At 42.9% G+C, this 72089-nt stretch overlaps 1 protein-coding gene across 2 annotated transcripts; it reads right to left on the reverse strand.

The window, feature by feature from the left end:
• Window positions 1–5843: 5843 nt before the first annotated feature.
• Window positions 5844–45841, reverse strand: LOC120517099 (ATP-citrate synthase). Of its 2 annotated transcripts, XM_039739197.1 has the most exons (29): window positions 45739–45841; window positions 42188–42352; window positions 39815–39937; window positions 36128–36190; window positions 35853–36043; window positions 34606–34685; window positions 33808–33938; window positions 32545–32663; window positions 25622–25758; window positions 25182–25243; window positions 20527–20644; window positions 20172–20326; window positions 19976–20069; window positions 17919–17948; window positions 15120–15261; window positions 14540–14708; window positions 14349–14453; window positions 14018–14214; window positions 13572–13653; window positions 13380–13490; window positions 13151–13278; window positions 12970–13063; window positions 12733–12887; window positions 12494–12644; window positions 9488–9631; window positions 8903–9016; window positions 6902–6984; window positions 6733–6809; window positions 5844–6624 (listed from the first exon to the last, which is right to left on the reverse strand). In XM_039739197.1, the coding sequence occupies exons 2-29, from the start codon at window positions 42344–42346 to the stop codon at window positions 6530–6532; spliced, it is 3309 nt and encodes a 1102-aa protein (XP_039595131.1). In that variant the 5' UTR covers window positions 42347–42352; window positions 45739–45841; the 3' UTR covers window positions 5844–6529. The 2 variants fall into 2 exon arrangements, with proteins under 2 accessions (XP_039595131.1, XP_039595132.1); XM_039739198.1 differs by lacking the exon at window positions 17919–17948.
• Between the last annotated feature and the right edge of the window lie 26248 nt (window positions 45842–72089).

Below are 72089 nucleotides of genomic sequence, written 5' to 3' on the forward strand. Positions count from 1 at the left end.
TTAAATAAGCTGGGGTTTCACAAAATGGTAATTGCATTACTAGCATTGTCACAGTTATAACCAGTCATACAATTAAATTATATATACTGTAAAAAAAAAAACAAAAAAAAAAAACTAATCCAAACAAAAACATTGTCCTGGGACCCCGTACGGCGGCAGGGTTTTATTCCACCAAATTCTGCTTTTAATTAAGGTGACTGGATTTTCCTATAAATATGGGACAGCCCCCTCTGTGGAGGTAGGGGGTTTACTGAAAGGCACTATATAATAGAGAGAGATGAAAGGCATTATGTAATACATAAATAGATAAGATATAGATGAAAGGCACTATATAATAGAGAGAGAGATGAAATGCACTATATAATAGATAAAGAGAGATTAAAGGCCCTATATAATAGATATAGAGAGAGAGATGAAAGGCACTATATAATAGATACATAAAGATGAAAGGCATTATATAATACATAAATAGATAAGATAGAGAGATGAAAGGCACTATATAATAGGGAGAGAGAGATAAATGGCACTATATAATTGATATTTATTTGTCCCTAGGGGAAATTTTACAGAAGCTCTTTAAATAAATAAATACCTAAACAAATCCACACACTAACGTCTAAGCAGACACCAAAATGACAAAGAAGAAAGTTACAAACGATGCAAACTTGTGCCTTGGCAGGCCTAGTGAGGTGCCACACTGGTATGGTATGGTTGTCGCGTTTCTTCACACTAATCAGCTGATCGATTCGTTGGTTGAAAGTCCTCAGTGTGTCAGAGTGAGGATGTGTAGTGTTGTTCATAATGGTGCTCAGTTTAGTTTTCATTCTCTCCTCCTCTCCACCTCCAGCAGTTCCACAGGGGGTTTCATGCCTTGTTGATTCACTCGAAGTGATGACAGTCTCATGAAGGGTATGGAAGGTCGACTTCACCCCTGCCAGTGCCAGCACTCCTCTCATTGGTTAAGGCTGCACAGGTGTCATGGCCGGTCACTGGTCGCCAGTCAGCCATGCCTCACCACACCACCAAACCCCCTACCCCAATTTCTGCGGCTCACGTCTCTGGATTTCACTTTCACCAAACAGCAAATCTTTTAATTCTCGCTGATACGCCTCTTCATTGGGAAGAAACACTACTTGTCCCTGATGGCAACACAAATTAGACGATCTACAAGTCTCCCAACTTTTAAGCCAAACAATATCTACATACTTCTGTCATATCACGTATGTCCATATATTTGTTCTGTTTTTGTTGTTTCGTTATTTCACCGAGTAATAATTTCCATTTGCACTAATGCGATCTTTATTATCAGTTTTTTGAGACTTTTGAATATTCCTACTTCCTTTATCTCTAACCTGCTCTGCATGTGTGTCGTGCCAATGTTTTTGAACCTCTTTATGATGTTTACTTTGTCTTCGACTCTCTGTCTGTTATTTCCAACACCGGTTCGAGCCGAGAGCGCAGGAACTACAAGTGACAACAGCATTCACACGAATGAGAAGTGATTGGGCCGTGGGTGGAAATTATCTCCGAGAAAGTGTTGTCCCAGGTTTTATTTATATATATATATATATATATATATATATATACACATATATACACATACACAGTGGAGGAAATAATTATTTGACCCCTCACTGATTTTGTAAGTTTGTCCAATGACAAAGAAATGAAAAGTCTCAGAACAGTATCATTTCAATGGTAGGTTTATTTCAACAGTGGCAGATTGCACATCAAAAGGAAAATCGAAAAATAACTTTAAATAAAAGATAGAAATTGATTTGCATTTCATTGAGGGAAATAAGTTTTGAACCCTCTAACAAAAAGACTTAATACTTAGTGGAAAAACCCTTGTTTGCAAGCACAGAGGTCAAACGTTTCTTGTAATTGATGACCAAGTTTGCACATTTTAGGAGGAATGTTGGTCCACTCCTCTTTGCAGATCATCTCTAAATCCCTAAGGTTTCGAGGCTGTCTCTGTGCTACTCTGAGCTTGAGCTCCCTCCATAGGTTTTCTATTGGATTAAGGTCCGAGACTGACTAGGCCACTCCATGACCTTAATGTGCTTCTTCTTGAGCCACTCCTTTGTTGCCTTTGCTGTATGTTTTGGGTCATTGTCATGCTGGAACACCCATCCACGACCCATTTTCAGTTTCCTGGCAGAGGGAAGGAGATTGTCGCTCAGGATTTCACGATACATGGCTCCGTCCATTTTCCGTTAATGCGATTAAGTTGTCCTGTGCCCTTAGCAGAAAAACACCCCCAAAGCAAAATGTTTCCACCCCCATGCTTGACGGTGGGGACGGTGTTTTGGGGTCATAGGCAGCATTTTTCTTCCTCCAAACACAGCGAGTTGAGTTAATGCCAAAGAGCTCTATTTTGGTCTCATCAGACCACAGCACCTTCTCCCAGTCACTCTCTGAATCATTCAGGTGTTCATTGGCAAACTTCAGACGGGCCTGCACATGTGCCTTCTTGAGCAGGGGACCTTGCGAGCCCTGCAGGATTTTAATCCATTGCGTGTAATGTGTTTCCAATGGTTTTCTTGGTGACTGTGGTCCCTGCTAATTTGAGGTCATTAACTAACTCCTCCCGTGTAGTTCTAGGATTCTTTTCACCTTTCTCAGAACCATTGACACCCCACGAGGTGAGATCTTGCGTGGAGCCCCAGAGCGAGGTCGATTGATGGTCATTTTGTGCTCCTTCCATTTTCAACAATCGCACCAACAGTTGTCACCTTCTCTCCCAGCTTCTTGCTAATGGTTTTGTAGCCCATTCCAGCCTTGTGCAGGTCTACAATTTTGTCTCTGACATCCTTGGACAGCTCTTTGGTCTTTCCCATGTTGTAGAGTGTGGAGTCTGCTTGATTGATTGATTCTGTGGACAGGTGTCTTTTATACAGGTGACTAGTTAAGACAGGTGTCCTTAATGAGGGTGACTAATTGAGTAGAAGTGTCTAACCACTCTGTGGGAGCCAGAACTCTTAATGGTTGGTAGGGGTTCAAAACTTATTTCCCTCAATGAAATGCAAATCAATTTCTATCTTTTATTTAAAGTTATTTTTCGATTTTCCTTTTGATGTGCAATCTGCCACTGTTGAAATAAACCTACCATTGAAATGATACTGTTCTGAGACTTTTCATTTCTTTGTCATTGGACAAACTTACAAAATCAGTGAGGGGTCAAATAATTATTTCCTCCACTGTATATATATATATATATATATATATATATATATATATATGTATATATATATATATATATATATATATATATATATATATATATATATATATATATATATATATATATAATTGCCCCTGAAATCTGAACGCTGCTTTGCAATCCGAAAGCCCAGCACGTGGTTCGTGTGTGTTTTGTCCGTACGTTTCCCCAGCACTCTGGTCACCCATACGCTTTATCGTTCGTTCAGTTCATTGTGATTTTCGCTGCTAATTTTATGCTTTTGTGCCTGTTTGGTGTTATTTTTTTATATAATAACAACTTAGTGTATTCACCATGGGTCCTAAAAAGTGTAGTGAGGAAAACAGGAAAAAGAGGAAAGCCTTTAGCGCGGTGTTTCCCAAACTCAGTCCTGCACTGCAAAAATTTAAATCTAAGCAAGTGAAAACAATTTAAATCATGACATTATATCTTATTATCCTTATTGTAAGATTTACTGTCTCATCAAAAAATGTGTATTTATGATTTTTTAGCTTACTTTTAAGAAATCTTATCAAGTAAATTTTGATTACCCCATTGGCAGATATTTTTTGTCAAATAAAAGCAAAACAACTCCCATTTATATTTTTTTCTCTCATTTCTATGTGTGTTTTTTGCAGTGTGTGGCCCCCCTGTGGCTGCAGGTTTTTGTTCCAAGCAGATTCCTGATCAGTGACAGTTACACCTGACAGCACTGATCTCATTTAATTAGCTGCTATTTTTTTTTCTTTTATTCGACATTCAGAAAAGCACAACACCATGATTCTTTACATTTATAAGACATTTAGAAACATGTCTGCTTTTTCTATAGATTTAAATGCTTAACTTTCTTTTGTTGATTTCATTATACTTTGCCCTTTCTCTGTGCAGTTTTTCCCCCTTCATTGTATCTCATTAATGACATCTTAAAACGAGCAGAGCAGACACGCAGGCAAACAACACGGAATAATCAAAGGCTGCAACTACTTTAGCATCAGACCCGCTAATTAGTAAATAATGAATTAATTAAACAATTAGAACACCTAGAAAAGCAGAATGAAAATCAAGATGAAAATACTGTTAAAAAGAAAAAAAAATGCATTATTTCCATATAACTGCTTGGTATATTTTAATATTTTTTTTTTTTTCACAAACTTAGTTTTCGAATTTCTTTTTTGCTCCCAAAACACACAACTTGGGAAATAACACATCACTTAATTAGCTCAGGAGTCCAATTAAAAACAGAAGCTGGTGGGAACAAAAACCTGCAGCCGCAGTGGGACCCCAGGACCGACCCCTGCTTTAGAGCTACAGTCAAAGTTAAGATCTTCTCGCTAAGCATGAAAGCGGCCCACGTGTGGCTGATCTCGCGATGTTCAGGATGCCTACGTCGACTGTTTGTACCATTTTGAAAAATAAAGACACTATCAAAGCAGCTGATGTGGCGAAAAGTATGGAAGAGATGGAAAAACTGCTCTTAATTTGGATTACTGAAAAAACAGTTTTTTATATTTTTAATATTATTCACATATTATTATTATTTAATATTTTACCTTAAAATCCACTGTATTTACTGTTAAAATCATTCTGAAAATTCTAGTTTGTGGGACCCAGGAACAGATTAATCCAGTTTCCATTATTTGAAAAGGGGAAAAATTGTCTTGGAACTGGAACAGAGTTCTGGAACGGATCAAGTTCGGATTCCAAGGTATCACTGTATATGACAGATACATTTCAATATATCTATCTATACATATATACACAGGGCGAGTCAAAATTATGTTAACATTTGAATGGCGGAAACAATTTACTCACAAACCATACTTCATATGTGCAAGATCATTTACAGGAATGTCTCAACCTGTTTGCCATCATGTTCAACACACAAAAACCACTGAGCAACAGTATCATTTAAAGCCCAGTCACACATTTCACGGGGAATAGATGATACCATAGTCCTTATTCTGTCCTTCAGGTCATTGATATTACAAACTTCTCTGCTATACACACATGCTCCTTCATTATACCTCATAACCAGAAATCACAGGGTGTCAAATCAGGGGAGAGTGGAGGCCATGGCAATGGTCCACCACGACCTATCCTTTGACCTGGAAAGGTGTGGTCAAGATAAAAATAATCCAGTGGTGTTAACATCATTTTGGCGCTCCCTGAATATAGAGATAATGAACGCGTGTCACGATGGAGCTTGTTGTACAAAGAGCTTTATTAAAGAAGACTCGAGTCTTTTTAATAACCACAGCCAGGCTCCGAGACCATTCACCTTGTAATCTGTTGAGCCTGTGGCCGTCAGACCGCTGTTCTGCCAAGAGGCGAGGCGGATCAGTGCCAGGCAGACCCATTTTATGCCCGCACACAGCTTTTACTTGCAGTTGAAGTGAATGATCACAGCGCTGGCAGCTTGACAGGCCGCGTATTAATTAAAAGTTGGCACCGGCCGTGCCGCAGACGCCCAGCACCGAGTTGTTACTCCCGATACGTCCAGCTCTGCCAAGGCCAACCTACTCTCTGCAGTGGAGACAGCGACGGCCAATCCAAACACACGAGCCCAGTGCCCAAAAGAGCCGAGCCTGCCAAGTGCCAAGAACATCCTCAGACCTAAATAAGTGAATACAGAGGACGGCGCTGTTAGTGGTTAGGACTTTATTTAATTTAAACTACAACATGACAGAACATTTCCATTACAGCACAGTGTGCAGACTTCACATCAAACAGAACAAAGATGAAGGTGGGCAGCGGCTGGGAGGATGGAGGAGGGCTGAAAAAAACAAATTAAAAAATAAAAGAGAGACAGAAACCGGAGCTCCTCCCCAGCTGGACATCTGCTCGAGCGACATTGTCCTTAGCGACAGAGTGGACCTTACGTGTGACACGGCTGCAGGACACATACACAGGTCGACAGGCAGGAAGCATGACAGGCTGCTCCCTTTGAGAAGTCTGCACAGACCACAAGAAACTGGGGAGCACTTATTGCCTCCATGGAATCTAGAAGCTTGGCATTAAAGAACTAATTCTCGTCTTCTACAGCAACACAGTGCAAAGGTCCGATGAGGGTAAGCACAAGGGAGCACAGGAGGCAACTGGGACCTGCACCGACTCCTAACAACGCAGGAGGACCAGGGCCAAGAATGGAAAAAACAAATCATCACTCCATCTCTGCTGGCTGCTCTGACCACACGGGGGTCATCACAGCACTTTCTCTGCCACCAAAAACCCAAGCTGTACCCTTTTGCACCCTGTCTCCCCCCCCCTCATAGAAACCCCCTGATCTTCATATGTACGTCAGTACAGAGGAAACAGTTGATGAGCTGGCTACATGGTCATGTGCTCTGGGAGGACATAGGAGATGTCATCCCACGGGTGGCGGTACAAGCCCTGCTTCAGCCTCTTCTGGTCCAGATAGTGCCCTGTGAGACAGAAAAATACCACATCTCATTTTACAGTATTGGGCTCAAGCGAAAGGTGCTATAAAAAAAGCAAATGCTGATCAATTCATTAAGTGTGTCAAGCCTCACCAATGAACCCCATGCTCCTCCCGAGGACAAAGATACCATTCAAGGCGCCAATGTCTACGTACTCATCTGCCTCCTCCCTGAAACAAGTATGGCAAAGAGGGCATCACATATGCAGGCTTTTTCCAAGTTATGCATTGCTTACAATTGTCCCCGCTTACTCAACCCATACCTGGTGAAGCCACCACAAGTCCTCAGCAGATCCACAAAGGCAACACCAATGAAGCCGTCCACATTCAGGATGAGATTTGGTTTCTGTAAAAAAAAAAAAAAAAAAATATTTTGAAAGGTGGAGCCTTCACAGGGCACAACCCCTAAAAAGGTGGAGCCATCACAGGGCACAACCCCTAAAAAGGTGGAGCCTGGCGGGGCACAATCTCCAGTTTCTACTCCACATTGCCAATCAATAAGCTGACTTGCTGCTTTCACAAAACATGCCATCAAAATAAAATGCCACAAAAAATGTTTCCAGCTGATCCAGTCAATTCAGCTCTTCTAGGGTTCCTATCCCTTTTTAGGCTGAGTGTCACTTTTTCTACACAGTTGCGTGAAAAAGTAAGTGCACCCCATTAAATGTTTTTTCTTTTTTGTTTACCATATGTGGACAAGATTTGACCTTCACTTCAACAGTATCGTTAGATAAATAGCTCCAACATTGTGCAACATTTACATTTTGTATAATTTATATGAACATAAGGGCTCTACTTATCATTCAAATACCTCAAATTAGAATCTGGTGCAAAGGATTAGATCTCCATTACAAAGGATCTTGTCTTATCTAAAGCACAGACATTCAAGTTTGGATTGCTCTTTCATGTTTTAGTTATCACCATGTCAAGATCTGAAGAACTATGTGTGGGAAAGGATTTACAAACATCTTCAAACAATTTGAAATCAACCATTCAACTTTCCAGAAGGTCATCTACTGTACAAATTGTAATCTCCTCCAACAACTGCCAGCTTGTTCAAGCCTGGCCAAGGCCACCACAGCAAATTCAGCTGAGAGCAGAACACAAAATGCTTCAAGTCTCTAAGAAGCCCAGAATTTCATCACATGACCACCAGGTAGCTCTTGTCACGGTTGATGTCAAAGTGCAGGAGTTTACCATCACAAAAACTCTGTAGAAATTCGACTAACATGGGAGGTGTGCCAGCAGGAACCCAGAAAGCCCATCAGGGAAAGACTAACTACCTAGGCCAAGACCAGGACTTCTGGAACAACGTGCTCTGGACTGACAAGGCAAAGAGAGAGTTATTTGGCCGCAGTACCAGAAGACATGTTTGTCAAAAACCAAAGACAGCATTTGAGCAGAACAACCCGAGATCAACTGTGAAGCATGGTGGTGGAAAGGTTCTGGTTTATGGCTGCTCTGCAGCATCACAGCCTGGGCAGCTCACTATCACAGAATCTACTAGAAGCTCTTTAATTGTACCAAATCATGCTTGACGTTAATATGAAACCATCCATCATCCAACACGCAATATCCTAACAACAGATTCACGGGGGTCTGCTGGAGCCAATCCCAACCAGCACAGGGCGCAAGGCAGGAAACAAACCCCGGGCAGGGCGCCAGCCTATGGCATGGTACACACACTAGGGACAATTTAGGATCGCTAATGCACCTACCCTGCATATCTTTGGACTGTGGGGGGAAACCCACGCAGACACGGGGAGAACATGCAAAACATCGCCCAGCTGAAAGAACTCTGCTTGGAGGAGTGGCAGGAGTGGCAAAAACATTCTGCCAGCTGACGACTGAGACTGCTAGACAGTTAGAGGAAACACCTACTTGAGGGGGCAATACCAGCTATTAGAGCCAAGGGGGAGCTTAACTTATTCCACTTCTGTCTGTGGAAAATCTGTTCATTTTACGGTGAATGAATTATTGCAAAGTCAACTTTTCCTTGTTTTATTTTTCAATTATATGACATGTATCTACACATTTCATGGGGTGAGGTTACCTCTTCACATGACTGTGTTTCTACAGCCTGTTACACTCTGCCTGTCACCAGAGTCATCTTATCTCATGTACCAACACTGGCATCCTTTCAAAGGAGTTATTAACCCAGTTTAGTGCCCACTTCAGACAGTTACCTCACCATCCTTGAGGACAGAGTATCTATCTACCAACCATACTAGTCCTTTGGACCTACTCCCAGAGGGGTATCTCACCTTGGATGTGGTGATCTTTTCCACGTCAAGTGCATAGTCCAGAAGTGGGGTGGCTGGGAAGTTCTGTTTTACAAAATCCTTCAGAATCTGAACCCTCATGTCAGGGTTGTTAATCTTTAGGGGAAAAAAAAAAAAGAATGAGGTGAGCTTCAGAAACACAAAAGTAACTTAAAATGCCACACCGCTCTTACCCTCTCCGATCTTTCAAGTTCCATTCCGTTTAACAGGCAGCTGCCCTGAAACACCATTAACAAATATGGAGGAGGGTTGTGCTTCCCACATTCATGGATGACAAGCTTTTGAGTTATACAGGTGGGCAACACAAGGGGTCAGGCAGGTCTACTGCACAGATCTGCGTGGTGTTCAACTGAGGTGCTGCCTGCTATGTGGTGCCAACAGCAGCACACTTTGCTTCTCAATGGCCCAAATCACACAGAGAGCTCATGACCTGACCCAAACTACATCAAGAACAAGAGCTGAACGGCTCATCTTACCGCAGCACAAGCACTCCAGGGCCATCTCATAAGCCATCACAACCTACCTCCACCCCGAACACACCAGTGTGGCACTGGGTTTCAAACTCACAGATTTGACTCGATGGCCAATGCCCATGATCAGCTTTCCTTCTTTTTTCATCTTGTTCACAAACTCCATGGGAATGAGGCTGCTGTCAAAGGCCTTGCTGAACTGTTTTGCCGCAGCGTCCAGTGCACCTCCAAAGCGGTCACCCTTTACAGAAGGAAACAGACACACAAATAGCCCTTTGGTTCTAAACGGTACAAGGAAGAGTCCTAAGGGGCAAAAACAAAAACTGGCAAAAGTCGCACAAGACCTTTCAAATGTCAACTCCAGTAACTGACCACACCTAAGCCAATTTCAGTTCCACCCTCTTCCAAATTTAAAGGAATACTCCACTCAACAATGAAGTTATTTTTTTAACTTCTTACGTATCTAATGTGGCTTGAAGTGATGGCCGAGAAAAAAATGTAATCCAATGTATTCATGCAGAACGAAGATTTCTAATATAAAGTTGGGTCAATGGTGGCCAAAGCTGAACTGCAGTAAACAATATCCATTAAAAAAAAAAAAAATCTCACATTACTCATGTCGCATAATCCATATGTCAAGTTGTCCAATCATATACACTGTGTGCACAATTATTAGGCAAGTTGTATTTTTGAGGATTAATTTTAATATGGAACAAACACAGTGCTATCAGTCAATCCAAAATGTTAATAAACCTGAAACCTGAATGTTTCACAACGGAAATGTGAGTGTGAACATCATCAGGGGAATACATATGTGCGCACAATTATTAGGCAACTATTAGTGTGCAGATTTATTATGCAACTAAAGGAAAAATGAACATTTTCCCATCTCACTTGTTTATTTTCATCTGTTATAGTAAGAATAATAAACAAACACCTCAAAATTTACAAATAAACATCTCTGACAATACAAAAAAAATAAATCAATCAATCAATGACCAATATAGCCACCCTTCTTTTCAATAACAGTCATAAGCCTTTCCATTCATGGAGTCTGTCAGTTTCTTGATCTGTTGACGATCAGCTTTTTGTGGAGCAGTGACTACAGCCTCCCAGACACTCTTCAGAGAGGTGTATTGTTTTTCTCCCCCGTAAATCTAGCGTTTAAGAAGTGCCCACAAGTTCTCGATAGGGTTTAGGTCAGATGAGGAAGGGGGCCATGTCATTATTCCTTCATCTTTAAGGCCTTTACTGGCTGGCCACGCAGTGGAGAACTTCGATGCAAGTGATGGAGCATTGGCCTGCATAAAAATCATGGTCTTCTTCTTGTATCACTGTTTGAAGAAAGTGTCTTCGAAAAACTGGCAGTAGGTTTGGGAGTTGACTTTGAGTTCATCTTCAATGCAAAAGGTCCAACTAGCTCATCTTTAAAAATACCAGCTCATACCAGTACCCCACCTCCACATTGGAGTGGAGCTCTGTGCCCATTACTGATCCACAGGTCCATCCATCTGGTCCATCAAGAGTCACTCTCATCTCATCGGTCCATAAAACCTTTGAAAAAAATCTGTCTTCAGATATTTCTTGGCCCAGTTTTGACGTTTCAACTTATGTTTCTTGTTCAGTGGTGGTTGGGTTTCAGCCCTCCTTACCTTGGCCATGTCTTTGAGCACTGAACACCTTGTACTTCTGGGCACTCCAGGTAGGTTGCAGCTCTGGAATATGAAAGTACTGGAGGATAATGGGTTCCTGGTAGCTTCACGTTTGATTCTTCTCAAATCTTTGGCAGCTAATTTGCATCTTTTGTTCTCAACACGTTTCTTGCGACCCTGTTGACTATTTGCAACAAAATGTTTGATGGTTCTGTGATCACACACCAATATCTTAGCAATTACAAAAGTGCTGCATCCCTCTGAAAGACTTTTTACAATTTTTGACATTTCAGAGTCAGTTAAATCTCTTTTTTGGCCCATTTTGCCTGAGGAAAACTAGCTGCCTAATAATTCTGCACAACTTGATATAGGGTGTTGATCTCCTTAGGCCACACCCTCCCTCATTACACAAATACACATCACCTGACGTGCTTAAATCCAATAAGCATTCAAGTTAATACAGCTTGGAGTTGGAATATACGCATAAAAATGATGATATGGTCAAAATACTCACTTGCCTAATAATTGTGCACACAGTGTATTCATAATGTCCCAAACAAGTGTATTTTTAATTAAAAATAGTTAAACAAACCACCCCTGGAAAACGTTCCAACAACCTAAAATGAAACATGATCAGATGTGAGCGAGCGGTGTGAAGACCCGCCTCGCCACCTCATTCATTGGTCAGCAGTTCAGGCTCGGCGCAGCTTATTCATTGGCTACCATTGCACTTCAAGGGATATCAATAAAAATCACACACCGAGAGGCATGTAAAATTAAAGATTAAAAAAGTTCAAAAAACGCAAGTGAAAACATCATGAGGAGGATAGGCTGCCTTGGACTTGTGCATATCTGAGATGTGCGAACAAGCAGAAGGTGGATCCACCCGTGCAGTTTCACAGACCACTGCTAAATAATCCTGAGGTACTCCAGCTTGTGGCTTGTTGGTATGAATATAAACGGAACAACAGGAGGCAGGTCTACAACTTGTATCCTCGTTTGCGTCTATACAAGCTGAATTTTAGTTACCTGAGCATTTTCCAGAAGTGGTTTATTTAACAATATTTTAGTCTAAATGCATGTGTTTGGGACACACCTAGATGACTTGACATATGGATTACGTCACATGAATAATGTGACATTTTTAATGCTTGCTTTTCCTCATTGTTGGTGACTGCAGATCCCTATTACATCACAAAGTTTATTATTTCCATTCTGCATGAAAACTTGAGATTATAATTTTTTCTCGGCCATCACTACAAAACACAAGAGGTAAGTGACAAATCAGAAAATATTATTTTTGGGTGGAGTATTCCTTAAAGACCTTATAAAAAAATGACTAAGCCTTCCCTCAGAAAATAAATTCAAAATGGACTTTTTTTTTTTTTAAATATTGAAGTAAACTTTAAATCTTCATCTTGTAGAGGGACAAGTTTTTCCAAGCTACTTACGATGGTCAGCAAGCCAGAGGTAAGGCTCGAGATCAGGTCTTTTCCAGCTCGGGCACAGACAATGGTGTTGTGTGCTCCTGAAACAGCAGGGCCATGGTCTGCTGTCACCATGAGACACATCTCAATGAACTGGCAGGCATACTTTGGTAGTCTGGGATATATGAGAGAGACAGAGAGAGAGTTGGCATGTATTTTTAATGACCCCAATACACGTTCCCCTAAGCACTCTGTCTGCTGACCTCCTCTGGAACCAGAGTAATCCCAGCACTCCGCCGATACCAATCTCCTCCTTGAAGACCTCTGTGATGGGCATGCCTGCATAAATAAGCTCTTGACCTCGCTCATCACAGATGCTCGTCATGAAAGATGCCGGCTTTCTAATTAGTCCTAGTTCCTGTAGCAAAAACAAATGCAGTGAAATTACAGTGTATTCAATGTAAAAGAAAGTGCCAGCGAGCTGTGAGGCACAGACTTACCCGAGCCCATGAGTAATCCATCGGCACAGTAGGTGGAGGAACTTCTTCAGCAGGTACAATCACTCCGTTTGTCACCAACTCATCATAGACAGATCTGAGGAGCAGAAGCCAAGCTGCCTAATAAGAGCCAAGAACAGATGGCAGCCCTCAGACATGTACCCAGGCCTAAACTACCACTTACTTAATAACATCACCCAGCTCATCAAAACTCCGTGGAACGTAAATGCCAGCTTCACGCAGTGCTTGATTCTTGGCAACTGCAGTCTCTGAGGCCTGATTAGCACAAGCCCCTGCATGACCAAACTGAACCTGAAAGAGGACAAGAAGAATAAGTCTGATTGAACATTTCTCTAAACCTACAGTGGAGGAATGGAGGAAGCTGGCACTGCAGTTAGTTACATTCAGCTCACCTCTGAAGAGAACATGGTCGCACAGGTGCCGATACACCAGCACACTACTGGCTTGGTGATTCTACCCTCTTTGACCCCCTGGCAGATCTTGTATTCCTCACACCCTCCAATCTGCAGGAATAAGAAATCAAGGCTTTAGACAAAAAAGTTTTATGTATAAACGTGGGTCTTGGCAGCCAGTATGGCACTCACCTCACCCAAAACGACAATCATCTTCACACCTGGTGTGTCCTGATAGCGAAGCACATGGTCCATAAAGGTAGAACCAGGATACCTGCACATACAAAATGTGAGCCAGATCTGAGTCACAGTGCTTTATCTATTGGGTCAGTGAATGTCACAGTCCTCCCCCTTTCTGATATGCCCCCTAATATCACAACAATACAAACTGGGCATTGGCTTTATAGTGCCTCTCGGAAGGACAGCAGAAGGCAGTCCAAGTGCAGTCAGTGGCCAGGTCTAACGCTCAAGGTGTTACAGATCAGGAGTAAGGCAGGGACATCAGGGACTGCTACCAGTACAAAGGCCAGCAGGTGTCACTAGTCTTCATTTCAATAGCTGGGATTCTGTCTGGGCCTTCAAACAACCGTACAGAAAGCTCTGCAGATAATCTACTAGGTGAAAGTAGAAGTTCACACCTGTCTCCCCCAATGGCAACCCCCTCAAATACACCATCAGTGGTCCTGGAAATGATATTGTTCAGCTCATTTGACATGCCACCAGAACGGGACACATAGGCCACACTGCCTGGACGATACAACTTTGATGCCAGGATGTTATCCAGCATGCCTCCTGTGTTGCCAATCTTGAAGCAGCCTGGCTTGATGCCACCAACCTTTAAAGGGAAGTAGGGGAGGGAGGATGAAAGAAAGAAAGAAAGAAAAAAGGTAAGAGAGAGAGATTGCCATACAATTGGGTACTGCAACTAGACCTCAAGGATGGGGGTCAAAGTGTCAACTCTAAACTTACGGTAGCAGGGCCAATGACGGTCACACCCTTCTCATCTGCCGTCTTGATCAGCTTCCTGGTCAGTGCCTCTGGTATGCCCTCAGCAATAATGGCTATGGTGTGAATCTGGGAAAAGCAAGGTGACTAGGGCTAAGATACCCTCCTTGGAGATACAGACCACCAACAGCACACCAGTCCCACATGAGGTTTACCTGGGGGAACTGCATTGTCTCCATGCTGCTATCATAAGCCGAGCGCAGAGACGCAAAGTTGATAAGCACGTCTACCTCTGGGTGCTTCTTCATGGCATCACTCATACTCTTGTACACTGGAATTAGGATTTCCTTGTGGCCCCAGTAAAACTTCTGTTTATGATCCCCTCTGCACAAGACAAAAAACGTTAGCCAGGAAGGAGACAAAAGACACCTTCAATCATGTGGACTCTGCTAGGTTATAGTTAGGGTGGGCAATCCCTGCTATAGAAAAAAAAAAATCAATGCCAATCCTTGGCAAAGATTCTCATAGCAGAGTCTTCATAAGACAACTTAACATCAGGCAGGGTGAAGGCCAGTGTAAGGGTAACAGCAGCTCTGCTAACTTGACCATCTTGGGCTGAAACCCACAAGATCCCCAAGAAAAGTCCACGTCTCGTACATTTCATGAGGAAACAACAGCTTACATTAATAACCCTCACCTTCCCCACTGTGCCCTAATCTTAATGCACATGAGTATAAAGAAGTATACAGTCTGAGCCACGTGTTTCCCCGCACCCCACAATTCTAAGTTCCTTACGTGAATGGGTAGACCATCGCTGCCACAGAGGGTTCGTCTCTTGAGCAGATGTAATCAAAATCCAGCATACCCTGCACCGCCCTCGTCTGCATGCCCCAAACGATGGACTTGGTGTGGTTACTGAACAAAGTGGTGGCTTTGGCTGTGAGAAAATTACAGAACAAACATGGGCATTAAAATGGTGCATCTGCCAGCACTGTCTCCTCTACAATGCAAAGGTTAATCAAGAGCGACACCAGAGAGCATGAAGTGGAAAGAGAAGAGAAATATGTAGGGGAGCAGGGGACAATCCTTTGTAGCCAACGTTCCAAAAAAAAAAAATCAGTAGAGTCTGATTCTGATGTGGGTACCATCACCAGGTGGGCGCTAATATTGATTACTTTTAGGAGGGTGAGGGGTAATGATGGCTACAGGGGTCAGGTAGTGGGGACAGTGCAAAACTGAATGAAAATGGGGAAGAAGTACACTTGTCAATGAAAGTGGTGTGGCATATTTCTTGGCATACTGCATAACAGCTAATGCAACCAGGACTGGAGAGGTGTGCAGAGTGGCAAGGCTGAGGATACAGAAGAGCTGACCATTTCTACTTCTACCAAAGAAGACCACAGCACAGAGAAGCACACAGCATGAAGGAGAACGAGTCAGTAGCAGAGGAGCCAACCCACCACACACTCGCATACACTCACAGGGCTAAGGCTGACAGGAAACGTGTCATATAAAAGAAGTGGTGGTGGACAGTAAGGCCCACAGGTTTCAATTTTCCTGCTGGGTCACAAGGAAAAATCAAATTGCTAACACAACGGGTGACCCTGAACAGGTCCTCAAACCCAGTAGGCAGGTTATGTAAAGAATTTTGGGTGTGGTGTTCTCCACTAAAGGCACACTTTGAAGCCAAGATTCATGGCCTGATGAACAGAGTGGAGGGCTGCAATTCAACTGTAACAATTTGAAAGCACTCGATAATTTAACCATGAATAGGGATGATGTGCCTCATCCCATCTAGTTGGAGTGCACAGAAGGAATACATATATACAGTGCATCCGGAAAGTATTCACAGCGCATCACTTTTTCCACATTATGTTATGTTACAGCCTTATTCCAAAATGGATTAAATTCATTTTCTTCCTCAGAATTCTACACACAACACCCCATAATGACGACGTGAAAAAAGTTTACTTGAGGTTTTTGCAAATTTATTAAAAATAAAAAAACTGAGAAATCACATGTACAGAAGTATTCACAGCCTTTGCTCAATACTTTGTCAATGCACCTTTGGCAGCAATTCCAGCCTCAAGTCTTTTTGAATGTGATGCCACAAGCTTGGCACACCTATCCTTGGCCAGTTTCGCCCATTCCTCTTTGCAGCACCTCTCAAGCTCCATCAGGATGGATGGGAAGCGTCAGTGCACAGCCATTTTAAGATCTCTCCAGAGATGTTCAATCGGATTCAAGTCTGGGCTCTGGCTGGGCCACTCAAGGACATTCACAGAGTTGTCCTGAAGCCACTCCTTTGATATCTTGGCTGTGTGCTTAGGGTCGTTGTCCTGCTGAAAGATGAACCGTCGCCCCAGTCTGAGGTCACGAGCGCTCTGGAGCAGGTTTTCATCCAGGATGTCTCTGTACATTGCTACAGTCATCTTTCCCTTTATCCTGACTAGTCTCCTAGTTCCTGCCGCAGGGACGGTATTGGCCTGGTGATGAGCGGTGCCTGGTTACCTCCAAACGTGACGCCTGGCATTCACACCAAAGAGTTCAATCTTTGTCTCATCAGACCAGAGAATTTTGTTTCTCATGGTCCGAGAGTCCTTCAGGTGCCTTTTGGCAAACTCCAGGCGGGCTGCCATGTGTCTTTTACTAAGGAGTGGCTTCCGTCTGGCCACTCTACCATACAGGCCTGATTGGTGGATTGCTGCAGAGATGGTTGTCCTTCTGGAAGGTTCTCCTCTCTCCACAGAGGACCTCTAGAGCTCTGACAGAGTGACCATCGGGTTCTTGGTCACCTCCCTGACTAAGGCCCTTCTCCCCAGATTGCTCAGTTTAGATGGCCGGCTAGCTCTAGGAAGAGTCCTGGTGGTTTCGAACTTCTTCCACTTACGGATGATGGAGGCCACTGTGCTCATTGGGACCTTCAAAGCAGCAGAAATATTTCTGTAACCTTCCCCAGATTTGTGCCTTGAGACAATCCTGTCTCAGAGGTCTACAGACAATTCCTTTGACTTCATGCTTGGTTTGTGCTCTGACATGAGCTGTCAACTGTGGGACCTTCTATAGACAGGTGTGTGCCTTTCCAAATCATGTCCAATCAACTGAATTTACCAAAGGTGGAGTCCAATTAAGCTGCAGAAACATCTCAAGGATGATGAGGGGAAACAGGATGCACCTGAGCTCAATTTGGAGCTTCATGGTAAAGGCCGTGAATACTTATGTACAGGTGATTTCTCGTTTTTTTTATTTTTAATAAGTTTGCAAAAACTTCAAGTAAACTTTTTTCACAATGTCATTATGGGGTGTTGTGTGTAGAATTCTGAGAAAAAATGAAATTAATCCATTTTGGAATAAGGCTGTAACATAACAAAATGTGGAAAAAGTGATGTGCTGTGAATACTTTCTGGATGCACTGTAATAAATCGAGTTTATTTGTAGGCAGCTAGTTTTAATGAAGGGGGTGGGGGGTCACATAAAATATTGCAAAAATTAAACAGCACACAGAAAAGAGGACGAGCAAGCCATCACCCACAAACCCCGTCAAGCCCCAACAGAGGACACAAGGATTTGGGAGGACTGGTTAGCGCTCCATACCTGGAATGCTAGTTGTAGCTGTGGGGAGGTCTGTTAAAACAAATCATCAAACAAAAATAAATAAATAAATCAATAAATCAATCCACCTTCATCATGGACAAAACAGTATGCAAACAGCCAGGGTGATTCACACCACGTCTGTCCATGACACACCCTTGGCCTGAGAACATTACTAGCAGCATTAGGAATCCTGACACGATTGATCAGTACGGTCCAGGTTGGGCGACCCAGCCTCATTGGTGCCACCTACTGATGGGTGTGAGAAAGACACGTTCAGTAGTGGTCTCAGTATATGTCACCAGGCACCCCAAACAATAGGCATCTGATTTGAACTACAAGATGTCTGTGCAAGGTTGGGCTTTCAGAAAGACAACAATGTTGAGCACATCTCATTCTTGAGCTCTCGTATGAACATGGAACGGACACTCTCACCTGCACTGACAATGCCCCACCATAATTTTTTCTTCATTTCCTATGGGGATTCAGATTAGCCTTAGGGGAGTCACGAGAAAAGCACCCATCACAGGCAATGATGCCATCTTTAAAACTCACTCCATGCACAAAGAGATACGACTCAATAAAATGAGGAGAAATTGGGTACACAACGTGAAAGGAGGTTCTGGCGCAAGTTTGCTGACCTCACACTGCATGAGAAGGCCAAGCAGCTCAGCAATAACAGGAACATCTCGGAGTTAAAAAAAAAAAAAAACATTGCTTCTATGGATTGAAATTTGTCAGTTTAGGTGGTCTACTCAGTTCTACTGAGGCACCTTCTAAAACAGTGGGTACTAGGCATGACCCACCACAGGAAGACCTAAGATACGGGGCAAGAATTCTCCCTCTTGGGAGTTCCCCACCACAATGGTTGGACAAGAAGTAAAAATAACAGTGAAGGAGAGTATCTTCAGGGAAGTTAGAAGGGTCTTCTCTTTTTCAGTGTTACAGTGAATTGGGCATCTAAGTAAACACGTTGTGGTGGACTGAACTGGAGGCAAACACAGGATGCTTGGGTGAAACTTGCTTTTACTGGTTGCCTAACTGCATAACAAACCAACGATAAAAGCATGTTCAACTCAGCTACAGAGGATCAACTGACTGTTGGTGTTCTACTTTAAAAGATAGAAATCAGAGAGTTTGTTAAATCCAAAGTTATCTGTAGCTACAGGCTAAACAGAAGCAGGGATGCCACCAAGAGTTGGGTCGACAAAACACCCTCCCTTTATTATTCACTTCACTTCATCTTATTTAACCAACTACAGGATGGAAATCAAACTAAGGAGTACACTTTGCTACAAGTAAAAAGGTATCAATGTAACGTAAAGCACTTTACAAAGTATAATGAAGGTCAGACTTCAGGCGCCATTGAAGCTTTTTGTTTCTAAATCCAACAAGATGTTCATTCAATCCAAACCGAAGACCACTGCAGTCCATTCAACTGTTTCAATTCTGTGCTCGACTTGGACGCAACACAACGTCACTCAGGCAGACAAGCAACAGCTATGCCCAGAAAATGTTGCAAATGAAGACCAAAGGGTCTTTCTGTTTGAGATCCAAACAATGCTGACATTAACAGTAACCCATTTTTAAACCTGTAGGATGAATATTTTCTCAAGGACAGTGAGAGGAAGGGAGCAGGCAGTCATTGTAATCGCTGCTTTGTTTTTGTATTGCTTTATAATCTTTGCTGTTTCAAATATTTTGAATTGTTGAACATGTCAAACCTGTACTGGTTAGAAGTAACTCAAAGTGTACTGTATGTAATCTCATTAATCAAGGAAAATATGAGAATCAAATTAAGGAAAGAGGTGGACCAAAAGGCAAAAGAAAATTATGAACATCCCTACACTGCTCATCTTCTCTTTCTTAACATATGTTCTAGAACTATATGATGGCAGAAAGCTCCTCTACAACCATCACTTTTCATGACATCCTTTCTTTTAGTTGGGGCTGCTTGGAGAAGATGCCTGGCCTGGCGGCAGGATGTGTGAGATTATCAACCATCTCAACATCTATGTACAGGACACTGGCTGTCATAACAAATACAACTAGAAACTCACCTGCTGGAATGCCATGCTTGGCCTTTTTGGCTGGAGTTGAATCGCTGTTGGCCTTGGTCTCAGAAAAAGAAGCTGTCCTGCTTGTAGCTGGTGTCTGCAATGAGAAAGAAATAACTAGTGGACCTTTGTGGAGTTGGGAATTGGGCTTTGATAGACAGGAAAGAGTCTGTCCAACAGCTCAGGATGCTTTACATACGGAGACGCTGCCACTAGAGTTGAGCAGAAAGTTGGCTGTGTGAGCAGCAGTAGGGGGCTGGTTGGGTATTGGCCTGTGGCCGAGTGCCATTCCCACAATGGCAGTCATGTGAGTCTCAGTGCCAAACACGTGAATGGGAATCCCAGTAGTCTTGCCTAAATGAAGGATAAAAATATAAATAAATGAACAAAAACTTAGCAATAGAAGATGCAAAATAACAAGTTATGTAAAGGTCATCGACCGATTCACACACCCTCCCTCTCCTCTTAGCTCCAGTAAAAGCCACAAGTGCTGTTACACTAGAATCTTCAAACTCCACTGGTCAATATTAATTTCTACATCTCATACAACGTACCAACTTCTCCCATGACCCGCAGGCCTTCCTGGTAGTTGGGGCCACCCCTTCGGACAAATATTGTCACCTCATGCTCCTTCAGTGGTGTCTGGTAATCCTTGATTGCTCTCACTATACCCTGCCGAAACAAATAACAAGGGGGCCACTGTAATTTAAAAAGTTAATTTAACTAACATTTAAAAAGCAGATAATTGTGTTCAAAAATATTTCTTCATAACACTTTCAAGTTTTTTTTTGTCTGGCACCTTCTGACTTATTGGTACAAGAAAACCCCCACTTACGATAAACCGTTCGACTTGTTTTGATGTCTAGTTAAGCAACATTTTGAGCTTTCCTGAGATCTTCCTATTTTGAGCCCTATAGACCCAAAACCACCCATTTGAAGGTCATATTTTGTGCAGGAAATTAGACCCTTATGATAATGAGTAAACAAATAGGCAAAAATGATCACAAGGACTTGGACGTTGTGCCACATCAACCGTCTCCAGAACTTAAAAAGTGTCGTCATTTCTACAGGGTGTGACCCAAATGTATGCAAAAATCCATAAAGGCTGTAATATGCACCTGAATCATGTCTGAATTGTGGGACTTTTTTACAAAAAAAAAAAACAACCAAAAAGTTTTTAAATGAAATGTTTGTCTAAGGGTACTTGTATGAGACCAACTTGAGTCAAAGTTCAACAAATGACCATCGAACCGCATTCTCTGGTTTAAGGAAATAAGCTATGACCTTTTGGGTAAAGATGTGTGGAGCTCTTAATTCTGAGGTTGTAAAGTGGCGTGAACTGCAGATTAGTTGGACACGCTTGGAGATGTAGGCAAACGTTGAGGGTGTCAGGGCAATGTGGCACTTTTGTCACATGTCAATGGAAGACTTGCAGCATGAATGGACCCCGTTTAAGGTCACAGGAGCTGAGACGGCAACAAGGAGTGCCTACGGTCTGTCATGGCCATCAACCTGAAGACTCACAAGTGGAGGAAAGCATTCAAGTTAAAGAAGAAGACGACAAAGATGGTCTCTGGATATGACAGAGCAGTACCTAAACACAAAAAGTGAGGGCCTGGGTGTGGGCACATTTCTGGGAGACCACATAGAAAAGTTTTAAAATGACCTCAAGGAAGGTCTAAGAATTCTCTTGATGATCCATGATAAAACAACACTCCAGAGAGTTCTCATCAAAAGGCGAAGAAAAGTTCATTTCAACTACAGATATTTTCAGGAAATGGAAGGCGATTTATGAGAAACACTTGAATTCAGCGAGAAACTTCTAGGAAGGTTGGTTTCTGGGTATTGCTGAGCCATAAACGATAACCACTGCACCCCTAATCAGAAGATCTGCTAAACATCACATCGGGCAAAGTCAAGCCAATGGCTAAGCAGCAATTCAATGTTAAAAAAGGTTCTGTCATTAACACAAGGCCAAGTATCCATCAAAGACACGTGTAAGTGACATTAGCACTATAATTAGCCTGTCGCACTGATTCCCGTTTACTTTCAGCAACTCATTCATACAGAACAAAATGTAAAATTATATGTTTTAAAACTCTAGAGTTTATAAGGAGGTGTCTGGCTTTTCTAGAATGATCAATAAACATTTTACATTCAGGCACCGCAGATGTCTGAAAGCAATTCATTTTGTGTTCAATTTAAAATGTCTTAAAGATCATTGCCTTCATGCTCCTGTGCAGTCAGATAATTAACTTCACTTTAATAAATTGGAAGTGCTCACTTGCAGCGGGGGCTTTGTTAATGACCACCCCTGGCCTACTACAGCAGCTTTCATAACGGTTGGGAGAGAGAAATCTAGTGAGCAAATGGAATGAGAAAACCGAGTCTGGACGTTAAAAGAGCAAACCCTCATGTGATCCTGGTGTCACTCCGCTCTCGTAGACCACTGCACTAGGCCTGCTCTTGTCTGTAAAGGCAGCACAATACAGTCTGGTTCCTTCTATTCAACATATGCACAAATATAAATGGAGCAGTTATAACAATGTTTACAAAAAAGTGCCAGATTTAGTGTTCATTTAAGAAGTAATTTGGTACTTTGTAATGGAGACCCGCCATGCTTCCTGTCACAGATTGCACTGACGATTTAGTGGAGAAACACAGTTCTGAATATTACATAAAATGCTTGACTATATGTGCAATGTATCTCCTTCCTGAAAGTTGTTAAGTCAGTCTGAGTCTGGAAAAGTTATTAGCCCATTCAATTTTACAAGCATTCATCCACCCATCTTGTGTCACTTCTCCTGGTCCACATCAAGGCAGGAAGCAGACATCCTTCTCCCCACTACCTCCTCCAACTCCTCCATATGCTTGTTGAGGTGCTCCCAGGCCAGCTGAGAGATATAATCTCTCCAGCGAGTCCTAGTTCTGCCCCAAGGTCTCTTCCCGGTTGGACCTGCCTGAAACATTTCTGCAGGGAGGCATTTTAATCAGAATCCTCAACTGGCTTCTTTCAATGTGGAGGAACAGCAGCTCTACTTTGAGCTCCGTCCGAATGTCTGCACTCCTCACCTTGCCTCCCTAAGGCTGAGCCCAGACACCCTGTGAAGAAAACTCTTTACCTGTCATTTGTATCTACAATCTACTTCTTTCTGCCATGACAACAAGTTTGTGGTCATAGGTGAGGGCAGAGATGTAGATAACCAGTAAATTAGCAAGATTTGTATTTCAGCTCGGCTCTCTCTTCGCCATGACCAACTGGTACGATCTCTGTTGCTCCAATCTGCCTGTCGATCTCCTGCTCCCTTCTTCCCTCACTCATGATCAAGACCCTGACATACTTGAATTCCTCTGCTTGAGGCAGCATGTCCTCACAGGTGGCGCAGTGGTAGTGCTGCTGCTTTGCAGTAAGGAGACTGTGGAAGATTGTGGGTTCGCTTCCCAGTTCCTCCCTGTGTGGACAGCGCTTTGAGTACCGAGAAAAGTGCTATATAAATGTAATGAATTATTATTATTATTATCCCCAACATGGAGAGGGCACTGTGCCCTTTTTTGGCTGAGAACCATGACTAAGACTTTGAGGTGCCGATTCTTATCTAAGCTGCTTCAAAGTCAACTACAAACCACCCCAGTCCATGTCTTTGGGCACAGCCAGATGAAGCCAGTAGGATCACATCATCCACAAAACACAGATTTTTTTTTTTTTTTAAATTCCCCACGGGATTAATAAAATTTATTTAATCTAACCTAACTGGACACCAATCATTCCTTATCTTTGCCAAGAAATTCTGTCCATAAACATTATGAACAGAGTTGGCGACAGACAGCAGCCTTGGTGGAGTTCCCACACTCAGTAGGAATGAGATGGACGTATAGATGTCAAGGTGAACCAAACTTTTTGCTCTGGTTGTACAGCAACAAAATAGTTCAAAACAGTAAGCCTCCACCCTTGCCAAAGAGGTCACATTTCACTTACCTATAGTCAATTTCAGGATGCCAATCAAACTACAATGCACCGGATACTTATGATTCCTCTTGTAGATGGTGGGCCCATGTTGCTCTATCGGGCTGTGCCCAGCCGGGCCCATTGGTGTAAGTTGAATTTAGCAGACTGAATGGTAAGACCTCAGTGCATATACAGAAAAGTAATTTATACAACACCGGGTGACCCCTTTAGAAGTGCTCAGTATATTCTTAAGAGACACAGACTTTATGCAGTATGTCCCCACCATCTAGCGGCTATGTAGTATATGCACCATAAGTCAATCCTAGAGTTGAGTCAGTGGAATTGTTTATAGCAATCCTCCCATTTTTCTGTATGATAAACTAACTGAATGTAATTCTTTAGTCTTTAGAACTCCCCTCCACAAACATCCACAGCAACATCTACGTTTAGTGACACCTACATGACAATACATGAATGGACTGGGCCACTCACTGTTCACCAATGGAGCTGAAGTGGGAGTGAAAGCGTGACAATAATAAACGGGTTACTTCCAAAACTTTTTAGATTCCCTTTAATCAGCAGCACAGATCTGTGAAGGTTGCCCACGGTATGCCAACATAGAGTTTGATGTGCACCAGCTTTTATCTGTCTTCTGTAGTTTTTATTGACACCGCATTAAACTCAGCACCATGTTTTCTCTGTAAAAGTACTCATAATTTAGCTTACTTATCAATGATTCATTTTGGCCAAAAGAGAAAACCATAAATTTTGCTTAAAAGAAAAAGAAATCAATTTTTAAATCAATTTCAGCCCCTTAACTGAAGGCCAATTTTTACCGTGATTGCAGGTTTAAAGGCTCTATACATCTTTTACCAGGAAATCTTCAATGACGACATTCTGACCCTAAAATTAGGACTCGCTCTTTCAGGTTCCACAATTGTTTGTTCACATACCGAGCTCCTTGTCTTATTCTTTCTTAAAGTCAATGTTTTAACTTAAATTAGGACTCACTCGCTCACTCATTTTGCTTTGCCCATCTTCTTCCTTGGCTTAATACATTCAACCCACTGTTCTTTCGAATCTGCATTCCTACACTACCCCTAAATGGTGTTATGGGCTCCTATTCAATAGAAAGACAAGTAAAACTACTACTTCTTCCATAACCTGACACTGGGGAAATTAGATATTCGTCCCAATCCCCATCTAATGATTTTGTTCATTTCGGACCAATTGAGTAATATTAACAGTGCACTTGCTAATTACCTTAAATGTGGCTGCCACATTGGTAAAGTTGGCTATGCTGCCACCGATGATTAGGACCTTCCCTAAAGAAACACAAAGAAGAATATTGAAATAGACAGCATTAATGTCTACAAGTCTCGTCTCCCAGAGTACAGACACTCACCTTTGATCCATCTGGCCTCAATACACCATGCCCCATAGCTTGCTTGTTGGTACCAAGCAAAATTTACACAATTAACTCAATTTTTCTTTTTGTAAAAACTCGATTGCTTTGTATGGATGGTAATAAAATTAATAAATAATAATAATAAAAAAAAATGTACACAGATATGAAAACAACAATGCTATTCTATGCCCACAGTAAACTTGTTCAGCAAACCCCAGTGCCTCCTGTACTTGTCTTCCACTTATTCACTTGCTCTACTCCTGACGTAGCCAACGGCTTACAGGTTATCACTTACCATCATTATGTTTCTCCCGAGTCATTAGGGACAGGATGGTTTTGGCGTAGTCATAGGTCTGTTGCTCACTGGGTGCGCCGGAGTATTCTCCATAATTCGCCAGCTCATTTACCCCTCCCAGATCACAGATGGTGTCACTGCAGATAAATAAATATGAAACCTGAATACTGAAACAATAAAATGAAGCCAACAAGACAGACAAGTCCATACTAAATGGCAATTCTAATCAATTTACATGGATTCAAAATCTCTGGACAAAGCAGTACAATCACCATAAGACATCTTTTGTTGCAACACACTTTAATGACCTAAGTGGATTTCAGAAAAATGCAAGTTAGAAAGCTAAATCCTAGTTTGTGTGGCATGGAAGTAGGCATCATGGGTGGGATGACCTCACACAAACCACACACACTGCAAGAGATGTTGAGGTAACAGGGAAATCACTACCATTGAGGTTTACTTTGTGCAACTCCAATCCACTCCTGCTGCTCCACTTGACAGTTTTATAAAGCAGGCAAGTAACACTTGCTGTGAAAATGGCTGTAACAAATAAAGACTGATGACTTGCTAACCTCAACTGCTTTTAATATTTATACCTAAATGTGCCCAAACTGCACCAGCCACCATATACTTTAAGCAAATATAAACTCAAGTATTTGGCTTTGACTGCCATGGCTTTCTATTTGTTACATTTTTGCTTACCTTTACATTCCCCAGAGTTTACAGCTACGGCTCTCAATCTACTTCTGCCTCATACTGGAATTTCCAAACAATGTCTATGCACTGTGCTATAACTGGCACTTATTTATTTTTCAGGAAAAAAAAGCATTTTGTTAAACATTTCTGAGGGGGGCGGCATCTCATAACCATAAAAAAATACTGTAAATAAATATTAATGTATCTCAATAAAGAAATGATTTAAGGTGCTTATACATCCACAGCCAAACTCTAGCTGGTTTCATTATTGCATGTCTGTGACGCCTCATTTATGAATGTATGATAAAGAAACAAATTAGAAGTTTGGCACAAGGACTCGTAACGACTGGCACATCTTTAAGAGTCATATGCAGAGATCGATGAATTGACCGACACCATAAGCAGGTATATCTCATGCTACGATGACGCTACATACTGGTCAAATGGTATATCTTAACAAGAAGCCATGGATTGATAAAAATGTAAAGGCACTGCTAAATAAGCAGGACATGGCATTTCACTGCAACTGCAACAAAACAATTAAAGAAGCGAAGCTGAAGGAGAGGACAAGGACAGGATTGGGAGTGAACTGCAGTTCTTTGTGGAATGCTATAAAAAGGACAACTGGCATTCATAACAAAAATGATAATCAAGTGGAACTGCAGGGGTTTACAGCTGAAAGTTGACCAGCTGAAAAATGAAATAAAAGCGAACCTGATTTTTACTTTAAAAATGAAGGAGCAAAAGATTAAACATTTCTCTTCTTTGATGGGGATGATGTCTTGGATGTTTTGGATCAGACAGAATAAGTAAAGCAATGAGTCAACCCTCCATAGAACCACACCGCCCAGTTCTGCACTACATACTTCCAATATCTCTGGATTTACAAAATGTGCTTAAACTCTGAAAATAGGCCAATGGTAGTTGCTAAAACTGCACACCCAAAACTCCTGGACGACTTCAGGCCTGTTGCCTTAACTTGTTATATTATAAAATCCTTTCAGAAACAGAGGTGGCTGGTAAACAAAACTCAGGCCTAACCAGACCCTCTGCTCAAAGAGCCGGTTAGAGGACACTGCAGCTACACTCCAGCATTTGCTGTATGAACTTGAGAGGTTTCAGAACTCACCTCAGACTTATTTTTATTGATTCAACCTCCCCCAAACCCCCATCAGCTTTTAACACCAACCTGCCTCACATTTTAGTTGAGAAGCTATTATGTAATCTGTTTGAACTTTAACTTGGTTGGATGGGTTCTGTTTTTCTTTCGTCTAACAGAACACAAAGAGCGTACACGGATGGCTGCTTCTCTGACGAGCTTTGCTCATCTACTAGGTCACCTCAAGGCTGCTGCATGTCACCTCTTCTGATTATTCCACATACAAATGACTGCTGTAGTTCACACTGGGACAAGCATATCTTCAAATGTGCTGGTAAGTCTGTCACTGTAAGTCTGGTACACGATAAGGACAATACTTGTAAACCCATGCTTGATGATTTTGTTTACTGGTGCAATTGCTCTTCTTTACAGGTAAAAATGTCTAAACACCCTCTTTCCTCTCTCTCAACCAGCCCCTGAAATGAGTCGACACACACCAGTATGGAGTACTGGGATGTGTCAGTTTTCATCGGTAGCATACAGGCTGTGTTTGCAGTGTACCAGTGTGGTTTATGCATATCCTCCACCTGCCATCAAATGACCCTTGAACAAGGATGACTGAATGAATGAATGTCAGTGCATTGCAGCTTGTGAAACTCCTAGGGGCACCCCACATTGATTGTTAACAAATCGCAGTTCTGGAGAGCACTTTAACATGTCCACCTCAGGCATTGGTCTCGGCGGTAACAAAAGGGCAGGAGTAAAAATGGCACAGCACTTTGAATATTAAGGATGAATCCCTGATAATTTACAGACCCTTGATCTAAATGTAATACAAACCCATACTATCTCAGGAACGTGAATTAAAGTCAACAAAACAACGCTACTCTTTTACAAGCTTCTTTTTTTCCTTTATTGAACCAATTGTTACATTTGTATTTATATGTTGGCTCAGTAAAGCTCAGTTATAGGAACAACAACATTAGTAATAAAATTATTAGCCGGCAGCAGTTGTTTCTCACTGAAGTGTATCAGAAGCAGATTAGAATGAAGGCCAGCTTGATTCTGTTAGACTGCAGCCATTCCTGGTTTCTAAAGTTTCAATTACCATCCTAAAATTGCAAATACAGATTCCTAAACATGAAGGCAACCAATTTAAAATCTCATTTATTCCATGTGCAACAAGTATTATGATATTTAGTGTCCGCAGGCGAGCTGATTTTTTTTTTTTTTTTAAATTGAGTTATAATTCAATGTTTTCAAATACAAGAACCCTGTAGTAGGTGCGTCTTCCAGAGGCAAAAATGAATATTTCTTCTTATCTCTGGGTGTTTATCCTCTACCCATGGAACACTACTTTATATTTAGGCATTTAAGTAAATAATAAAGAGTAAAGTCTATAAAGAATTTTAAAATATGTACAGTGGGTACAGAAAGTATTCAGACCCCCTTATATATTGCAGCCATTTGCTAAAATTATTTAAATTAATTTTTGTTCCTCATTAATGTAATGTACACACAGCACCACATATTGACAGACAAAAAAAATAATTTTTGAAATTGTTGCAGATTTATTAAAAAATAAAAACTGAAATATCACCTGGTCCTAAGTATTCAGACCCTTTGCTCAGTATTTAGTAGAAGCACCTTTTGAGCTAATACAGCCATGAGTCTTCTTGGGAAAGATGCAACAAGTTTTTCACACCTGGATTTGGGGATCCTCTGCCATTCCTCCTTGCAGATCCTCTCCAGTTCTGTCAGGTTGGATGGTGAACGTTGGTGGACAGCCATTTTTAGGTCTCTCCAGAGATGCTCAATTGGGTTTAAGTCAGGGCTCTGGCTGGGCCATTCAAGAACAGTCCCAGAGTTGTTGTGAAGCCACTCCTTCGTTATTTTAGCTGTGTGCTTAGGGTCATTGTCTTGTTGGAAGGTAAACCTTTGGCCCAGTCTGAGGTCCTTAGCACTCTGGAGAAGGTTTTTGTCCAGGATATCCCTTGTACTTGGCCGCATTCATCTTTCCCTCGATTGCAACCAGTCGTCCTGTCCCTGCAGCTGAAAAACACCACCACAGCATGATGCTGCCACCGCCATGCTTCACTGTGGGGACTGTATTGGACAAGTGATGAGCAGTGCCTGGTTGTCTCCACACATACCGCTTAGAATTAAAGCCAAAAAGTTCTATCTTGGGCTCATCAGACCAGAGAATCTTATTTCTCACCATCTCAGAGTCCTTCAGGTGTCTTTTAGCAAACTCCATGCAGGCTGTCATGTGTCTTGCACTGAGAAGAGGCTTCCGACAGGCCACTCTGCCATAAAGTCCTGACTGGTGGAGGGCTGCAGTGATGGTTGACTTTCTACAACTTTCTCCCATCTCCTGACTGCATCTCTGGAGCTCAGCCAAAGTGATCTTTGGGTTCTTCTTTACCTCTCTCACCAAGGCTCTTCTCCCCCGGTAGCTCACCTTGGCTGGACGGCTAGCTCTAGGAAGGGTTCTGGTCATCCCAAACGTCTTCCACTGAAGGATTATGGAGGCCACTGTGCTCTTGGGAACCTTAAGTGCAGCAGAAATTTTTTTGTAACCATGGCCAGATCTGTGCCTTGCCACAATTCTGTCTCTGAGCTCTTCAGGCAGTTCCTTTGACCTCACGATTCTCATTTGCTCTGACATGCATTGTGAGCTGTAAGGTCTTATATAGACAGGTGTGTGGCTTTCCTAATCAAGTCCAATCAGTATAATCAAGCACAGCTGGACTTAAATGAAGGAGATCTCAAGGATGATCAGAAGAAATGGAAAGCACCGGAGTTAAATATATGAGTGTCACAGCAAAGGGTCTGAATACTTAGGATCATGTGATATTTCAATTTTTCTTTTTTAATAAATCTGCAACAATTTCAAAAATTCTTTTTTTTGTCTGTCAATATGGGGTGCTGTGTGTACATTAATGAGGAAAAAAAAATTAATTTAAATGATTTTAGCACATGGCTACAATATAACAAAGAGTGAAAAACTGAAGGGGGTCTGAATACTTTCCGTACCCACTGTATATAGTACTAGGGTGCTGTACCGTGTTAGCCATTATGAATGTAGAGAAAAGCCAAGCAAAATGACACCTTTTATTGGCTAACTAAAAAGACTACAATATGCAAGCTTTCGAGGCAACTCAGGCCCCTTCTTCAGGCAAGACGTCAAAAACATGTATAAAAATACTTAAGTGTGGTAACGCGGGTCCATAGCTCAGAAAAAAGTGGCCAATTTTAAATAGACAAAATAATTGAATGGCTGACTTGATCTCGGTGGGTGTGAGTGCTCACGCAGCTATGGGAGGTTGGTGGGGTAACTGGGGCGAGACGCACCTGCACGTGAGGGTGCGGTCTGTCTCAATTGCTTCATCGACTTTCTGCGGTGCATGATTGAGACACTGCGCCCACGGAGACATTTAAGAACGAGAGAGAGAAGACAGACAACCCCAGTCCCTTATGGAGCATGTGGCCAAAGCTCAGGGGCTGAAGGAGGTCAATCTGGCTGAGCGATCTGAGGGCTAGAGAGTGACGTGCTGCTCGGTTGGAGCAACTCTGTGGCTCCAGGGGAACTGGAAGGTTCAGTGAGGCATCCTGCAGGGGAGCCATGGACCGCAGGGACGCGAGCTTGGCTGCGGGAGTCACAGGCTTGGCGGAGTGCCTGGCTGGAGCCACAGAAGGTTGCAGGGGTCCGATCAGGCACAGAAGGTGGGCTGAACTGCCAGTTCTCGCCTACAATGACAAGCTTGGGGTTAGCGGAGGAGACAAACATTTTCAATGAGATGCATCAGGGACTGCATTTTTAAAGGAGAGATTCCTAACATGTTTTAAAGGATCATTTATTTGATTGTTAACCTCCACTGAACACCTTTTTATTGGATTATTTAGTTATTGGCGTTTTTGAGCACCGCACTTTGTTTTGAACCCTGTTTTGATTTTTGATGTTTTTTAATTAAAGCTCAGGTGCACTTCTGCACCAGCCCCTTGCTTTGTGCGTGGTGTCCTCATCCACTGGCTCATCCCTCAGGTACGTTATTGGCGATGACAAGTTTATTAGGTTCCCTAGATCAACTGGGAGGGTGGGGTCGACCTGGACCATCGCAGTAGGTCATTCAGCATACACATGTCTGCGAGAACAAGAAGATTAGCTGGATGCTACATGAAAGACATCGAGTATGATACTTATTTAACAGTATGCCATTTTCATTAGTGGATACAATTATAGCTAGATCAGGGTTAGTATTTAGGAATTAGAAACTTTTAAAAAGACATACGGTACCAGCATACACCACAGGGGTTTCTATATACACAAACATGTGATCACATGCACATATATGTTACAGACGTACGTAAAATGTGTTTTATTTTAAAGAGAGTTAAAAATCAATAATGTGCAAGGTAAACGATTAATGTTAACCAAATGAAGGTAGTTTTGGCGCCTTTTAACAAAAATCTAGGGCGGCACGGTGGCATAGTGGTACTGCTGCTGCCTCACAGTAAGGAGACCTGGGTTCGCTTCCCGGGTCCTCCCTGCGTGGAGTTTGCATGTTCTCCCCGTGTCTGCGTGGGTTTCCTCCGGGTGCTCCAGTTCCCTCCCACAGTCCAAAGACATGCAGGTTAGGTGCGTTGGCAATCCTAAATTGTCCCTAGCTGGCACCCTGCCTTGCCCCCTGTGCTGGCTGCGATTGGCTCCAGCAGACCCCCGTGACTCTGTGTTAGGATATAGCGGGTTGAACAATGATTGACTGACTGACAAAAATCTAATACATTTTTAAATACAGTGAAACCACCTTTTGTGCTGCTGTGCTTCTGGACAACAAGGCCCCTTTGAGCCCTTTTATTTTCTACTTTTGTGATGGTTATTATCATTAGTCACACCTTTCCTGGTCAAGACACACTGAAACAGAACCCATAAACTAAACTGCCTTTCACGACAAGGGTAATGTGTACATGGAAAAGCACTGGACATTCAGCTTGGATGATGCAAGGTATTAACTCCAGATAAAGAAAGACACCATTGTTTAGGTATTCAAAGTCTTTCCGGAGACTTCTGGCAATTTGGATGCAAGATCCAAGGCCTCTCAAAGTTATCAGGCTATAAAAATCCCACCTGTATACAACAGAGGCTCCGCCACCAGCCACCATGGTCCAGATGCGACCTCTAGGGTTGAGGATGGTCAGTTTGAGGCTGGCTCCACTCTTAGCATCCAGATCAGCAATGTAGGCTTCCTGCAGGGAGAATGAACCACAGCATCGTTACAACCGATGTCCTCTCCCATTTTTTCTGGGTTTCAGGAAGACCCTACAATGAGTACAGGGAAGATCTCAGCAGATCGTTACATTCGATGGAACAGGCTATGCACCCACAAGCTCAAGGTCAGAACAAACTGCAGACAGATAAGAGCTGTAAGGTTGATTTGAAGGATATCTTAATAAATCCCTTTCATTTCAATGACCTGGCAAAGGGCCTTGTGATCTAAGTAAGCCAGACACCTGTCCTCTGCTATGGCTGACTCATAGAACAGGATGCAAATCTGAACATATCCATCACTGACTTTATAGGCTTTGTGCCAGAGAAATTTGGCTAATGTTTGCTGTTTTGAAAATTAATAATTACACTGCTGCAGTTTCAGAAGGACATGCAAAGTTTAGAAAGGTTTAACAAATGACAGATTCCACATCCTGAATAGTAGGAAAAGAAAGCCAGGAGGAGGGTCATGGGTTAGAGAGGCCCAGTCTTTGTAATTAGACACCCACCTCCACCTTTGCATCCCTTTTCAGCATTTGGGCCTTTACTCAAATAACCACCAAGCCCTGCGCTCACAAACCCCCCTCACCACTTGCCACTGATTAAGAAGAATAGAATTACTTGTCTCAATCATTTGCTCAGTGACCAAAATGAAAGAAAGCAGATTACACTAACAAGTATATGACTCAGCTAGCACATAATTGAAAAATACTGGCTATTAAGATTAACTACAATTAATCAATATGTCATCGTTACAAGTAACTCTGCTAAGGCTAGTCGGCAATGGATGCTTTAGGTACATCAATGGAAATAAATGCCAATGCTCTGTATATTAGCATGTTCCCAATTTCTTATTTTTCAGAATTTCTATTGCTTCGTTACTATGGAGGTAAACATGCACAAATGCTATTTTCATATTATCAGACCCTACAAACAGTTCACATCAGCAGTTCAGGCAAGTTAATTCAGTTTGAAGGAATTGTGGGAAGTAACACTGTTGTCTACCTACAGCCACACTTCCTTAGGCTTACTGCATAGGCCTTGGATCAAAACACTGCTGCAGACATTTGTCTCGTCTCAGCTAATCTCGACACAGACACCTGCATGATTTCACTGAGGGCTCACCTCCGGATATGCTTCTCTTCCAAATGGAGGAGGGAATTCCAGGTCTCCCCATTTAGCTTTGCAGATGTAGTCAGCAGTGGCGTCGATCTTAGCTGCCATGTCGAGTACGTAAACTCCATTTTTGGTGACCACTGGAAAGAAAGAGAGCGTTTTGGATTTTTTTTTTTCCCCCTCAAGCCTATAGTTCAATGCCTTTTTTTGTAATGTTCATCGAGACTCCGTATTAACCCGCTCCAATAACAAGCTGATTTCAGAAACAAAATCACCAAATGTCCTGGCTCTAGCAGCCTCGTCTCTTTCTTTGTTCTTCTAGGTGCATTCTTCCATTGGTCCTCCAACATCAGTCATCAGTGCAAGGACTTTTCAGAGTGACTAGGCACCGGTGACACATTACAGACAGACTGACTGACCGATTCATAATAAAAACACACCGCTCAGGCACAAAACCAAAGTCTGCATCACTGTTTCAGTTTTGTAGCAAAGCCTAGCAGTTTATTCTGAAAGGATCTGGAATTAAGAATGTAGTTTCAGGCAGAAATGATTCACTTCTACTTTTATATTTTATTCAGTCTTAACTGACTTCTGTCTCAGTTTACGGGAGTTAAAGGTGTCAGAAAGAACTATGAAAGGACAGCCATGACTCACACTCAACATCTCTCTTATTGTGCAAAAATCAGTGAATACTTAACCACAAATTGGGCAACCAAAAGCTGTTAGTTTGAGCCATCAGTTAACACTGTATTGAGTAACGTTATCATTAAAGTGGGTTTAAGGCAGAGGCTTAAAATGGACACCCACCCAAAGGGTTGATCTCCAGGTAGGTAAAATACAAATCTTCATACAAGTTGAATAAGCCAACCACAAAGCTAGCAAGGACCCTGCAGAAAAAAAAAGAAAGAAATGCAAGCGAGTTAAACCAGGAATCAGTAACACAGGCTGCAAAAGCGCTAAACCACGGATGTCGAACTCCAGTCCTGGAGGGCCGCAGTGGCTGCAGGTTTTCATTCTAACCATCTTCTTCATTAGTGACCAGTTTTTGCTGCTAATTCCCTTCTTTTGCCTTAATTTGAATTACCTTGACTCAGGCCCCTTAGTGGTTTCCTTGTTCTTAATTAGCAGCCAAACAATAACGAGACACAAAACGAGAATCCATATGACCAGCTCACCTGTGCCCATCACAAAATATGTGGAAATAAAGAAAGGTGGAAGTCTCAGTAAGGCTGATCTCTCAGCTCACCAAAACATTGTGACGGTGGCCTTAGAAAAAACAGAAAAAATCAACAGTTCTGGAAATGTCTGCTGTGGCAGAATGAGAGCACCAACAAGCCATGGAATTAAATAATGAGTTTAATTAACAGCAAGAATCTGCTTCTCATTGTGAAACTGGTTGGAGTCTGAAGCCCCGATTTAGCTGGTCATCTGTTGGCTTGTTTCATGCCTCATTTCTGTTTGGCTGCCATTTAATGAAGAAAGGAATCAATTCAGAGGAAAGAATCCTTAAGAACGGGGCTATTAAGATGAAGGGAACAGGAGTTAATTAGCAGTGAAACCTGCTCACCAATTAGGAAAAGGGTCAGAATGAAAACCTGCAGCCACTGCGGCCCTCCAGGCCTGGAGTTCGACACTCCTGCAAACGATGAGATGGGCAGGCAGACATCAGCCTATATCTGAAGGCACCCGCTTTAATGGCATTATTTGGTCCGAGCCCCTCAGACATGGCTCCAAACCCTGTCTTGCAGACACATATTAATTCTCTTTCTGAGTGGTTTGTTTTCTGTTTCGTATGCCATGATTAGTAAGCACTGGCTGTGAAAGCTTTAGGCAGCCCTGACAGATCCAAAAAGGTGCTGCTCTCAGCAGCAGTCAAGTGGAACTAGATAAATCGCTTTCTGTCACGCTTAAAGATTAGTGCCAGTTAGACAGACCATATGCTCCCATACTTTGCCAGATATTTGTTGTGCTAAACATAAACTGGACTGCCATCAATGAAAACTAATGGGTTGTGCCCACTCCTCTCCAGCTCAAAACATCAACACCGTGCTTACTCTTTCTTCTCTTCTGGCACATGGGCCAACAAGTGCTGCTTCACGTCGGCCTCTGTAAGCTTCTCATCCACACCCACCAGAAATTTCAAGGCTTTGGAGTCCACGTCACCAATGTCCACCCCGCCTTCGTGATGGAAGAGCACATAGTCCCCCTCACGTGCAGCATAAATACAAACATAGAACTCTTCTTTCTGTTTCAGGGACAGAGCGCACAGATTAAATAATGGAAATCCAAAAGGCTTACTCAGCACTCCGGGGAGAAGAGTAACTCATACCTGTGCGTGGGCAACAAATGGCTCGATGAGGAAGTTCTTCAGGATGCCTTTAGCCTTTCCCACCTGGAGGATTAGGGCAGAGAAAGGAGATGTATTACACATCTTTAGTAGCTTTACTTCATCGGCATGACATGCTTTATTTTAATAAATAATACCTACTAAAACTGAAAATGTGACCAAAAGAAAAAAACATTAAGAGAAAGTACTTGGAACTGCGGTCATAAGTGAAGAAAGAGGAAACCCCTAAACCCTGCCAAGCCTTAAGAGGACGTAGGCGTCAAGGTGCAATTAAAAATTAAGGAAACGGTGTCTCACACAGTTGTGTAAAATATTAATGAGCAATGATCTTCACCGAGATCTGGAAGGCCCCATGACACTCTTCAATATAAAGGCTAACCTCTCTGTGCTTTTAAATTTTAAGAAAGCGGCTTGCCACGATATTAAATATTAAGTGAGTGCTGAATATGCTACTAAATATAAATAAAACACTATCAAAAAACAATTAAGATATGGATGAGCATGTGAATGTTATAAATGTTTAAGGTTACCATAGACCCTTGGTGCTGATAAAATTTTAACAAACACCAGGGTTCCAAGATGATATTAAATTTTGAGTAGTCCGAGTATTCCAAGACGCTGCTAAACGAGATTGATGGCATGGAAGGGGACAGGGCACATGATCTTGTAAAATGTGATGCAAGGACTCCATTCTACAATATATTAAGCTTGACCTTAATTACCAAAGAAAGGGAGGGCATCATAAACCATAATATTTAAGTAAGGCACAAGATGCTTGTAAACAGTTAAGATTACACCAGAAGTAGAGGACCCCAAACACCAATAGGCATTATGTTAAAAGACCATTAAAAATATCACATTACAAGAGAGTCGGTAATTGTTAATATTAAAGTTAAGGTTAGTTTTCACAATGGTGAGCTGTGGTTATTTTCCATTTCTTCCAACATCTCGGAGATGTGCATGCTACAGTGACTATAAAAAGTATTCACCCCCTTGGAAGTGTTCACGTCGTATTTATTTAAATACCATTGAACCACAGTGGACTGATTTTGGCTTTTTGGACAGATCTCTGCAAACTACAAAAATGAATAAAATAACTGATCATATGAAGTATTCACCCCTTCAAGTCAGTACTTAATAGATGCACCTTTAGCAGCCATGACAATCTTCAGTCTGTGAGCAGAGGTCTATCTCCCCCAATACCTTAGCCCATTTACACACTGCAATTTATCCTCCATTCTTTTCAAGACCGCTCAAGCTCTGTCAGGTGTCGTGTTGATCGGGAGTGAACAGCCTTTGCCAAGCCCAGCCACAGATTCTCAGGGGGATTGAGATCTGGACTCAAGTTCAAGGTGACATTTAAGGGCATTTTTCTGTTCACTGGGGTCAAAAACACCAAATTTAATAAACAGTGATTCAGCATTTTATAATATGAAAATGTGAAAACTCGCAAGGCACTGTAGGTTAAGTCAGCCAGTCAGTTAGTCAGTCATTGTCCAATCCGCTATATCCTAACACAGGGTGACAGGGGTCTGCTGGAGCCAATCCCAGCCAGCACAGGGCGCAAGACAGGAACAAACCGCAGGCAGGGTGCCAGCCCATCGCAGGGCACACACACACACACACACACACACACACACGGGACAATTTAGGATCACCAGTGCACCTAACCTGCATGTCTTTGGACTGTGGGAGGAAACCCACGCAGACACGGGGAGAACATGCAGACTCCACGCAGGGAGGACCTGTAGGTTAAGTGGCAACTCAAAGTCAGTCCAGCATGCGCACTACCCCAATGTACATAAATAATAACTCAATGCACATGTATATTATGGAAATATGTAAATGTTACTAACAAAAAAAACAACAGTGCTTTATTTTATGAAAAGTCAGTGGAAAAAATAAGCAATGCGAAAATATAATCTACAAATGTTCAAAGAGTGAAATGGATTTTTGCAGCCTCTAACACTTTTCTTTCCCCATTTAAGAAATATCCTGTGCAGTAAACACAGCGAGTTTAAAGCTGTCACAAAAGATTCAATCAAGCATCATTTGACCTAGCTGGCTATGCTAAAAATAATTATTTGTATTGTAGGCCCAGGAGCCTAAAAAAAAAAAAAAAAGAAAGAAAGAAAATGGATAGACTTGTTTGCTAGTGTCTGAGGCAAACATCAACACACAATGATTGTGAAAAGTAACTTATCTTTAAATAAATGGTACGACTCATCAATTTAGTACATCACAGAAAATGAGCGTTTCAATTTGTGTCTATGTATTAATGGTCCTGTCCCCTAAACCAGTATTTTTATAAAATGTGGAAAAGGGAAACCGACTCGCATCTCTCCATAACTGCAGCACTTGAGTTGTTATGACTCTCCGGTGACATATCTGTGTGATTTCTTCTAGTACCGCAGCACGCTGGCACCACCTGAGCCACGCTCATCCTTCAAGTGAAATGCGCCTGCCAAATGGTGGCTCATTAATCCTGCCTGTTGCCTCAGACTTGGTGGGGGTGGGTTGTACTATTGTGGAAATTCATTAACATGAATGTTTTTGGAAGCTGAAAAGTTCAATTTAAATGGGAATTGCTGTTCCTCTTGGCCTGTCTATAACCTTCACTATTGATTTGTTAAATTAGATAGCTGGAACAACAGGTTCCTACCTGTCCAGTTGTAAAACAGTAAAAGAGGGCCGTAAAGGTGCCTCCTTAAACAAGCAATGCTTTATCTCCTTTAAACAAACATTTCGAGTGACAACTCTGCTTGTGTTGGAGTCCCTTCTAGTGCACAACTGCTGCCCTTCAGCACTTTCACATTTGGCAGAGACAATAACAGACACTTTCTTGTTTGGTTACACTAGACATGGTGCAATTGGGCAGTTTTGTCCTATAAAGTAATCATTACGCTGACTGATTTGGCTGAGGTGGCTGGGGATGGCAGGTAGCTCCCATTACCACAATGCCTCAGACCGACTTGAACAACATCTTTTCTTAAACTCCATCTTTTCATCTCAAACCTTCTGGCTCTCAAGCTTGCTGTAACCATGACAGAATTCATTTTAATGCAGTAATGGAAAACCACACTTGACCTGCACTCCCTCAGACTGACTACAGATGAGCGTAGCAAACCAGACAGGAGCTGGATGGCAGCACATACAAATTCAATAGCTTCTCAGAGAGAAATCCAGAAAGCTTATAAATCATCAATCTAATGACCAAAAGCTGGTTTTACTGGTGATGTAGAGCAGGTACATTAGCAACTGGGGACAGCTCCACAAACACAAGTGCACATGCACTAACTAATGTAAACAGACATTACCACTCATCACAGTTAAGTACCTGGTCGAATGTAGCTAAAGACCTCTCAGTTGACCGGCAACGTTTCCTGTGAGGCAGCAAGGCAAGAAGCAGTGTTCACAGGTTTTTCATCAATTCCTGGGACAGAACATATTTCATTCCTTCTCAGTTCCCATTTGGACTGGACAATTCACTTGATGCACCTGAACGTTAAATGTTACTACTCTGAATATCTCCCCCTCCAATACACATGGGGAGCCAAAAGAGTTTGCTGGGATCCGAGTGCCGATATGTCAAGAGATCAAAAAGAGCCAGAAACTAATGGATTAACTTTTCCACACTCTCAGCTTCCCAGTTTCTCCTATGGTACTCACCGTGGTCTCCTTCAGCATCCGTGCCATGACCCATTCCCTCACCTCCTGAGGGCCAAGGTTCACTCCAATTAGGCCCAGCTTCCCACGGCGCTTAATAAGCTGGTCTGGCTTTACCACAAGCTTCTGTAAAAACAGACAAATTCAGTCAGGAATTCAGTCCACAGCAACAGAGCTGCCCTCTCATCCCGATCCTTCAGCTCTGTCAATGGGACAGAATCCCAATGTTACAGTGACGTCAACTGTCAAGCACATCAGCTTGATATGGAGTCATTCGACTCTCAGTAGGAGACAGCATGTCAAAGAGAATTGTGAACTTAAAGCATAAGGCACAAGCCTGACTCCCCAGGCAACCTTCTTGTCGCCAAGGAAAATTAGATGCAGGTGACCCTGGGAGTATCTCTGGGAGAATCATTTAAATCTGGATAACTGCCAGTGAAGCCATTGAGAGACACTTTAATCTAATAACTCATAACTTAGAACGTGAGCTCAACACTGCCCCCTTCTGTACTTGATTCTCATATCATTTTCTGGGGGTTGGTTTAACAAGGGCATAACTTTAGGACCAAAAGAAGAATGTAATTGTGGAGATATGGAGGAAAAAAAGCAAGTAAACGAGAAGAGTGGAGGAAAAAGAGAGGAGTAAACAGAGATTAAAGGTAGGCAAGGAAAGACAGCACACAGATCATAGTAGTGGGCTCATAGATGAAACGTGCAATAGATGAGGCTTTAGAAGGACTAATAAAGGCAAAGACAAAGACATGGCATAGTACTTAAATGACAGTAAAGTAACATCTCTCTGTTATAATAAAAAAATCCTGGGACGAGACGTGACTTTTTCAGAGAGATACTTTCACGTCCCATTGTGCCAAGAGATTTAACCATGCCCAGGGCCGGAAATAAAAGACAAAGAGTAGATGACAAAGTAGAACATCGTAAAGAATTCAAAAATGTTGGCGCAATACACATGCAGAGTAGTGATGGGAAGTTCGGATCATTTTACCGACTCGGACCTTTGAGTCTCATTTAGCAAAATGAACAAATCTTTTTTCGAGTCATTTCGTTCATTTTAGCAAAATATAATTAAAATGTTACCTGTTACCTCCCTAACACATCTACTGCTTACACAAATGTTGATCACAATAATTCATCTATAATTTAATAACAGGATTATTTATTTATAAAATAACACACCACAGATCCTCAAGAAACAGTAACAAAATCATAGTGACAGAAATTAACAGACCTTTTTATCTATAAGAAAATGCATTTTAGATATTTTTGATAAGTTTATGATAATTTCTAAATATAATCCAACATACAACAAATGGAATTTTACATTAGTATTTGACTGAGATACTGAGCTGGTAAGTGGTCACGTGACAAAAGAACGAACGACTCGAAAGACTCGAGGAATGAACTAATCAATTCTGTTTCCGGCTCAGACTGCATAGGTTAAGCTTATGGGGCTGTCACGTGATGAACGAACGACTCAAACCCGAAGACTCGAGAAATGAACTAATCAATTCTGTTTCCGGCTCAGACTGAGTTGGTTAAGCTTATTCCAATACAGAATCTATAGGAAGTTGCGCAAATGCGCATGCGCAACTGAACGAATCACTCCCACTAGACGACTCGTTCTTCCCGAGTCACATTAAAGATTTGTTTAAAAAAAACGAATCGTTCAAGAACAACCCATCACTAATGCAGAGCAGGTCAGAGATAATGGAAGTATGAAAATTCGAAAGTCTCAGAAAAAATGATACTCAAGATTGCATTAGTGCAAAAAAATGGAAATTATAACTCGGTGAAATAACAGAACAGCGAAAAGAGATTGAATATATTGTTTGGATTTAAACTTTAAGTCAGAGACTTATAGATTGTCTAATTTGTGTTGCCATCAGGGAAAAGTAGTGTTTCTTCCCAATAAAGAGGCGTATCCATGAGAATTAAAAGATTTGTTGTTTGGTGAAAGTGAAATCCACATACACGAGCGGCAGTGATGCAAAGTGGCTGGCGCGCAGCGCAGGCCAGGGGGGTTGGCAAGCGAAGCAGCTAGGGGGTGAAACCCCTTAGTACTGTAAAAAGAAAAGGTATGCAAATAGAAAAGAGGCCGAAGGGGAGGGAAGTAATAGTATAACGACTGTGAGATTAACGGTTAAAGGAAAGCACACTGCTGGTAGAGGAATCATGACATAAAGGAGAATCAAAAAAGGTAGCACACAGAGTACAGAGATGGGGTATGGGATTATTAGAGAAGAGATCAAAGGGTGGCACTGAATGGGGAGGAAGCCAATATAAGAAGACAGTGGATACAAGTAAACTGAAGAGAGGCGAGACGGCCAAGAGGTCAGGGACCAGAGGGATGCACCTCACCTGTGTCTGGAGCCATGGATGATCCTGAATTAGACGGTCCCAGTCTGTACTGGCTGTCACGTTTGCATAATGGAAGCGGTTCTGAACTGCTGCAGAGGTGCAGATGTACTTGTAGAGGAGTTCCTTTCCAGTCTGCTCCGAGATCGCCTTGGCCGACATGTTTCACTGAAACGACAGAAATGTCAGGCTGAAGTTTAGTAAAATACAGTAAAGAACATTCAGTTATTTTGTAACATTAGTATAGAATGTTTCAGAGTCTGATCTAAGCCACAAACAAAGGAACATACTCAGAGGGTGAGTTAAGAAAGGACGGGCAACTGGGGCAGTAAAACCTGAGGCAATTTTAAAAAAAAATCATTAATTTTTAACTCATCTGGGTGCCAACTGCAGTGGGATACCAGGATCACAGACCTGAGAACGAGGGCACATCATGGCTCCCTAGGCCACCTTTAATTGTGTGACCAGGAACTACAAACCTCTCAATAACGTGAACAATCTTAAGACTCCCACACTGAGACAATGCAAGTCACAAGTTTCAGTAGGTACCAGAATTCTCCTGGTCCAGATGCCAACTTCCAGAGCAACATTAGGACTGACCACTTTACTCTATAAAACACTGACTCAATCTGAAGTTTCAAAACAACGCTAATTCTTAGTAAGACGTGATGTCATGAGCTTGCCGCTAAAGCCTGACAGAGGTCTATAAACAAGAACGATTACTTCAGACCATTATTAACGCCCCCCTCAGACTGTGGTCTCTGCTTCCTAATAAACAGCTAAACCCTCCAAAGGATTCTTCAGAAATCTCCCATCTTAGTATTTCTATTTGGAGTAAAGGTCAAGAATGAATAAAATGAACCAAACCGCACCTTCCACAAATTACTCAGGTGGGACGCAGGGAGTGGGCTATTCCATACACCAAGAGTAAACACACAAGACCTAACAGCAGGGCAACCGGTAACAAGTGGTACGACTGGACGGGCGAGGCAGAGACTGGCCTTTTTCAAGTCACTTGTTACAGACACCGGGCTTTGGAGTTGTTTGAGACCACCTGGACTGTCCACATCTCAGACCGTGCCCTCCAGACCCTACAAATTGCAACATGCAGTATATTGTGAATCACCCCTTGGGGATTAATAAAGCATCTATCTATCTATCTATGGGGATACAACTAGCCGGGGGCCGATGAGCATGTGTCTGATAGAGTTGTACTGACATTCACTTGTGACACCATACCAAGCTAGGCAGCAGTCCACAAAAGGGAGGGACGGGAATTGGGGGTCTCAGAAGGGTGGAGTAGGTTAAGGGGGATGAATCAGTTTTAAGCGGGATGACACACGGCACTGAGATGTGCCTCTTCCTGGTGAGCACATGCAAATCCTGCAGCCCAGGCACATTACCTCACTGCTCTTTGACGTGAGGCGGCAGCGCCTATGAGAAATCTCAGCCAGCTGCCGAAACTCTGACGTTCTGACACACCCCCCTGTGTCTGTGCCCCATGACTTCCAGACAGAGATGGAAATGGGGTACCCACCTTGTATATGGAACACAAAACAGTACAAGCAGGTGCCCAGCCAAAAAGTATTTATAAAATAAATAAATAAAATGGTACAATAGGAAAGGTAGGCAGAGTGGCACCACTTAAAAGAGAACGCAAACAACTGGATAAACCAGACATAACTTGATTTTCCTGTCAGAAGAAATATTGCAAAAAAAAGGATCTCTGAAGAGTGCAAACGAAAAGGTTGTTTTGCTTGCCTGCTTCCTGGGGTGGACGCTGAGCCACAGTACAAACACAGGCCAGACACCGGCCGAGGGTCTCTCACCTCTTTCTTTCACTCTCTGTACCCAATTTCACATCACAGGTCAGGTTTTTGATGCCACCTTTCCAAAATAATTTTTTGAAAAATAGTGAAGCACCAACTGCTTCCGGCTTCAGGGACAGGTGCACCTTCACCTAATTGGATAAAAATTCAAGTCCAAAGGCTCTACCACCTACTATTAATAATGAAAAAAAAAGGGTTTGCTTTGGTTTCATTGGATTGGCAGCTACCTCCCTGATCATTCTTTGCCAGGTACAATAAGATGGTTATTTAGACTGCAACTAACAGTAAGAGGCTGGCATGAGCAAACAATCTTTACTTTACAGTATAAAAAAACAACATCCAGAGTACACATTCTCAAGTCCTGATATAACTTCATAGATAGGATACAAAAACTCCCAGAAAATGCACAGGCGCTCAGGCTCAAGCTGGTGGGGTGCCAGTGGTCACATATTAAGTGAGGAAGACTTTTAATATCCCGTAGAAAAGTTTACATGCAGCCATAAAGTACAAAACATTGGAAAGTGTTAAAAAGAAATATGAATATAAGCTAAGTATCCTCCTCCGTCCAACAAATTCTAAGCATATTCAGTCATTTAACGTGTGCGCTGCTCCCTAGGATGCCCCAAAAAGTCAGTCATCTGACATCTGAATTGGGTGATGCAAGCAGTCATTCTTTCACATGAATGCACGCAAGACAATTAACAATATATATCAGACAACTGGGCCAGTCATTTAAATCATTCATTTGCTGGGACCATCACTGCTCATATTCTGTCTGCATTAGCACATCCTGTTCAACCACCTCACACCTCATCAAATCCAACAAGCCACTCCTGCCTGAAGCTGCACTCAGCCCAGCCCAATGAATTCATTCATAAATATACACTTAAAACCTTTTGACTTGATTGAGCACTCATGAAGAACCAAGTAATTCAATGTCCTAATTTTGAAATGCATTCCACTATCCCAGAAGTCTTCTCACGGCCCGCTGCCATCACGTAAGAACAGATGAGGGGGTCCCACCTGAGCTCAATCTGGCAACAGATGTAAACATGCTCATCTCTACAAAAAGTGGTGCCACCATCTTCCTTGAATAAAAATGTACTTTATAAATAATTAATGTTGTTGTTACCTGTACTCTAACAGATGGTGCTCCACATATCTGTGCTTGACATGGACAATTACCCAATATCTACATGCCTGTAATTCATAAGAAACAGTTTCTTACATAGCCATGCTGTAAAACTGGGTACTAGTGTCTGTAAAAATATTATATGTATGAATCCGTGTCATTCTAAAGTGTTGAATTATATGCTTAAATGTGCCCACGTGTACCGTTTGATGCCCAGATCTCTAGATGCCCATGTCTGCACGTACCAGTGCCGTAATATATGCCATTGTGCTTTCACACCAGTTTCCTCAACATTGTAAGACTACCACAGATGCCCTACAGCACCGCACATTACACTTGTGTAATACAGCGTCATGTCCACAACACCCATAGAGGTCAACTGCCAAGTGTTTCTTCACTCCTAAATGTCTTTAACCCGCACGTCCATCCCTAGTGTGATGCCCCACTATGTTAAATTATCCCCCTTACTGTGAAGATGCCCGTCTCATTATTCTGCTTGAAGTCCAACAGTGTATATCCAAAAAAACAAGTATTTCGAAATACACACACACGTTGGCAGAGCCGGTAGGTCTGTCTAAAAGAGCGCTCCTCACCTTGTCGGCTCTCCAAAGCCCGTCTCTCTCCACCCTCTGCTGTGCTCACTTCAGTCTTTTCGGTTTTCTCTCTTCTCACCAGGCATCTGCTGATGTAGTTGTCTGACCTCTCGGAAAGTTGATTGGTCGATATCCCATCACGTGACCATAGGGTGTATTAGTCCCACCCTTTAGAAGCTTACAGGCGGTGACCACATGCACAGGAGTTGCGTCGCCATTTTGGCTCTACCGTAGGTGTGAGGCTCGTTAAGGAGCCAAAATGGCGCCGACACCGTGACGTGTACAGCTCAGAGAACGCGCAGCCGCTGAAATGGAGCTGACAGGGAGGGTCTGATAGCAAACGCTGTACGCAGGCTGGAGTGCGTTTTTTAAGTTTTAAAGAACACGTAAAGTTAACGGCTTATTACCCCGTCGGCATTTTCTGTTGTTATTTATGTGTAATGGCTTAGCAGCCTCGAAAGGAGTAAAGAGCGCCTGGAAATCCAGACAATGCTTAAAACATTACATCGAGCTGCACGTCATCTTGTACGCAAATATGTTCGCCTTTCAAAGTACATTAATTGATTAATCTACTGACCTGCTGGTTAGAAACTACTAGAAAATCCGTCAGCGTTGAGAGATGCCAGCAGAAAGCAGTGCCAGTTATAATGGGTTTGATGTGCCTGCAAACAAAATCTGTTTTTTGATCAATTATAGAATTCATAACTTAATGATAATACGTTATTTATATAGCGCCTTTCATTTACTCAACGCGCTTCACAGGAATTTTAAATGAACAACCTGGCAAATACAGCATTGGAATAAATTAATATTAAACAATAAATCTGCGGTTGGCTGCCGCTCTCCCCGGAGTTTGTTTCCTGCCTTGCGCCCTGTGTTGGCTGGGATTGGCTCCAGCAGACCCCCGTGACCCTGTAGTTAGGATGTAGCGGGATGGATAATGGATGGATGAACAATAAATCAAGATAAATACAGGAAACAGAAAGGTTTGAATTAAAAATAAGAGACAATATACCAGAATAAAAACACACATTGGCACAAGATGCTCAAATTTAAATAATGATTTAGTTCATGATGTAGAGATGCATAATAAACAAGAAGAGTTGGGTCAGATATTTGAAATATTAAAACGTGTGGTTTATTTTAATGTCTGAAGTCTAAATAAAGATACAGTGAGGTCCATAAGTATTTGGACAGTGACACAATTTTCATAATTTTGTCTCTGTATGCCACCAAATGAATCTGAAATGAAAAAAATCATTACATGATTGAAGTATAGACTTTTAGCTTTAATTTAAGGTGTTTACCAAAATATTGTTTGGGCCATTTAGGAATGACAGACATTTTTATACATGGTCCCCCTATTTTCACGGGCTCAGAAGTATATGGACAAACTAACATAATCATAAATATAATGATCGTTTTCAATATTTGGTTGAAAATCCTTTACAGTCAATGACTGCCTGAACTCTCAACCCCTGGCCTTCTCCAAGTGTGAGGTTTCCACCCTACTGTTGCTTTGCCAGGCCTTTACTGCAGCCGTGTTCAGGTGCTGTTTGTTCGTTGGACTTTCTGCCATCAATTCTGTCTTCAGCAAGTGAACTGCATGTCTAGGTGGGCTGAAGTCAGTTGATTCACTTGGCCTTTGAAGAATATTCCACTTCTCTGTGCTGTAAAAGCACTTGGTTTGCTGCCACAGTATGTTTTGGCTCATTGTCCATCTGAAGCGTCGTCCTATCAGTTTTGCAACATTTGGCTGAATCCGAGCAGACAGCATAGCCCTGTACACTTCGGAATTCATCCTGCTACTTCTGCCAGCAGTCATATCATCAATAAACACCAGTGACTGACGTCCATTGGCAGCCATGCATGATCAGGCCATAACACGACCTCCACCATGTTTCACAGATAACATGGTATTCATCAGATCATGATCTGTTTCATCTCTTCTCCATACTCTTCTCTTTCTAGCATTCTGGTATATATTCATTTCAGTTTCCTTTGTCCAAAGAAAATTGTTCCAGAACTGGACAGGTTTTTAAAAAACGTTTTCTGGGAAAGTTTAATCAGTTGTTCCTATGCTTGAGGTGTACCAGTGGTTTGTACTTTGTGGTAAACCCTCTGTCTTTACTTTCATGAAGACTTCTCTTAATTGTAGACTTTGGCACCGATAGGCGTACCTCCCAGAGAGTCTTCTTGGTTTGACTAAATGTTGTGGACGGGGTTTTTCATCTCCAAGGACAGAATTCTGCAATCTTCTAGCAAAGTTGTCTTCTATGATTGTCCAGGCCCTCTGGAGTTGCTGAGCTCACCAGTGCGTTCCTTCTTTTTAAGAATGTACCAGATAGTTGATTTAACCACTCCTCGTGTTTCTGTTATCTGTCTATAAGGTTTGTTTTGTTTTCTCAGCCTAATGGTGGCCTGTCTTTACTTGCATAGGCTGCTCTTTGGACCTCATGTTGAAGGTTCACAGTGACAGCTTTCAAATGCCAATTCCACACTTGGAATCAACTGCAGAGCCTTTACCTACTTAAAAGTTAATCAAATAATAAGGGAACTGCTCTCGCCTGGCTATGGAACAGCTTGTCAGTCAAATGCCCAAATACTTTTGTGCCCCTGGAAATGGGGAGACCATGTATAAAAATGGCTGTCATTCCTAAACAGCTCATACAATATTTCTGTTCTTCTTCCTCTTTTGGCTGCTCCCTTAGGAGTTGCCACAGCAGATCATCTTCTTCCATATCTTTCTGTCCTTGTCATCTTGTTCTGTCACCCCCATCACCTGCATGTCCTCTCTCACCACATCCATAAACCTTCTCTTAGGCCTTCCTCTTTTCCTCTTCCTTGGCACTTCCCACATGTCCAAACCAACACAATCTCACATCTCTGACTTTGACTCCAAACCATCCAACTTGAGCTGACCCTCTAATGTCCTCATTTCTAATCCTGTCCATCCTCGTCACACCCAATGCAAATCTTAGCCTCTTTAACTCTGCCACCTCCAGCTCTGTCTCCTGCTTTCTGGTCAGTGCCACCGTCTCCAACCTATATAACATAGCTGGTCTCACTACCGTCCTGTTGACCTTCCCCTTCACTCTTTAACACTTTGCATTAAGGCTGAAACACTTCAATCATGTAATGATTTCTTCATTTCAAATCCATTGTGGTGGCGTATCTTTCTTCTTCTTTAATCTCTAGCTGGCATTTGGGTTGGATTGGCTCCTAAGCCCATTCGCTGCTGTGGGTGCCAATGGTTGTCAGATTCCGTCCATGGCCATGTTTCTGGCCTCCTTGATATTAAGTCTGTGGCTTCTCCTTTCTTCTTTGACCTGCTTCAGCCAGGTTTTCTTTGGCTTTTCCACTTTCTTTTAGACTTTCCACAGGACGGGTTGATTTCACCAGAGAAGTTTATGCACTAGTCGATTGTGGTTCATTCGGTACACATGGCCAAACTAACATAATCATCGCTTCTGGATCTGCTCATCAGTGGTTGGCAATTTTTCACACTGGTGTCGAATTTCTTAATTTCAACTATGATCTGATAGAGAGACATGTAGAATCTGGTGTAGACAACGCATTTGGAAGACCTCAAGCTTCTCTAAATCTGATTTGAGTAGGATCCAGGTCTCTGAGCCATACAGGAGGATTGGCAGAATCAGAGTCTGGAATAGGTGAACTGTGGTCTTGGTCGAGATGTTGGTTCACTTCCACAGGAACCACATCAGGGAAGCAAATGTTCTGGCAGTTCGACCAATTCAGCTGTGGATTTCTGCCATAAGCGCAATTTCTTTTCCTGCACCAATGTACTCTTGGACCTACTCAGTCTGGACACCATCGAGTTGAACAATGGTCAGCAATCCAACAGTTGTCAATACTTTCGTCTTGTCTGTGTTGATTTTGAGCCTGTATGACAGGGCAATGTGAGTAATGTTGTAAAGGATATCTGTTGCTTCCGCATCCTTATTAGTCAATATGGCGCTGTCATCAGCGAACATGAGATCTGTTAGAAATCGGTCCTCATCAAATTGGAGTCCACACCTATCACTGAACACTGCTCTCATGATGGCATCAACCACAATGTTGAAAAGGCAGTGCGGAGGACAAATCTCCATGGCAGACGTGGTGTATAGAATCAAAAGTATGAAAACTGTGTCACTGTCCAAATACTTACAGACCTAACAATAGATAGATAGGTAATAGATAGAAGGGCACTATATAATAGATAGATAGATAGATAGATAGATAGATAGATAGATAGATAGATAGATAGATAGATATGAAAGGCTCTATATAATAGATAGATAGATAGATATGAAAGGCACTATATAATAGATAGATTGATATGAAAGGCACTATATTATAGATAGATAGATAGATAGATATGAAAGGCACTATATTATAGATAGATTGATATGAAAGGCACTATATTATAGATAGATAGATAGATAGATAGATAGATATGAAAGGCACTATATTATAGATAGATAGATATGAAAGGCACTATATTATAGATAGATAGATAGATAGATAGATAGATATGAAAGGCACTATATTATAGATAGATAGATAGATATGAAAGGCACTATATAATAGATAGATTGATATGAAAGGCACTATATTATAGATAGATAGATAGATAGATAGATAGATAGATAGATCACTAAAATTGAAAGAGCATAAAGTGACACCCCACATGTCTGTATTGCTGATGCTCATTTTTACAGAGGACCTTTGACCCCAGGTATCCCATTAAGAGGTGATCCCCTGGGGTCGTTGATGTGGCCTGCACATCTTCAAGTCTTTCTGATCATTTTCGCTCCAGACACCTATTGCCTTATGCTTTATCACAAGGGTATAATTTCCTGCACAAAAAATATGGCCCAAAAGTGGCTTAAAAATAATAGGGGAGAATCTCAAAAAGCTCGAGGCCTTGCATAACTAGACCTCAAGATGAGTCAAACGGCATATCGCATGTGGGGGTCTTCTCATACTGGTGAGTCAGAGATACTGGACAAAAAATAAAAACTGAAGTGATCTCAGAGCGTTCAGAATTAGTCCTAATGAACACAATATAAAATACTATAAGACAACCACAAACCATCCTGAGCACCTGGACAGAGAGAGTGAATTGAAAGGAGGGTCAGAATGGCCGAGTCAGTGAAACACTTTCATGAACAGACAAGTTTTAAATTATTTTTTGAAAAGAATGCATTGAGTCGGCTGATCTAATTAATTTAGGGATGTCATTCCAAAGTCAAGGCACTATACAGCTGAAGGCTCTGTCACCCACAGAGCACAGGTTAGTTTGGGGCACAATGGGATTGCCAGAAATGGTGGACTTCAGTGATGGAGGGGGTTACTGATGCTGTTGAGGGTCTCTAAGGACTCTTGGAGCTGAGTTTTGTACCAGCTGGTATCAGATATTAGATTGTAGGTTGCCCCTGCCAATCTGGAGCTCCAGTAGTTGATGCAGGACGTCATAAACGCTGGGACAGTTGTCTCACATCAGAAAAGGAGAGGAATGAGCAAAATGGGATATGTTACAGAAGTAAGAAAAGTTTCTTAATGTGATTCATGTGAGTAGAATAAGAAAAGGAGGAATCAACAATTATTTATTTTTATATTGTATTGAGGATTTGTTCTGTTCTGTGTGTTGTATTGTATTGACCCCCTTCACTTTGACACCCACTGCACGCCCAGCCTACCTGGAAAGGGGTCTCTCTTTAAACTGCCTTCCCAAGGTTTTTTCCATATTTTTTTCCCTACAAGGGTTTTTTTGGGAGTTTTTCGTTGTCTTCTTAGAGAGTCAAGGCGGGGGGGCCGTCAAGAGGCAGGTTCTGTTAAAGCCCATTGCAGCACTCCTTATGTGATTCTGGGCTACACAAAAATAAATTGTATTGTATTGTAAGAACGACACCAAGGTTCCCAGCAGACGAAGAAGCTGTGATGCTATCACCCAGAGTGATGGTCACTTCCTTCAGCTGAGCTTTAGTGCCAGTTTGCCTGACTTTGGTTCCGTTTCAGTTTAATTTTAAAGGGTTCTGTTCCATCCAGGAATGAATTTCATTGAGGGAAGTTGTGAGGTGAGAAACTCTGATGACATTTCACTTTCACACTGAAACAGATCTGAGTACCACTTGCAAAATAATGATAACTCGGTCCGAAGCTATGAATAATATGGCTAAGGGGAAACATGTAGATACAGAAGAGCAGAGGGCCGAGGACAGAGCTTTGAGGTGGACATTTACAAAAATAAGAGAAGAACAACTTATGCAAATAAAACCAAAACTCAGACACTCGTCCCTCACTGTAGATTTCATAGGTCTTCCCACTTAGGACCACCACGCAAATTAGGCTGCTAGTGGGGCTGCAGCCTCTTCACTTTGTCTGGTCATGATGGCAAACCCAAAAGCATCCTAAATATGTAGTGGGTTCAGTTCAGAAAGCGTTCAGACATCTTCACTCTCGGCACACCTTTATGGTGTTGCAGATTTCATTTTAAATTGACGCATTTGCCATTTTTGCTCCTCAGTCTACACTCAATAACCCATATTGACAAAGTGAAAACGTTTCCGGAAAGGCTTACAAATTTTTTCAAAATGAAAAATCGAACTCTCTCATTCGTACAAGTGTTCAGGCCCATACTTCAGTAGCTTGTAGAGGCCCCTTCAGCAGCAGTTCCAGCTTTGAGTCTTCTTAAGTCTCTAGAAGCTTTGCACACCTGGATTTGGGCAGTTTATCCAACTCTTTCTTTTAGATTCTCTTGAGCTCCACTCGGTTGGGTAGGAAGTGCCTGTAAAGTGCCATCTGCAGGTGTCACAGATGTTCTATGGGGTTTAAGTCTGGACCACTCAAGGACACTCAGAGACCGGTCCTGAAGCCCCTCCAGCATTCTCTTGGCTGCATGCTTCTGGTCATTGTCATGCTGAAAGGTGAACCATCGCCTCAGTCTGACCGTCACACAGTTGTTGTCGTAGTCATCATATTGTCACATGTATGGAGTAGGATTTGGACTTCTGGACCAGCAGTTAACTAAAGATGAGTATCAAGTTACAAGATGGCCAGCAGTTTGCACCTATGAGTGAGTGTTGTGGATATTTACAGAAAGACAAAGTGTTGCCCCCGTGATCTTCAGTATATTGTTTAGGATTTCTCCATAGAGTAAAAACACACTGGCAGTAAATTCTGACATAAGGTGGAGCGAAACCAAAATCTAATGAGGGCACAAGTGCACATTCTCAAGTGCCCTTGATTCAGTTCAGGGGAGTGGAGGACTAGTGTCTGTCCCCCCGAATATACGGTGGGCAACCACCCTGAATGGGGTGCCATTTCATAGCAGAGGTGCACACACACTCCCAGAGTGCACCAATTTAGAGCCGTCAATATAACCTGACATATTGGGCACATGCAGATGCCACAGAGACGCTGACTGGGCATGGGATTCAAACCTAGGAGGCTTTAGCACTAACCACAGTGCCGCCATGACGCCCTGACCCGTAAAGAGCAGGCGTAATTATGAAGGACTCTGAGACAAATGCCAGCAGACCTTCAGTGGTGGACATTCATCCATCTCTTCCTGTTTTCATCCTCACCTTTCAGCCGCCATATCAAAGCCTCCCTGACCTGACGAAGCCTCTCCATGAATGTCCTGACTGGTGCAGAAGTTCACGGCTTTAAGAGAGAGAGGCTACAAGTCAGCGCAGAATGTCAGAGAGCCAAGATGGGAGGGTGTTGTAATGGACGGGGCACGCAGACGGCACTGCAAACATTGAGCAATGGTCCTCAGACAGCGGGTCAGCAAATGCCGTCTTCCCGGCTGGAATGGAAAAGAAACAGAGCTGTGACCTGAGGGAGGACATCTGAGCAGGGCGAGTGTTAGAAACTGGGGGTGGTGGTTTAGGGGGCAAAGTGAATAAGTGAATAATGTCTGTGAGGAGGGTCCCAGTATTCTGTCTCTATGTGTGGAGAACTTCAAGAGTAAGGGTCCTGTGTGGTGAGTGTGTGGCATCACCAAATATGTGTGTTAAAGTCCCTCCGTGTGTCTCAGGGTACAAAAGAGCAGAGGAGTCCTCAGAAAGGAACAAAAAATCTATTGAGAAAGAAGGTTTTCAGTTCTGGAACCACTTTTCTGCGGAGACGTGCAGAGTATTGTGGCAGGCGCATCATGCCCTCGACTGGGACTGGGAAAGGAACAAGACAAAATAAATAAGAAAATAGAATTAAGGAACACTAATTAACATAGGATAAAAGTAAGGTCTGATGGCCAGGGAGGACAGAAAAAACAAAAAAAAAGAAACTTCAGACGGCTGGAGAAAGAAATAGAATCAGGGGTTTCAGGCCACAAGACCACCCGGCCCCCTCTAGGCATTCTACCTGACATCAATGACCTCAATCAGCCCTCATGGTATTCACATGGAAGAACTTGATGATGACAGTCACGTGGACTTCTGGCCTTTAATCCATCCATGTAGGAACATCATGGAGCTTTGGTGGGGGTGCAGGTCGCCACCACAGGAAACCGTAAAAGGAACAGAAGAGAAAGTAGGGGTTAGTACGGATTTTGGAGCCACTATGAATGATAATGATAATTAATTGAATATACAGAGCATCAGGATTAAACTCTAATGAAGCCATGAGAAGGCCATGTTAAAGTAATGTGTTTTTAGCAGAGTTTTAAAATGCTCCACTGTATTAGCCTGGTGAATTCCTATTGGCAGGCTATTCCAGATTTTAGGTGCAGAACAGCAGAAGGCCGGGTGGCACACAGACGTACAGACGCCCATCATCGAGATATCAATGTTTTCTGTATCAGGGGACCCTAAAACGCCGAGATCCGTCATAACCGGAGATCAAAATCTTTGATGAATCGGAAGCCTTCTGCTCTTCCCTCGTAGACAATAGGTTATGATGGGGGGGATGGAGGGTGTAAAGTAAAAATCGAGAAAAACGGATTTTTCTTGTTTTCACAGTTTGTTTCAACGAATTTGCACAGGGCTGTATTTTCGCGAGAGCTGCAATGAGTGACATCACCGGCAGTTCTGGTATAAAATTGGTGGAATGCGGCTGCTTTGGTGCCCCCTGTGGATATTCCAAACTTCATTCTTGGTTAGACGTGGTGCGTCACTTCTTTTCCAAGTAGGCCCCAGCTTTAGGTTTTATTGGGGTTTTTAAAATTTGGATCCCTCGCCCGTTCCCGACCATGTCTTTTGGTTCTTGACGCAGCTCAACTGGCAAGTTGGGCCCACCGTATTTTTTGATTTTCTTTCTGGTAATTATTTAACAAAGTGATTCATCTATTTTTTTTATTCCATATGGGTTAGTGGAGTATTTCCGTTTTTTCAGTAGCCCCCCTAGCCCATTATCACCACACCATAAACTCTGTCTACTCTGTGGCTCGTCAAACTCAGGCTCTTGTAAGAACTTCTCACGGAAAGGTAGCTGCATGTGAGAAAGTGGCCACTCAGTGATGGTACAGGGGTTGAACTGGCCGCCCTGCTCACACTCATCCCAGTCCAGCCTTACATAAACGGGGTGCCCAGTCAATGTGGATTTGGGAAGCGTTCCACCATTGTTATCTTGTTTCTCGTGTCTTCCGTTAGCTTGAGATCCCAATGAGGCCGTTAAGGCAACGGTTCATTTGGTGGCCACTGATCTTGGACACTTAACCCCAGACTCATTCTCACCTATCTATGAGATGGACCAAGAATAATCATCTTACCGTTTGCTTCCCTGTCATCTGCAAAGGTGTTCAGACTCCGATCCAGAGGACCGCCAGCTTTTCTTTCTATCCGGTGTCTTAATTCAATTCTAATTCTCACTTTCTTTTGGCTAAATTACAAATTCTAACAAGCGAGTCTCACTTTACTGAGAGAAATAAAAGGAAGCAATTTAGGGCTGAGAGACACAGGGAAACAAACCAGAAGTGAAGGAACGCCCACGCTATTGATAGCATGTGACAATGAAGATGGGGAGCTTAGCATTAAATAATAGAATCAATGAGCAGCAGAAAGATTGGCCTTCAATTAAGACAGCGTTTCTCAACCTTTAAGTATTTGCGACCCGAGTTTTCATAACAGTTTTAATCGCGCCCCCCCTAACATTTGTTTGAAATGCAGATGCATATTTTATTATACCTACTTAACTTTTATCGACATTTACTGTATCTAACTCTATATTTATTGTTCTAGTATCACAATGTAGTTGAAGTTAATTTGTTTTGGTTTCAACAAATGTTTTTTTCATATTTTTGATTCTTGTTTTCTTTTTTTCACATCTTCGCGCCCCCCTTTTTGTTACTTCGCAACCCCCTAGGGGGCCCTCCCCACAGGTTGAGAACCACTGAATGAAGACATTAGCTGGAATGAAATAGAGTAACCACAGCGGACCCTAGGGTGGTGGTCTAGGCAAACAGACAGAATCAGAGGCCCACATACAGCACTCTCTACTGGGGGGTTTCTTAGAGTTTACCTGTGTGGCATACTGGGAGGTTTAGTAGGAGAGCAAATCTCAATATCAGATTAAGAGAAATTCAGATATGAATCACAAAAGCGTCCACAGGTCATCAGAATGATCAGAAACCTGAGACTTTGTGTCAGATGAAGTGCGAAGTTCAACTTTGGATTAACTGAACAAACATCTGAAGTGCCGTTTCTTGGCTGCAGACACAATGAGTGAGTATAAGAATGTAAGCAAGTAGAGCAAGACACCATTTAGCCTTGGCTTAACCTGAGGACTGTCTACATCTACGAGTCGAGCTGCAACTACTGAAAAAAACAAACAAGACAGCTGATATCTTTGAACGCTTGTGAACAGCACAATGCATTTACAGTATCAGCAGCCATGGCGTTAGACTGAGCCTCTTAGCAATGTCACATCTTTAAAGATTCAGGCAAGAATCTCCAGCTGTGGCCAGCGCCACAGCCATTCACTGAGTCATCTGGAGACACAGCAGGGACACGGCCAGCCTCAGGACACTCATCACCAACCGAGCACCACACCTGCCTGGGGGCGACTTACACTCATCTAATAGACAGCCAGCCTGTTCAGACCAAGCTGGGACCTTGAGGAGCATCTCGCTCGGTCCAATGTGGTGCATATTCTACCTGTCTGTCTATCTATACTGCCTTGAATATCTATAAATTATACAGCTACATCACATTTTGCTCTCTTTGCCTATTAAGTGGTACATTACTCATCTATCTATCTATTATATAGTGCCTTTCATATCTATCTATCTATCTATCTATTATATAGTGTCTTTTACATCTATCTATAATGTTTTTTCTATATGTTAAATAGTGCCTTTCCTATCTTTGATAGTGCTTCTTACTACTGTCTCTATATTTAAAATATATTGCCTTTCACATCTATCTATGTATCTATCTATCTATCTATCTATCTATCTATTATATAGTGCCTTTCACATCTATCTATCTATCTATCTATTATATAGTGCCTTTTTTATCTATCTATCTATCTATCTATTATATAGTGCCTTTTATATCTATCTATCTATCTATTATATAGTGCCTTTTACATCTATCTATCTATCTATTATATAGTGCCTTTTACATCTATCTATCTATTATATAGTGCCATTCATATCTATCTATCTATCTATCTATTATATAGTGCCTTTTACATCTATCTATCTATCTATTATATAGTGTCTTTTATATCTATCTATTTATTATATAGTGCCTTTCATATCTATCTATCTATCTATTATATAGTGCCTTTTACATCTATCTATCTATCTATCTATCTATTATATAGTGCCTTTTACATCTATCTATCTATCTATCTATCTATCTATCTATTATATAGTGCCTTTTACATCTATCTATCTATCTATCTATTATATAGTGCCTTTCATATCTATCTACCCATCCATCTACTATCTATCTATCTATCTATCTATTATATAGTGCCTTTCATATCTATCTATTTATTATATAGTGCCTTTCATATCTATCTATCTATCTATCTATCTATCTATCTATCTATCTATTATATAGTGTCTTTTACATCTATCTATTTATTATATAGTGCCTTTTATATCTATCTATCTATTATATAGTACCTTTCCTATCTATCTATCTATCTGTTCTTGTGAGATGACAGCGTGCAGGATGCTTGATGTCAATGTCAAAGGAGTAACATCAGACTTGTGTGGTGGAGCAAGTCACACACTCTTTCCCATGAAAATCATTAAGAAACGGAGTGAACAAATGCCTGAACACACTATGCCCTCCAGAGCTTGACTGTATTTACAGACCCCACGCAGTAAATAAATACAAATAAACATGTGTGCTGTCTGCAAAATTAGAATCATCTGTGGCTCTATCTAGCTGTATCTCCAGCTTTTTAAGGATAGAAAATATGAAAAATGAGAACGTGATGTGAAAAGTGTCAGAAGGGCATTTGTTCTGCCTGGGCCCACTCTCCAGAGGTGCAGTTCCCAAAATGCCCACACGGTGGCAGGGCTGTGCTGATTGGCCTCTGTAAATATTTTCCAACGCAGGACGGGTTAAAGGAGGTGATGGAAGTGGGGGGAGGGGGTCTGTGTGATTTTGGGGAGATCATTTAAGGACAAGAGGACTGAAGGACTAGCAGCCTAACAAGGAGCTACCGTTGCATGCAGCAGCCACCAGGGGGAAGCACATGTCCAGGCATATAATTAGCCGTGTGTGGATAAATAAGAAGGCAGCAGAGTTGAACTGAGGACAGAGGCTCCCGTCAGCTTCAGAAGGGGGAACGAGAGAGGGAGTGAGAGCCGACAGCCGTTGATTTCAAACATGCGCTTTCCACAATATTAATATTTACTAGCGGCAAAATGATGAAAACCTCTGAAAGAAGGTAAACTGGATATTGGCTGAGAGCTTCATCGCACCGGTCGCAAGGGCTGGGGGTCTGTGGGGACGTGTTGAAGGCACACTCGGCGGCCATGCAAGCTTTCCTTTCTTTTTTAATTGTTTGGCTTTTTTTATCGGAATGAATTTGAGTCAGCAGCTGTTAGGCTCAGCTTGTGAAACTCATTTGAAAAATCAAGAGAAACGTGCGTCATGACCCTGAGGTTGGTAGGGGGGGTCTATTTGGGGATGTAGTGGAGTGCAAACCCTCAGCATTTACTATTTTAGAGAAAGCCAGTCTTTAAAATTTAAAGAAATGCCATTGATTTTGCCCCCTTTAGCAGACACCCCCTCCCTAAAAAAGGCAGTCCCTGATAGAACAATTGTTGATGGGCACCTCTTTTCCAATTCAAACAATTGTTCTATCAGGTCAATCTTTTGAACACCTGCAACCATCTGAATGAAGGGGCTCCGAGTAAAGGTGGGGTAATCAGATTCATTCTTCATGAAAATGAGGGTCTTTCAGCCTTTCAGAGGCTCTTGCCGGTGGTCTTGATGCTACCCAGCACTTTGATAATCAGATGAAGGCGCCCTTCAACATGTGTAAAGGACAGAGGCTGGTGTCCACTTCAAACATGTGCCTTCCACAGTATTAATACTGATTGAGCTAGAATCTCAGTTGAATGTGTTGACCACCTAGTAAAGTTTCTTGAACCTTCTGGAGGAGCCTCACGACTTGCAGCCATTTCTCCATTCCAGGACTTCTTCGTCTTCTTTCCTATCCCTGCGTCACCCTGACTCATTTCTGGAAGGTCACATGTCTCACATGCCACTTAGACCCCCTGCCCAGCCATCAATGCCGCACAGCTCCTGAACAGTGGCCGTGATGTAGCAGTGCCTGATTTACACCATCTTGGACAATTGAATTGCAAATCAAATTAGTCCAAATGCCACGGGAAAACGTAGCTAATCCTGCGGCCCTCTGCTCGGCTGTGTTTAGACTAATTGCGTTTGCCACTCTGGAAAATCAATTTCTTTTCTCATTTCACAAATAGCAGAGCTTATTAAACAGCAGCAAGGTGTAAGGGCCGCCAAGCTGAGTGGGCCATCGAGACTCCAGCACTGTTACGAGTTTGACAGCCCCCATGGGGCACTCCGGCAATACCAAGGCCCAATTAAAACTGAAAGGCATGCGGTGCCACAACAGGCCAGCCCTCTGATATGGGCACAGCTGGGTAAGTATATTGTTTGGCACGGTAGCCTCCTTTGATGCCCTGGTGGACGCCCGACCAGAGCACATCTGGAATTCACGTTACATCAGTGACCGGGATGCTGAAACTCCTGGGGGAGATCAGGAAAGATGCCTTTCTCAACATCAGGGTTAAAAAAAAAAACCCCTTCAGTAGATCAAGCCCACTCTCGACCCACCTCAAGTAGAGACCAGGGAGGGTCTCTCCTCTCCTTTCTATCCAAAACAATGGGACATGTCATCTCTAACCAAGTCTCCGCCATTCATCTACACAATCAGTCACTTGGCTCTCTGATCCGGTGTCTTACTTGTATTTCTGAATGGATGAACAGTAACTTGTCAAAGTAAATGAGAACAAAACAAAAAAAAAAATGGACCCAGTGAGGGTATTAGAAATAAACGTAAAAGTCAAGTTGGAGGTAAAGAATTTAGGGGTAATTATTGGCTCTGACCTAAATTTTAAATCACATATTAATCAGATTACCAGGACAGCAGTTTTTCACTTAAGGAATATAGAAAAAGTTAGATCCTTTATAACTATGCATGATGCAGGAAGTGAGTTCACGCTTTTGTTTTCAGTCGACTAGATTAGTGTAACTCACTCCTGTCAGGACCACCGAAGAAAGACCTCAATCGGTTAAAGACAGAATCTTAGCCAGAAGAAGAAAATCTGAGCACATCACACCAGCCCTAGCGTCATTGCACTGGTTACCCGTCTAATTTAGACTTGACTTTAAAATACTACTAATGGTTTACAAAGCCTTAAATTGTGCCCCCCCCACCCCACTATATTTTGGAATGGCTGTCCCCTTACACTCCGAGTCGTAACCTCAGATCTTCACATAAAGGTCTGCTTAAAATTCCAAGAGCCATCACTGATAAAGAGTGGTGAGGCGGCTATTTGCTGTTCTGCACATGAAATCTGGAATACTTCACCAGTAGAAATTTGCCAGGCTAATACTGTACAATTTTAAGAAACTGCTAAAGACTCCTTTAATTTAAAATGGCTTTTTTGTAACTACATTTCAGACTGTCTTGGCTGACACACCTCTGCAACATCGCATGGACATCAGGGACAGTGCCTCTGGATTGGCAGACCAGGGTGGTGGTCCCCCTCTTTAAGAAGGGGGACCGGAGGGTGTGTTCTAACTACAGAGGGATCACACTCCTCATCCTCCTTGGAAAAGTCTATTCAAGGGTCTGCCAGATAGTCGAACCTCGGATTCAGGAGGAACAGTGTGGTTTTCGTCCTGGTCGTGGAACAGTGGACCAGCTCTACACCCTTAGTAGGGTCCTGGAGGGTGTATGGGAGTTTGCCCCACCAATCTACATGTGTTTTGTGGACTTGGAAAAGGCGTTTGACCGTGTCCCTCAGGGAATCCTGTGGGGAGTACTCCGAGAGTATGGGGTACCCTCCTGATAAGGGCTGTTCGGTCCCTGTATGATCGGTGTCAGAACTTGTTTCCAGTGAGAGTTGGACTCCTCCAGGGCTGCCCTTTGTCACCGATTCTGTTCATAATTTTTATGGACAGAATTTCTAGGCGCAGCCAGGGTGATGAGGGGGTCCGGTTTGGTGGACTCAGGATTGGGACACTGCTTTTTGCAGATGATGTTGTCCTGTTTGCTTCATCAGGCCGTGATCTTCAGCTCTCTCTGGTTCGGTTCGCAGCTGAGTGTGAAGCAGCTGGGATGGGAATCAGCACCTCCAAATCCGAGACCATGGTCCTCAGCCGGAAAAGGGTGGAGTGCCCTCTCAGGGTTGGAGGAGAGATCCTGCCCCAAGTGGAGGAGTTCAGTATCTCAGGGTCTTGTTCACGAGTGAGGGAAGAATGGAGCGTGAGATCGACAGGCGGATCGGTGCGGCGTCCACAGTGATGCAGGCTCTGCATCGGTCTGTCGTGGTGAAAAAGGAGCTGAGCCGTAAGGCAAAGCTCTCAATTTACCAGTCGATCTACGCTCCTACCCTCACCTATGGTCATGAGCTATGGGTAGTGACCAAAAGAACGAGATCGCGAATACAAGCGGCTGAAATGAGTTTCCTCCGCAGGGTGTCTGGGCTTTCCCTTAAAGATAGGGTGAGAAGCTCAGTCATCAGGAGGAACTCAGAATAGAGCCGCTGCTCCTCCGCATCGAGAGGAGTCAGATGAGGTGGCTCGGGCATCTGATCAGGATGACTCCTGGACGCCTCCCTCCCTCCTGAGGTGTTCCAGGCACTTCCAACCGGAAGGAGGCCCCGGGGAAGACTCAGGACATGCTGGAGGGACTATGTCTCCCGGCTGGCCTGGGAACGCCTTGGGATTCCCCCGGAAGAGCTGGAAGAAGTGGCCACGGGAGAGGGAAGTCTGGGCATCTCTGCTCAAGCTGCTGCCCCCGCGACCCAATCTCGGATAAGCGGAAGAGGATGGATGGATTTCAGTTGTATCCCTTTTAGTCTATATGGACATGGAATTGTCATTTTCTTCACACAATAATTCACCCTATTTTGCAGCCACGAAATAATAACCAGGTGTTTGCCCAAAAGGTTTCTGTGGCTTTTGTCGAGTTTATGACAAGGGGTAATATTGTTATTCTGCATGAAGTGCTGTGGTATGTAGAGCACATTAAAAAAAATCTGTAGCATTTTTCTTAGAAATAGTCTGGAGAGACTGCTGCAATGGTTGGGCAAGAGACCGAATATTGTGGGTGATGGTATAAGAAATTGTCTGATGTCATGTACACAGTAAGACTTGGCAGTTGTCATGTAACCCTGAAATTCCATACAAAGGGTAAGAGCTGAACTTAGGATGTATTGAGAAGGACAAGAATGTGGTGGAATGAGTCTTTTCTTTGGGTATGTAAGCTAATGAACCAATCAGAGTAAATGTCATTAATGCAGCACTGTTACTGTGCGTCAATTCAATTGTCTGTAAATAAGGGTCTCTGTCCCCGCTCTGTGACCATCCTTTGACAACTCTGCTCAGGATGATATCCTTGAACAGACTCCAGTAACAGATTGCTCCCGCTTAATGAAGAGATATTAAAGATGGATGAACAAGCTTCCTCCTGCCCGATTTCTGACTCGAAGAGGTCCTGGGTGGAACACATTTCTTTCTTTCGTATATTTCACCACAATTTTTTCCACAAGAGACACGCCAAAGGTGCACCAGGAAAGTACCAAGGAATTGGTGCTGGGTCCCCTCCCCTTCTTTCTTTACACCTCTTCACCTGGCCCCATCAGTGTGTCCCACGGTGCTATGCTGATGATACGCTGCCGTACCTGCCAGCTAGAATCTCTGCATGTCTCACTGATTTCTCAACCTGGATTAAGGAACACCATCTCAGCTCAACCTGGCAAAGGTGGGCCTTCTCGTTATCCCAGATCATCTGTCTATTCCGCACCCCCACCTCTGTTCAGCTCAGCTCATTAAGCCATGCCATGTTCAGTACACAACCTTGGGATGGTGATCGATGACCAGCTGTCCTTCAGGAACCATGTTGCTACAGTCTGTCGGTCTTATACAACATCAACAGGATCATATCTGACAGAGTATGCAGCACAACTCCTGGTCCTGGCTTTGGTCTTGTCACATCTGGACTACTGCAACTCTCTGCTTGCAGGAATTCTGGAATGTGTCACCAAACTGCTGCAGATGATACAAAATGCAGCAGAATGTCTGGTGTTCAGCCAACCAAGGTGGGCACATGTCACTCCTCTTTTCAGAGTTTTATGTTATGGTGGTACGTGTCAAGTTCAAATCCTTGATGCTTGCTTACAGAGTAATCAATAGGTGTGCACCTACATATATGGGGACACTTGCGTGGTCCAATTCTGCTTCTCGACCACTCAGGTTTGCTGGTGAATGGCATCTGGTGAAGCGTGGTATCAAATCACAGTCCAGGCTCTTTTCATGTGTAGCTCCTGGCTGGCGAAATGAGCTGCCCACCTCTGTTTAAAATTCGGACTCCCTCAATGTGTTTAAGAAGGTCTTGATGACTTTCGTTCGGTGAACTTCTGTCTAAGTGATAGATGTTAGGTTAGTTCTGAGATTTTGGTGATTCATTTTGTACCCTTGTACCGTAATGCTGGTTTCTAATCTGTCCCTTCTCTCTACTGCTCACTCAATTATGTTGACCTTTATGGAGAACACCACAAGGGTCGAACCACCCACAGCATCTTATAGCCTGGTCCATGCATCTCTTTGATGTACAGTGAAATGAAGATCTTCAAGGATTATGAGTTGGCCAACAAGACTCAGCTGATCAAGAAAGTCAGGGGGAACAACGGGGAGTCTGGTTGTCCTGTGGATGGACCTCACCAGCATCTATGGTGTCCATCCTTTTCAAGGCTGTTGTGAAGGCTCACATTCAATACTGCACTCCAAGCAAGTTTAGGGATCTTCTGCTGGACCATTGAAAAACAACTTTAGCTTGAGAGTCTCCAGTGGGTCAATAAAGGTGGACTGGCACAGGCCTGAGTAGGGGATTATCACTGGCTGCACCATTTCAATTATCCTCTTTGTACTCACCATGAATTAGTGATTAAAGTATAGTCCACCGAGGTAGCATGTAGGGACCCTCTCTGTAAGTCTGGCATACGTCGACCACCCATTGGAGCTTTTATGGATGATCTAACCACGTCAGTAACATCAATCCCTGGGTGTAGGTGAATACTGAAGGCTGTAGAGGAGTTGACTGCCTGAGTCTGGATCGATTGCACAGAAGAGGGGGTACCTTATTGTGAAGATTCACTTCCCGCTAGAAGATGAACAGATTATAGAGAAACCTGTGAAGATCTTGAAGAAGATATCTGACAGGAACAAGAGACTCCATGTCCATCAGAGGGACAGACCTTGAACTAGAAACCTGGTTAGCTGCTATTGATAAATCTGCCCTTCCAGACATGTTCAAAACCCTGGATATATAAGCATGACATTTTGCTCTGAACCCTATGGGTCTATGAAGTGCAATATCCACCATTGAGGCTTTTGTAAGAAGAGTCAGCAGCAGTGTCGGTTTTATACTTGGTGGGGATCAATACTAAAAAATGCTTGGAGGCCCCTTATTATTAGTTGCACTAGAAGGTCTCTCAAAGACAGGGCCGTCACAGGGAGAAGGAACTAATTATTGTGATTGAAGAGTGGTGGTGGTGGTGGAGGTGGTGGTGTGTACTTTGGATATTCGAATATTGAACTTGTCCTCCTTGCAGAAACCAGCGCGATCGAAGTGTGGTGGGCGGGTTACCTAAATCCACCATATAGGTAGATTATCGTGCTGCTGTGCGGCACTCACAGACTCCACAGTCTTGCCGTCATTTCTCAATTTAACATTCTCTACCTTTCCCATTTTCTGTCATGAGCTGATTGGGCCCCCTGGTGGCTGCAATTCCCTATGCAGCCACTTAGTTTGCTTAGTCAATGTGAGCTGAGCAATAAAATGAGGTGCATTACCTGCATTGGAAGGAAGCGTCAGTTACAGCACTGCGGCTATGTGGCGCGATTCCCAGAAGGTGATCCGGTCTGCAATATCCTCATTGAGGACCCGAGTGGCTGGTCCAGGCCAAGGGGATGCAGATGTAACACCTGGCTGCAGAAGATAAATGGTCGTTTCTGGGGGGTAGCCAAACAGGATCCGAGGTGTTTCACTGGTGGTGGGTGCGGCTACCAGTGCCTGACCTGACCTGTGCAACAGAGTTACTGTAGTACAGGGGGCTCCTGAGAGCTGAAAGTACAACCACGCTGGCATGGAGGTCAAGGTGGAACTGAAAGGCAGCAGAGACTGTCAAGCAGGCTGAGTGTCGCTTGAGGCCTCAAGACCCAGTGGACACAGTAGCTCTAGGGAGGACTGATCGGAGATGTCAGGCAATTGTGCATTATGATAAGGCACAGGGTAAAGAAGAGGAGGCTCCTAGGGCCATAGGAGGAGCAGGAAGTGAACAGCAATGAGCCAGCAGGGCAGTTGGTATACCACAACAGGGAGCCCGTAGTAGTTGCTAACATGCAGTAGGGTATAATGTTTAATGGCCTGGGCTCTGGACAACAGAGTCTAATCGCTTGGAGTTCCTGATCAAGGCTCTCTATGATGTTTTACCAAGTCCTTCCAACCTGTTCTGCCGGGGGTTGGTGCAGACCCCTGCTTGTCTGCAATACTCACCGAGAGGCGCACTGGAGCACATCTCAAGGGGACCTCCAACAGCAACTGAGACCCCCAGCTCCACCTATGCAGGTTTACTGGCCATAGCATTTGACTGGGAACTGAAAGTTGATCTAGACAGACAACTTGAGTTCCCAGAAGAGATGGCAGCATTGTCTTGCTCTCCAAATCCTCCAAGCCGGTTATACTTATGAAGCTTACTGATTGGACCCAAGAGGTCTTTAAAGTTCTGGTTGGTACATCAGAAAGTTTTGATGCCTTTTCCCGTATCTATGACCTCCTGGTGAAGTCACCATGGTCTACTGAGGAAGTGATAAAGGTGGAGGGCTGCGTCAGCACTTAGGGCATGGGTGTCACACTCTGGTCCTGGAGGGCCGCAGTGGCTGCAGGTTTTCATTCTATCCATCTTCTTCATTAGTGACCAGTTTTTGCTGCTAATTGACTTCTTTTGCCTTATTTCTAATTAACTTGACTCAGTCCTTCAGTTGTCTCTTCTTCCTTAATTAGCTGCCAAACAATAATAAGACACAAAATAAGCCACCACATGATTAGCTCCCCTGTGCCCACCACACAAAATAAAGAAAGGTGAAGGTCTTGGTAAGGTTGATCTCTCAGGTCACCAAAACAGCTTGGCAGAATGAGAGCAGCAACAAGTCATGGAATTAAATTAACAGTAAGAATTGGCTTCTCATTAAGAAACTAGTTGGAGTGAATTTGGTTGGAGTTTGAAATCCCAGTTTAGCTGGTCATCTGTTGGCTTGTTTCATATCTCATTTCTGTTTGGCTGTCATTTAATGAAGAAAGGAACAAATTCAGAGGACTGAATTGTTAAAAACACGGCTATTAAAATGGAAAAAGCAGTTAATTAGCAGTGAAAACTGGTCACTGATTAGGAAAAGGGTCAGAATGAAAACCTGCAGCCACTGCGGCCCTTGAGGCCCAGAGTTCGACACCCCTGTTTTAGGGCAAACCTTCAGGGCTTCAATAAGATAAGCAGTACCACTCCACACTAAGAGGGGAGCAACACAGTGGATAACAGTTTTGAAGATCACCCTCACATCCCTGGAAGTCCTGCCCCTGTGAGAACCTCCAACCAACGACTGGAAGTGGCTGTTCACTCTTGAACCCGCAACCGATGGAGACGGAGCTCCTACTAAGAGTACTGATTTATTCAGTAACTAACACTCTGTGACTGCGGCTGAAGCTGCTTGATTTTTTTTTTTTTTTGCCACTTTTCTTTATTTTCATTTATTAAAAGGGGTTGCACCGCAAGTTGGGTGTGCAATGGGTGAGAAAGAAGATTTCTGGAGTGAGCTGGATGAAGTGTACCCAAGGGACAGAAAGTGGTGATTGGAGTGGATTTCAGTGGGCATGTTGGTGAAGGGAACAGTGGAGACGAGGAGGTGATTAGTAGGTATGGTGTCAAGGAGAGGAATGAAGAAGGTCAGAGCATAGGATGGACATGGCTGTGGTGAATACGTATTTTAAGAAGAGGGAGGAACATAGGGTTACGTACAAGAGTGGAGGAAGATGCACACACGTAGATTACATCCTATGCAGAGTAGTGGCAGGGGAAAGTATAGTTAAGCAGCATAGAATGGTGGTCTGTAGGATGACGTTGGAGATCAAGAAGAGGAAGAGTGTGAGGACAGAGCCAAGGATCAAATGGTGGAAGTTGAAAAAAGAAGACTGCAAGGATGAGTTTAGGGAGGAGGTGAGACAGGCACTGGGTGGCAGTGAAGAATTACCAGACAGCTGGGAAACTACAGCAGATGTAGTAAGGGTGACAGCAAGAAGGGTGCATGGCGTGACATCTGGACAGAGGAAGGAGGAAAAGGAATCCTGGTGGTGGAATGAGGAAGTACAGGAGAGTATACAGAGGAAGAGGATGGCAAAAAAGAAGTGGGATAGTCTGAGAGATGCAGAAAGTAGACAAGAGTACAAGGAGATAAGGTGTAAGGTGAAGAGAGAGGTGGCGAAGGCTAAAGAAAAGGCCTATGATGAGTGTATGAGAGGTTGGACACAAAGGAGAGAGAAAAGGACCAGTGGGCTAGACAGAGAGACCAAGCTGGGAAAGATGTGCAGCAGGTTAGGGTGATAAAGGATAAAGATGGAAACGTACTCACAAGCGAGGAGAATGTGTTGAGCAGATGGAAAGAGTACTCCGAGAGGCTGATGAATGAAGAGAATTAGAGAGGGAAGTTTGGATGATGTGGAGATAGTGAATCAGGAAGTAAAGACAGCTTTGAAGAGGATGAAAAATGGAAAGGCCGTTGGTCCAGATGACTTACCTATGGAAGCATGGAGGTGTTTAGGAGAGTGGAGTTTTTAACCAGATTGTTGAATGGAATCTTGGAAAGTGAGAGGATGCCTGAGGAGTGGAGAAGATGTGTACTAGTGCTGATATGTAAGAATAAGGGGGGTGTGCAGGTCTGTAGTAACTATAGGGGAATAAAATTGATGAGCCACAGCATGAAGTTATGGGAAAGAGTAGTGGAAGCTAGGTTAAGAAGTGAGGTGAGGATTAGTGAGCATCAGTATGGTTTCATGCCAAGAAAGAGCACCACAGATGAGATGTTTGCTCTGAGGATGTTGATGGAGAAGTTTAGAGAAGGCCAGAAGGACTTGCATTGCGTCTTTGTGGACCTGCAGAAAGCATATGACAGGGTGCCTCGAGAGGAGCTGTGGTATTGTATGAGGAAGTCAGGAGTGGCAGAGAAGTACGTAAGAGTTGTACAGGATGTGTACGAGGGAAGTGTGACCGTGGTGAGGTCTGCGGTAGGAGTGACAAATGCATTCAACATGGAGGTGGGATTACATCAGGGATCGGCTCTGAGCCCTTTCTTATTTGCAATGGTGATGGACAGGTTGACAGACGAGATTAGACAGGAGTCCCTGTGGACTATGATGTTTGCTGATGACATTGTGATCTGTAGCAATAGTAGGGAGCAGGTTGAGGAGACCCTGGAGAGGTGGAGATATGAGAGGAGAGGAATGAAGGTCAGTAGGACCACCACGACAGAATACATGTGCGTAAATGAGGGGGAGGTCAGTGGAATGGTGAGGATGCAGGGAGTAGAGTTGGCGAAGGTGGATGAGTTTAAATACTTGGGATCAACAGTACAGAGTAATGGGGATTGTGGAAGAGAGGTGAAGAAGAGAGTGCAGGCAGGGTGGAATGGGTGGAGAAGAGTGTCAGGAGTGATTTGTGACAGACGAGTATCAGCAAGAGTGAAAGGGAAGGTCTACAGGACGGTAGTGAGACCAGCTATGTTATATGGGTTGGAGACGGTGGCACTGACCAGAAAGCAGGAGACAGAGCTGGAGGTGGCAGAGTTAAAGATGCTAAGATATGCATTGGATGTGATGAGGATGGACAGGATTAGAAATGAGGACATTAGAGGGTCAGCTCAGGTAGAACATATGGGAGACAAAGTCAGAGAGGCGAGATTGCATTGGTTTGGACATGTGCAGAGGACAGATGAGGGGTATATTGGGAGATAGGATAGAGCTACCAGGGAAGAGGAGAAGAGGAAGGTCTAAACGAAGGTTTATGGATGTGGCGAGAGAGGACATGCAGGTGATGGGGGTAACAGAACAAGATGCAGAAGACAGAAAGATATGGAAGAAGATGATCCGCTGTGGCAACCCCTAACGGGAGAAGCCAAAAAAAAGAAGAAAAGGCGTTCTGACCATAGAGGTGACCCATGTTTTCATTTTGTCCTGTTTGTTATTCTTACAGTGTTTTATGCTTGTAATTCATTTAGACCTCTGAGCTCTGTTCCACTTCAACTGCTTTCTCTGCTGATCTGTGTCATAAAAGATGAATAAAATCTTCTTGTAAAACAAGAAAATATGAAAACTTCCAGAACATGTAAAACCAACTCTGTGAGGTCATGTTCATGCTAACATACCTACCGTTCATGAAGCAGCCTGGAGAGGTTCAGCATGTCTCCATAGGACACTTTACATGTCCCACCCCCCTTTGTTCCAGCAGTTTATGGAATGGTCCAGGCATATCTAACAGATCACAGATCATCTCCAGGGATCATGACAAGGACTGCATAACTCTATGAGGCTTCACCACAGCTGACATATCAGCTAGGAGGTAACAAAAGAAATCTGAAAGGGCAAAAAATTATTGTGCAAATCACAAAATGGCTGGCATGACTATGTGAGGATGTACCAGGGCCAGCACTGAGCAGCATAGCTCACACAAGTGTAAGAGGTGCATCATGGGACACTCATATGTCTCTAACAGGCCTGTGAAAAGCCCTCCTAACTCTGGGTGGTCACATCAAGGCTCAGGCAGGTCTGTGGTCTGGGGCTCTGGGACATATGCCAGGACTCACACACACCAATATATTCATTAAAGGACTCCAGCCCACGAATCATTCAGCGAAACGTAAGTAGGTAAGAAATGTGACAAACGGGAAGAGACCATTCACTCCACTAAGGCCATTTGTTTAGCTAATAGCTAAGCTGTCCCAACATCTCATCCAAGTTCTTCTTGAAGGTTCTCAAGGTTTCTGCTTCAACTCCATGTCTCAGTAGTTTGTTCCAGAGTCACACAACTCTTTAAGAAAAGAAGAGCTTCCTGGCTTCAATCAATTTCCATCGATGTCCTCGAGTACATGAAGTGTGTCAAGAAACCCTAGTGGGGCTGCTTCATACTTACAGCAATACGTCTTTATAGCGCCTCACTGGGAATACCCAAGTCAGAGATTTTATCCTTTTTCATCATTTATATGATTATTTCAAGAAGGATTGTTGATGGTGCTTGTTATGACATATCTTAAACTTCTGTAAATGATACATTTCCCTGTTGGGAGAAATGAAGTTCTATCTATCAATCAATCTATCATATTATGCTTTTCATATCTATGCCTTAGCTATATAGTGCCTTTCAGATCTCTATCTCCATCTATCTCTATTATATAGTGCCTTTCCTATCTATCTATTCTTGTGAGATGACAGCGTGCAGGATGCTTGAAGTCCATGTCAAAGGGTAACATCAGACTTGTGTAGTGGAGCAAGTCACACACTCTTTCCCATGAAATTATAAAGAAACTGACTGAACAAATGCCTGAACACACTATCCTCCTCCAGAGCCTGACTGTATTTTCAGACCCCATGCAGTAGATAAATACAAATAAACACATGCACTGCCTGCAAACTAAGAATCATCTGTGGCCTGGTCCAGGGGTATTGGATTGAATGGGCTTGTGGTACTCAGTAGTGAAGATTATGGCCCATGTACTTATTAAGCTTTGAACTCTAACAAATAACCTGCTTATAAAATATTATTGTTTTATATTTAAAAAGGATTTTTTTTTTTTAATCCATTGGTGCCTTGGTGAAATTCAGTCACGACTCAGTATATCAGGATGGTTTGAGTGCTCAACGTGCTTTGCCCTTACATTGTCATGCATGTGTGCCTGGGGGTCATCTTCCCAGCTAAGCAGTACCACCCTGGGTCAAGAGGAGGCGCTGTGGCTATCATAGTCTTCCTTCTCGTTTGCAGTTTGGACATGCAGTCCCAGGACGCCAAAAGCCCGCCTTCTGCTCCAAGACAGCCACGCCCCTTTTGGTCTAGATGCAATAAAAATAGCCGCTCTCTAGGAGATGGTGGAATTGACAATTCCTGGACATGACTCAGTGCACACCCACTGTTTGTGTGGTGTTTATTTCTTGAGTTGTCCCCTACATAAGTGAGCCCCAATTCGTTTAAATCCACACATGTCTGCCTAGGCACCCATTCAACACCTGTTGACCTAAAAATGATGGATGGTAACAAGCACAACAAAAAGGCAGTCAGCTCTGGTAGGAATTGTCAAAGAAATTGTCAAGTCAAACCACTAAGTTGGCACCTGTGGTGCCACACTCCCTATGGCATCACCTCATAGTTGCTGCTAAAGTGTAAACAGCAGCCGATTTTAGGAAGTGGGGTATACTTCGGAAATGGCAGCACTGATTGGTCATCTACTACTGTTCAAAATGGAAAGTACTTGCAGCCTTTGTAAATGCCCTTGAAGAGGAGAAGAATATACCATCATAAAATTGTAAGTTGGATTTGTCGATATTCTGCTTATTGAAACAGGCAGCCTGCAAATCAGCACAGC

The sequence above is a fragment of the Polypterus senegalus genome, chromosome 17 (assembly GCF_016835505.1).
Source record: "Polypterus senegalus isolate Bchr_013 chromosome 17, ASM1683550v1, whole genome shotgun sequence".
NCBI classification, from domain to species: Eukaryota; Metazoa; Chordata; class Cladistia; order Polypteriformes; family Polypteridae; genus Polypterus; species Polypterus senegalus.

What these genes read in the sequence shown, in the direction of transcription:
- LOC120517099 (XM_039739197.1), bottom strand. Translation starts at nt 42,346, where the DNA reads ATGTCGGCCAAGGCGATCTCGGAGCAGACTGGAAAGGAACTCCTCTAC. An exon ending in GAAGAGAAGCATATCCGGAG is followed by an intron (nt 32,664 to 33,807) that starts GTGAGCCCTCAG and finishes TTCTCCCTGCAG; the next exon opens with GAAGCCTACATTGCTGATCT. An exon ending in TGATTGTCGTTTTGGGTGAG is followed by an intron (nt 13,491 to 13,571) that starts GTGAGTGCCATA and finishes TTATTCCTGCAG; the next exon opens with ATTGGAGGGTGTGAGGAATA.